The following is a 72,089-nucleotide window of genomic DNA, read 5'->3' as shown; positions in this document are numbered from 1 at the left end:
TGATAGCTATTTCGAGAGTGTTGAGTACCATGGCATGAGGTCCTGGAAATGGGTAGCTATCAGCAACCCGGAACTGTGCAAGAAACTCGAGGAGTTACTTAGCAGTAGATCAATTTTAGCATCAGATGAAGAAGATAGCTCATTCTGGTGTGCAACAAAGTCAGGGGAGTACAGTGTTAAGTTGGGCTATGAAGTTCAGACGCATAGAGCTATCAACCCGAATTGTCCTAGCAAGTTGTGCTGGAACAGGTGGGTTTTGCCAAAAGCAGGGGCTTTCCTATGGATTGCACTGAATGGGAGGATACTCACTGGTGACAGGCTGAAAACCATAGGTATTCAAGGTCCAGCTGGTGTGTGTTATGCAACATTAGGGAAGAAACAGTGGACCATTTACTCTTCAATTGTAAGTTTGCACGTAGGTGTTGGGATTGGTTCCTAGGTATGGTTAACCTATATACAGCTAGAAGTATGTCTCTAAAAGGATTCCTTGTCACATGGCCATTGTTGAGTTAGTCAAAATGGGGCGCCCTGTGGTTGATCGGCTTGGCAATGATTGTTTGGACTATCTAGAAAGAGAGAAATAAATGAATATTCAAAGAAACGTCCAAACCAATGGAATTAGTCATCGACAATCTTAAGGCAGGCATAGAAGAAGTCATTTGTGGTAAGTCATGAAATGTCAGAAAATTCAAATTCAATGATTGGGACTTGGAAATGGAAAGGAATTGGTCCTTCAAAAATGTTTTACTCCATTATCCCAAGAAAAGAATCAACAGAAAAGAGGTCAGATGGGAGAAGCCTCATAACAATTGGGTAAAACTCAACTTTGATGGGGCCTGTAGAGACAATCCTGGGCAGGCTGGCTTTGGAGCAGTCATTCGGAATGAGGATGGGAATATTGTGTTTGGTACGTATAGAAATATTGGCTGCGCTACAAACAATGAAGTAGAAATAAGAGCCCTTGAGGTCGGGCTATTACTATGCAAAGAGAAAGGTTTATCAAATGTACAGATTGAGGGTGATTCTCAGATAATTATAAATGGGGTGACTACCGGTAGACTACTTAATTGGAAACTAGCTAAATGGTTGCCTCGCATTCGGTCTCTACTCCAAACAATTAAGCCATATGAAATATCTCACATACACAGGGAGGGTAATCGAGTGGCAGACCTGCTAGCTAATCTCGGAGTCAATTCACATGCTGCAGAAGTGTCAATGGATCCCAAGACATCGAGTTTGTAGATTACGAACTTGTGCAGAAAAGACTTATTGATAAGGAAATGTGACGGAGTCGGATGATGGCCCTTGAAAGTAGGCCTACGATCGTAGGACAGGTGGTAGAAGTCTTGTGCACCTTACAGAGGCTGATTCCTCGAAAGCATAGTGCCGGCGGTCTGAGCTACATACGATTGACAGAAGTGACTGTATGGTAGATTCTTGCAGTCTGAGGGATCTCGGTTGATTAGGCAGGTAGAATCTTCTAGAGCTTTGAAAGCCTTTTTATTGGCCTTCTGCAAGGTTGGATTGTATGTTGAGTGAGGCGCTTTGTTGGGTCACACACCTCTAATAGTGCACGAGCTGGGGTGCGACCTTTTCTATGGCATATTTTGGCAATATCGGGTGCATGAACTGTGAAGAAACATTGGATGCACAACTTTGCAGCTTGTTTATCACAGAAGAATATGTCTATGATGTGGTAAAAGGGCTCGTGGGGATCACACTTAACTTTGAATGCCACTAGTGTGACGCCATGGTTTATGAAGTCATTCTTATGCCCTTGGTAGACATCATTGAATATAGGGAAAGAGCGGTGGAGATGCTGAGTGGCTTTGTCAAGCCAGTCAATGGTAATAACATCGCAAATTTCATTCTATGCCTGTCGAAGAATGAATGGATCAACATTCTCAAAACCTACTTCTAGCCGAGTGTCTTTCTTCCCTCGGACTCAGAAGAGGAAGAAGAGGAGAGTGAAAATGATGGGAGTGATGAATCAAACGACAATGAAAAAATTTGGGTAGAGCGCAGGCGCGTAGAAAAGTAAGAGTTGAAGGAGCTAATGAGAACATTCGGGGAGAATACATGGGAAGTCTTTAGGTGTGTTGTGCAGAACGGGAACATGGCCCGATTTCGCAGAGTAACAAACTCAGAGACATGGTGGTTCTCGGCTGGAGCTACTGAAAATGTAATCAACATCGGAGAGTTTGCTGGGATTATCATGTAGACCCTCAATGGTGATTCGTAATATGCAAAGACCAAGTCTGGCCCTGTCATTGGCGAGTGGGTTTAAATCTGGTGTCTGTTGTTCAATAGGGCGGGTAGGTAGTAGTACCGACTGTAGGTAGCAGTTTTGTATGTGGTCTTGCTAATAGGCAGTGAAGGTTTATGTAGAACTTTTTTTAGTTAATACAAGGGCGCTATCCCCATACTGATAGCTCTTATCCTTTAATATGTGTGTGTGTGTGTGTGTGTGTGTGTGTGTGTGTGTGTGTGTGTGTGTTGTTATAGATATTAATGCTAAGTGCTAATGCAACATGCTAATCTTTTACTAGATGAATTAAAGATTGTCTTTTTATACAATACTCAAATTAAATTTGAAGTATTTCTCTAGCATATATTGAAACTTAATAACTAGTTGAAAGGAGATAACATAAACATAATTTAAATTTTAAATTGAGAAATGTGTGGATTGATTTTATCCAATAAAATCAATCAAAATACGAAACAAATAAGTTATAAATTCAATCCAAATTCTTGATATACTAAATTAATTTAGATAATTTTTTTAATTTTATACATTAAATACTACTTATACACTAATTATTACTTAAAAGAAAATCAAAATCTACCCAGAATAATTGTTACCATTACAAAATTCATAAGTGGAAATTTTCATTCTGATTTTGAATATTCGACATACACATAATGAGCATCAAACTTGCATAGCATCAAGGTATGATATACTGGCACTTGCACCCCAACGAGTGCAATAGCTACGTTGATAGTCAAATATACTTTGGGTAATTTATTTAGAGGACCAAGAGGTTATAGGGAATGAAAATTGCCTTTGTTGGGACTAACTGTGTATAATATAAGAAAACCGAATTTGAAATGTGAAGATAATTGAACATGAATGAATCAAACTTAGGTTGAACTAGAAAGTTGTGTAAAATGTTTTTACAATACAATATTTTTTACAATGTATGAAAATAATTAACTTAAGATCTGATTGATTAAATATAATACATTTATTTTTTTATCATTGAGAGATCTTCTATATACCTAGCATAATTGAGAAAAACATACAAAAGTTTGTATTATTAACACCAATGATATGTAGGCTTGTTCAACCTTTGTCTTGTCCTCCAAAATAGTTTTTCTTTTTTTGTTTCAAGATGTCAAACAAATGTTGCATTGCCCAATAAAAGTAAGAAATAATCAAGAAAATGAATCTTGTATAGAATTTGATGCAAGAACAAATCAAAAAATTGAATCTTATATTGAATGTGGCACAATAACAAAAAAAAACTCAATTCGTATATTTGCCCAAATCATGTTATTCAATTTTTTTTTTGTAACTCATCTAATAAATGATTTAATCAATACGTTTCAATGTGGTGGGAAGAATGGAAAACCTATTTCATGATTCTAGGAATGAAAAAAACAAAAAGTGGAATGAAATCATGGAACTATGATAAAGAAACAACAAAATGAAGCTTTTTGATGAATGCTAAGAGAGAAATGTAATGACAAACATCAGAAGCAAAAGAAAGGGAATTGAATGTGGCACAACAACAAAAGACCTAATTACATTTACCCAACTCGTTTGCTTCAAAATTTTAGCAACCCAACTAACAAATGATGCAATCAACCGCTCTCATTGTAGTGGGAAGATCAGAAGACCCTTTTCATGATTGAGAGCTAAGAGAGAAATGTAATGAGGAACATCAAAACTAGGAAAAATAAAATTGAATGTGGCACAAAAGCAAAAAGACCCAATTCAAACATTTTCCCAAAACATTTACTTCAAAGTTTTAGTAAGTTATAAAGAATTAGGGATTTAAAATGATGATAAAAGCACAAATATGAATGCTCTAACAAAAAAACAAAAAACTATTTCTGAAAAAAACATCTACAAAATAGAAACATAGTCAAGCCTCTACCCACTTTGTTCGTAGGAGGCTTTGTACTTTCAAAATGAAGATGAATCAACTCTTGTTTGAAAGCATTTACTGATAACATCCCACACAAAACGAGAAAAAATGAATGGTAGAAGTTGCAGGTACGGTGGAAGTAGATTTATATTCCCTTGAGGCTTAACAGAGGAACATAGGAGAGACAAAGAGAACAAATCTGAACCCTTGCAGGCAAAGAGAATACTGAATTCCAAGCTAATTATAGTTGCACTTGAAAGCAGAAAGAAACAGTTATCCAATCAACTAACCCAAAGCTTGTGATTCATAAAACAATTTCTGAAGTTACTCGTGACTTTTAATGATATACAAATTAGTTTGCAACCTACAAGAGTGGATTATTGCATTATGCGACATCTGGGATTGCTTTAAAATGTTATACAAAGAGCACTGATAAACATCGTATACATATATACGAAAATGAAGTTTGTAAATGAAAAAGTAATCACAGTCTGCATTTGCTTGAAATTTTTTATTGAGGAAATGTTTTTCATATGGTTGCCTCAGTTCTTAGAGTCCTCTCAATCTTCTTAGCCTTCATGTAGTAGATATGTTTGAGGATGTGTTTGCAAGAAAATGATATGGCATTCCACCATGACTCCTAATGTACTATCATAAATTTTCATTGTGCATGATCAATATTGTACCATCATTTATGCTTATACCTTTTGTATTTATCCTCCACCTTATGTATTTGCTCCTAGATATTCTCTTCCCATTATTCCTAATATCCATATAATGATCCACACTTTTGCACACCTTTTTCCTCTACCACTACTAGACCTACACTTGTTTAACTACTATATGTATTAGCTCGTAAATATACTCCTCCCATCATTCCTAATATCCCTACAATGATCCACACTTCCGCACCTTTTTCCTCTACCACTACTAGACCTAGAATTGTCTAACTACTATGATTACCCAACTCACTCAAACTACTTCCAAACAAAATACCTTATAAATATCCTTTAAGTACCTTTTTTAACTCTATGCCTTTATCTAAATCCATTACTTCATCCACTCCTCTCGTTTCCCATACACCACTTTGCAATTCTTGTTTAGTTACCATTCCTTATTTTTTCCTAGATACACTATTTCATAAAGTAGATTTAGTAGAAAATGGAATGGATGTAAAGCTCACAAATACTAATTAATTCATGGAGATAAAGACCCCTATAAAAGATCTTATGATATTGTGGTATGTCCACTGCCTATTAGATATGTGGCACCTTCCATGTATGATAGAAAGGGCCACCGTAATATACATATTAGTACTTGTGGTGTTACATATACATAAACCTTATGTATAGAAATAATTTATTAACCAAGTTACTTCACTACACTTTGAAGGATTCTCTTATACTGCAACTCTCTTTACTTCTTCAGAAGTCTATTTAAGCTTTTGATGATCTCGTCAAATTGTTTTTAAAGCAATTCAATGTTAATATGGATCGAGTAATCATATCCAAATTATTTCAATGTGCCTAAGGATCTAATGCTCGCATTATTAGTGATTTCAATCTTTGTTCTCTAAGTTGATTACTCCTTTATCTCATACTATAGTAAAAAAAAAAAGATATTTATTAAAAGATTAACTAAACAAATTCAAGATAATGTGTACTTGAATAGTTTTAAGTTTCTTTCATCGATTTGATGCACATGCTAAAAATGTAGAATTTTAATTTTGTACATAATGTCATTAATATAGTTCAACATGTTAATATGCTTACAATCCATGTATGTATCAAAAGAAAAACAATTTTCAAAGGTTGGTGATATGAAGAAAAATGAGAATCAATTGACTAATAGTTCTTATGTTCTTTCTTTTAAATAAAATGCTCCTAAAAATTCACAAAGATTCAAAATTTGTTGATTGGTAATTTATATTTACACTCATTCTCATTTTGGATTGAATACCTCCAAACCACTTCTTAAATCATATATTGATAAAAAAAATTGTAATTATCATAGAATTAAAAATATTTATACATGATCTTGTTTTACTATCAAATATAATATATACAAGATTTTATTGACAACAATATGATTAAAATTGTTAAGACTATGATAATGAAAATCTATAAACTATTAACTTATACAAATCCATTTCAAAAACATTCACATAATGTTGAACCAAATGATATAAAATATTAATCTCAATCATTTGCATTGATTTAATGCTTATTTTGTTTAGGCATCCTTAATGGACCTCACCTGAGTGTTTGGGTGGGGCTGCCTGAATATTATCAGGTAAACTATTCCCATAAATTATGGGAAATAAGTATTCAGTCGCTTTGGCCGAGTGGTTAAGGCGTGTGCCTGCTAAGTACATGGGGTTTCCCCGCGAGAGTTCGAATCTCTCAGGCGACGTCAACATTTTTGTTGTCTGGTAAGACTTAAAAGTTTACACAAATGTGAATTTTACGTCTGTATCATTTTCAATTAGTCTTGAATCTGCAGAGTCATGTTCATGTTATTTTGCACTCCGAATTGGGAATGCTGATGAGATCTGTAAATTGGAATGCTCAATGCGATTATAGGAATCTGTCAGAGGCGTTATGGTTAATTTGCTCCTGTGAATTTTTTATATAATTGTGAATATTGTGTAGATGAGTCTGCAGCAGAGTTACATTCATTCTATTTTGCATTGAAATTGTGATACCAATTTTTCCTTCAGATCAAAAATGGCTTCAAAAATCCTAGGTCATTAAATTTTATTGCAAAAGTTTTCTCTAAATTGATGTTAAAAGTGGAAACAAGGTGAATCAAAACAATTTTGCTTTAAAATGTTAAAGTTTAGAACATTAAAGTTTGGCCCTTTCCTTTTGGTTAAGTTTTAAATTTTCCAAATTAAAGGATTCCCACGTTGAAAAAAAGGTCAAATTGAGTCCATCTTAGTCTTTGGAAGGAATTTGAAAGCCAAAAATGCCTTCACCACGTAATATCATGCCTTAACTACAGTTCTTATTGAGTTAACTTTTGGTTCGAGCCACAAGCTGAAGATGAAAGCTTCACCGAGAAGAGATGCCCTGGTTCTCCATGATGACCAGAACCTTGATGAGGCAGTTTGAAGAGTTTCAGTCTTATACGGAGCAGCAGAGGGGTCTTGACGGCATGTTTTCTCAGACTTCTCATCTTAATGCACATGAAAGAAGAAGGTACGCCATATTTTTCTCAAATGCATCTGCTGCTCTCTATCACTATAGAAACTCTTAGTGTGGCAACCCAAGAGCATTCTATGCATATCTTGTTAAGAGTTTTAGGATTTTTTCACGTTTACTCCATGACCCATTTAGGTGAGAACAGCGAATATATATGATAATGAGTATACTTCATGACCCTGAGAAGATAATAGTTTTGTTCTAAAAGAGGCATGACAGTACAAGGAAAGTCCAAAGAAATCTCAAGGGAAAAATAAACTCCCATAAGGCCACAAAAGCAGCGTAGGAAAATCATTAACAAATTTCCAGTGTGCAGATCTCGAATAGCTTGAGGACAGCAAAACATGATATTTTTTGGGTCTTTTCTTTTTGCAAAGGCAGAGATCAATCTTCATTGAAATAAAGGTCATCTTGTTTGCCTAATATTTTCCCTCAAAGGTCATAAAAGGAAAATATTAAAGAAATTAGAGAGCAAGCTCACAATGAAGACAGTTAAAAGGACTTAGTCACAGTCACAAAAGGATATGAGCAGAGATTACAAATATAAGTGATAATCTTGACAATCCAAAGATTGAGAGGCACAGAGGTAGTTCCAATCACATAGCCTATGGCTTCATGCATAGATCATAGAACTATGAGCCTGAGAATATGATAGTAATAACAATACCTCTCAACGAGCAGCATTCATGTTCAAAGTTCAAAGAGACAGTCATAGGCTGTGTAAATGACAAGATATTGACAAAGAATGCAGTCCCAACCCAGCTAATCCAAAGCAGGGATCAGAAAATGTTCAAGATACAGATACAGCAGGGATCAATGGAGATTCTAGCAGCATATTTGATATGAAAGCAGTGATACATGCTGTCCAAAGCAAGTAATGACAGTCCAAAGTCAAAAACTTAAAGACTGAGCTTGAAGAAAAAGGTATTCTACACCCAATGAAGATCATAGCAGCAGTCATACAGCAAATGACAGTATCAAAAGGCAATGTGACTGTGAGCAATCCAAAGAGGTGAAAGACTGAAAACAGAGTCATAAAGCTTTGAGACTGTGATTCTCAAGACAAGAAACCTCAAAGATAGTAACAAAGATCACCGTGATAAGAGGCAAGACAGTCATGGGCTGTGTAAATGGCATCAATATGATTGTCTTGTATGTGATTAAAGGAGCTTTCTAGATTTGTTAGGTGAAATGGTGTATTCACACAGGGTACTCATGTATTGTATAGTATTTCATTGCTACTCTATGTCTGCACACATCTTCATGAGTGCTTTGGACTTGCACACTGTTTTAGCTCGGTCATTGAGAGCATTGTAACCAGAGATGTTAATGGTCATGATCATTTGCAGCCTAATCACAGTGATAGGGTAAAGGAAAAGTGATTAGGGAGTCTACGAGGAAGAAACAAAAGTACAGTAGGCCAAAGTAAAAGACAGTGAATTAATAAGAAGCATGTATGACAGTGATAAGAGCCTTGACAAAAGTACAGTGCATTCGCACAGTGACCTCCATTCATGAAAAGTTATAGAAGCTACAAACATGCAAATCATCATGAAGACTGAGATAGAAGTGATGATATCTTATTCCATAAAGCAAAGGAAAAGAGAGTCTCTGATTATGACAGTGAATGGTCAAGACAGCAAGCATGACAGTCACTCTCAAAATAAGGTTACAAAGACATAAAAGGTGTAATGATAAGATGGTCCTAAGGAACGGTATTCATGTTTGAAGACCTAATTCAAAGAGTTTGTCAAAGTTAAGCTCACAATAGCCACAGGACTTTCATTTTCCAAAAGGCCCTCTATCAATGAGCTTGGGATATTAGGACTTATATCTGTCATTAATCTGACAAAAACATGCAAATGGCGGTCACATGACGTCGCTTTGGCCGAGTGGTTAAGGCGTGTGCCTGCTAAGTACATGGGGTTTCCCCGCGAGAGTTCGAATCTCTCAGGCGACGTTAATAATTTATTGTTTAGTAAAACTTAAAGTTTACACAAATGTGAATTTTGCATCTGCAGCATTTTCAATCTGTTTTGAATCTGCAGAGTCATGTTCGTGTAATTTTGCCGAATTTGGAATCTTGATAACATCAGTAAATTGGAATGCTGAATGAAATATAAGAATCTCTGAGAATTGGCTTCACATAATTGGTGAGTCTGCAATTTTTATTTGTTATAATGAGTTAAATTTATCTTATTTTTCACTTGGAATTAATAATCTTTCATATTTTCTTTTTATTTTGATGTGCCTTATGTTTTTAGAATGTCAATCAAAATTTTATTTACGAAATCTACCTAGTATACCAAGACCTAACCCAAAGTTTATATATAGTAATCCAACTTCAACAAGTGAAAGTCATTGTTCATCCCTATAGTGACCTTCACCTTTCTAAATCATTTGATGCATTAGATGACTTATTTGAGCTTCAAGATGTTATAGAACATCAAGCATATTGTGCACATTGATGTTTTCTTTATTCTTTCATTCATTTATTGATACATCCAAAGCATCTTGTCTTATTGTATCTATTACGAATTCTTCTTCTACACTAAGATTCTTGCTTATCCCTCAACACCTCCATAGTCTCTATAACTTCTCCGATATCCATTATTTATATGTAATTATCCTAGCTTCTTTTGTTCTCCCAAAGCCATGCTAGTACCTCTCTTTGGCACTCTTTGATTTACATTCATTTTTCTATGCACATAGAGGCTCAATAGTTCATGTACTTTTCATCAATTATCTCTCACCCCTTGATATTATAAATCTAGTCTGTGACTTTAGTTTTCCATCCTATCTCACATTACGGTCATATGTCCTCTTATGCAAATGTTTCCACTGCTACCTTTTACTAGTCATCCATTCCATTCCCTTTACACATATAAGGTGTAAATACCCAATGAAATATGTTGAACTTTTAATTATACAAATTCTTTAGCAATAATAGAACATAATAGAAATACAAATGACCATAAAGAAAATGCAAACCATAACAAGTATATTTATGTGGACAAACCATTCGAAAAAAATATCCATACCCAAAAAGACCCAAGCTTGTATTAATCCTTTGAAATAGAGTTACATCAATATAGCTTATCTCTCTATATTCCAATATCACTCCGTTTTTCATACAACCCACTAAACCACTTATGTAACCTCTTACTCCAAATTACAATCTATAAAAGAATTACAAAGTAAAAACAGTTAGAATCCCTAAGGAGGTGTAGACCCTAAATATATTCACTTAATTATTCCCTACAGTCACCTTTTTTTAATAATAGAAACTCGATTTTAAGGGACCGGGAACCCAAAAAAGCGCAACAACTAATCAAGAACAAAAGCCATACACATAAGCCACAACACTCTTAAATTAAATCAAAGACAACAACTAACACACAAGCCACACATAACATCGCACAAAGGGAAACTATTCCATTATGTCACTTGCAACCAACTGCTTCACATCGAAAGGGAGATTGTATCCCATTCCTTAGACCCCTCATCACAAATAGCTTTGAGGCTAGTGTCAGCATTCTATGCCCAATCGATGACCCTATTACTAGTTCTACCAATATGCAATATCATGACCTTGTCCAAATCATCAATCAAGCATTTGGCAGCATCAATAACCATCTCCAATCTCCAATTATTGATGTTTCCTCCCTTTAGAGCACTGATAACGACCTTAGTATTTCCCTTTATCCAAAGCTTTCTCCATCCTTTTTGTCTGGCGATTATCAAGCTCCAAATCATAGCTTTGGCTTCAGCTAAATTATTGGTGTCAATACTGAAGTCCACAAAATGAATTAATAGAGACTTTTCTATTGAATCTCTGAAGACCTACCACCTCTCGTTTAGCATATGGCTTAAATCACACACATTAAGCTTATACTTCTAGATTTAAAAGTGTTAAACATTCAGAGTTGACTAATATTTTCTAGACTTAACAGGTTGCTTAAGGTGTGTGGTCACACTAAGAATTCACTTTTAGACTTAAAAGTATTAAAACACTCAAGGTTGACTAACATTCTCTAGACTTAATATGTTGCTTAGTGTTTGTGGTTTAAGGTTGGCCCCCGTTTTGTCCATATTACCCTTAGCAACACCATCAAATTTGAGTTTAACCCACCCCCAATCTGACGCATGGGAAGAGTCCAACCATCTCAAACTAGGCCAGGCGTTAGCCCACTCTCCTCTTTAATCTTGAGAAGCCAATTTCATCTCTTATGAACTTCTCCCAGCTCTCCCATGATGTCTACCACCCTGTCTTAAAGCTTGTCCATAGTTCACTTCTCGTCTTTGAAAATCTTACGGTTTCTTTCCAACCAAAGAGTCCAAACAATAACTATTGGTGCTACTTCCCAAATCATCTAAAGCCCAATCCCAAGGCTCTCAACTTTCAAAACCTAGGAATCAAGAAAATCGATAACGTTCTTTTGAAATCACCCACCCAAATCCCCACTCGGACCAAATGTTACTCCATATCTGCCAAGCCACCTCGTAGTGTAGAAAAAGATGGTTGTTAATCTCCTCCAGCTTTGCCCATTAATTGTAGCCTATCCCGTGTCAAGGCTCACCTCTTCCAAGCGATCCAAAGAAACACATTCATCTTAGGAACTTCGTATTTGCTCGAAATCCTTCAATTTCCTTTGAAATTCTTTTTGGAACAAGCGAAATGGAAGCCATGTTTGACAATGACCTTACCACTTTCATGACCAAATTCATACCCTTATGTCATCCTTAAATTTTCCCAACACATGCCACCTAGCAAGTTTCTTTTATATCTCTTCCCAAGCAATCAGGAGCTCATCCACCGCAGCTTCTATCATCTTCCACGATCTGAAAGGAGGCATCCCTTCAATGTAGTCTTGAACCCATCCACTGGAGAAGATGATACTGGTTTTTTGTTTCATTTGTTTGAACTATCTACTCCTCCTGTTTATGTTTTTTATAATGAAGAAATAATTTGAAAATTTCAAACTTTCATAGTAACAGTAACTTTTCATGCACCCGAATCGGGTTGGCTTGGGTTTGGGTTCGCCCCAGGGTTTGTCTGGATTCGCCTTGGGTACGTACCCAGGGGTTTGGGTTCGCAGGTACGAATTGAGGTACGAACCCACACATATCCAAACACACTAAGCACCAAAACATAACAAAAATAGACATTTTTGACCTTTTTTTGCATCCAAAAACTTTAAAATGTCCCTAAAAGAACCTCTTCTATTGTTGGGCTCCTCACACATTGATCAATGATGAAGTAGCATACTATTAAATATTTTTCTTCTACCATTTTGCATTGTTCCATTGTCCAATTCAGTTCTGAACTATCAATTCACATTTGGCTTTGCTCAATAATGAAATATCATACTATCAAATGTATTTAGTTTAATAATTTTGTAAATTTCTTTAAATTTTTGTATGTGTGTGTGTGTGTGTGTGTGTACGCGCGCACACACACGCAGACAAACCCAACCCACAAATCTAAAGGGCAAAAAATATTGCCCAAACCCATGAACTGAGTTTGCAAACCCAAATCCGAACCCAAACCCAAACCGATAACTTCGAAACTAACCCTACTTGAATTAATATATCAATTTGTAGAAAAAACTTAGAAAATATTGATCAAAACCTTGATGGGATTCTCTAACCGAAGCCACGACCTAGACTAGTTAATCTTCTTTGTGCCTAACCACCTAATTCCTTATCCTTGTGATGATAGTCCCTTTATATTCCCCTATGTCTATCGATTCACTTTCTATGAAACCCAACCGTGGTATACTCGTGCACTTTTGCTAAGCAGTTTGTCTAAGAAGAATAATACTCTATTTGAATATACCGCTTTTTGTTGTTTTTGCAAGAATGAATTGACTACCTCTATATGTTATACGTTATTCTTCTACAAATAACTCGAATTGAATAACTTGGAGCTGGAAAATGCCATTTGGCTGGAGTGGACTGAGTGATAGTCATGTTTAAAATTAGAATTGTATTTATCTTCCCACTATTCTCTTGTTATTGTTTTAGGCAAGATTTATGCTGGTAGCTTTAGCCTATTATAATGGCTGCAAAAAAATCAGTCTCCATATGCCACGATGGGCTAGTCTCGTCGCACATAAAGACTTAAAATAATGTGCCAAAATTGATGCCATATACTTGGTTTGATGGCACATTATTTCAATGCTTTAAGAGAAGTTTAAAAACATTATATAATGTGCCATCAAACCAAGTATATGGCATCAATTTTGGCACATTATTTTAAGTCTATGTGGGGTGAGACTAGCCCATCATGGCATATGGAGACTAATTTCTTTGCAGCCATTATAATGTTATTTGTGGTCATGTATAAGCCATTTCATATATATATATATATATATATATTAGAAAAAATCTATTATATCTTTCAAATGCAATTACTACATGAAACTATGTGGTGTGTGCGATAATTTTTGGTGATGTCTATCCTTTATCAAATGGTTAGAGACTCCTCTCCTCAACCATGTTCTTGTCATTAACGCTCTTTCACACGTCAATAGATTAGTCCTCAAAATCATAATCAAAATATGTACATGGTAGGGAAAACATGTTAATATCATAATTAGACAATCATCTTCTCATTTGCATTAAATACAACATTATTTCTAACATATTTAATCATTTTAAATAAATTAGTGTTAACTAATTAATATTAAAATAAATTTTATTTCATTAATTTAATCAAGCTAAAATGATGAGATGTGACAACATTTTTCAAAGTAAATGCTTTGTTGTTAGAATGTTTTTTATCCACTTGACTATGGCTTCTAGTTTCATGGAATGAAATTGTAATCATACAACAACCTATAGAAGTAGCATTAGCATCAAAGTATTGGTACGATTTATGAGAAATCAATGACAAAAAATAATTATAATAGAAGCCTCAAAAAACATAACAAGAATCTACAATATTTTTTATGAAGCACATTTACCTTAACCTCTTATGCATGGGTAAGTGCATCAAGATGGTGTGCAAAAATGGGGGTATAAGTGGACACTTTTTTTCAGAAATCAAGTAAACTTGAACTTGGAGGAGAAAGTTGAGAGTCATCCACTCAAGATATGAAGATGCTCAAAAGAACAAAGATTGTAGTACTCTGAAACTAGTTTCCAAACTACTAATTTTTTTCAAAATTGGATAATATTAAGGGGGTCAAATCCTTCGCACACGAAAAACAAATCCTGATTTTTTTCTGAAAAACATAACATAGTGTCTGACATACGCATCAAAAAAGTCATAGTTATATTTAGTATTTTGACAAATCCTTTGGTAGAAAGATATTTAAGAGTGAGAACTAGAAGTTGTGTATTTTTTTGTAATTTTTTGTTGAGTATTTTTTTAATGATTTTTCGAATTGAGCACATCCTGAAAATCAGGTACCTGTTTGTGCGTGAAGCATAACTTTTACCTAAACAATTGAAAATGCAAAAAAAAATTAAAATTAAAATTGTAAATAATCAAGTGCACTACAATAATATATAATTTTTTTTAAATCTGGATAAGTAGATCAAAAGTTATTAAAAAAATGGTACACGTCTCTGAGAACTATGGAGACACTGGTAAAACAAATTCAAGAATAATGTTATTGTTGTTCAAATTTAAAAAAAAATATATGGTTAGAAAGCTCAGAAGATGGGTGAAAATATGGTGGCAATTTTAGAGATACCCAGGTGAGGAAGTGTAAACCTGATGATGACAAAGTCGAGAAACCAAGTTGATAAAACAAAACACGTTAAAAAGGAGGGAAATGGAGGGAAATCAAACTTCCAACCCGCATCTTTGTCATCCAAGCCTATTCACAAGCCTAAATAAACTAAAGCATGTACGGGGTATTTTGAATATGAAGCACGTACGGGGTATTTTGAATATGAAGTGCGTACACGATTTTAATATCGGGATATTTTGAATATGAAGCACGTGCGGGGTTTTTTGAATATGAAGCGCATACGCGGTTTTAATATTGGGATATTTTGAATATGAAGCGCGTACGGGGTTCAAATTAATAAATTTAGATTAGTAATATGGACTTGTAAGCAATTCATTTAGCATTCCATTAGGTTTTTCAGAAGGATTTATACATAAAATATAACATTTAAGTATAAGTGGGCATTTCTCTTTGTCTTTAAGTTATATTTTATGTATATATTGTCAAGATGTTTGAGAGTGGTTTTGCATCTCTACGAGTCATAATGCAGATTCTAGATTCTAGGAGATCCTATCATTTTTCAGACTTAATCAAATTTCAGTAATCAGTAGGCTTGTATCATCATTCACTTGATATCTCTCTATCTCACGATATTTGTCTCCCTTAAGCTCTAGACCTATCTATTTTCCTATCTCTCTCATCCTCTCTTCAACTCTCTCTATCTCACTCTCTCCTCTCTTCCCAAGCTTTAGATATTATAAATTTTCAAACATAATCAAATTTTAGTAATCAGTAAGCTCTTATTATCTACATAATCTACCTACCTTTTTGCACTCCCCCCTTAAAATATTTATCTAAATACCTAGATAGATAGAGAGAGAGAGGCGCAAAGAGAAGGAGAGAGATATATATAGATAGGTTAGATAGATAGAAGTGGAGGTGATATTTACACAGAGAGAGAGAGAGCATGAAGGGAAGGATGTAGAGAGTTAGGGGAGTTAAAAGTAGTGAGGGATGTAAAGAGTGGTAGGTAGAGAGAAGGAGAGGGATTTTTAAGAGTGTGAGATAAAGAAAAATAGATAGGGAAGGAAGGAGGGACGAAGTGAGAAAGACAAAAGTAGAGAGCCCTACCTTCCTCCCTCCCTCTCACTCGCATGAGATCTCTCTCTCTCCCACTCTCCTTCCCTCAACCCCTCCCTTCCTCCATCTCTCTCGCTTCAACTCTCTCTCAACCCCTCCCTTCCTCCCTCCCTTTCTCTCGCATGGGCTCTCTCTATCTCTAGTCTCTTCTTCTCTTTCCATAAACCTCTCTCTCTATCTCTCTCAAGCCTTCCCTTCCTCCACCCTCTCTCTCACCTGGGCTCTTTCTCTAGTCTCATACTCATTTTCCATCCCTTCCTCCCTCTCACTTATTCTCTATCTCTCTCTTAGGTCTCTCTCTCTCTTAGGTTAGGCTTGGGAGGGAGAGAGGGAGAGAGAAGAGAGAGTGGAGGGAGAGAGGAATAGAGAGGGAGAGAGGGAGAGATACTTGAGAGAGAAAGGGAATAGGAGAGAAAGAAAGAGTGTTAGAGGGAAAGAGAGAGAGACTTGAGAGAGAAAGAGAAAGGGAGAGAGGGAGAGAGGGAAAGAATGTGTGTGTGTGTGTGTGTGTGTGTGTGTGTGTGTGTGTGTGTGAGAGAGAGAGAGAGAGAGAGAGAGAGGGGGGGGAGGGAAATAATGGGAAGAAGAGAGGGAGAGGGAAGAGAGAGGATGGGGGAGGGAGAGAAGGGTAGAGAGGGAAAGAATGGGAGGGAGGGAGGGAGAGAGGGAGAGAGACACTTGAGAGAGAGAGAGAGAGAGAGAGAGAGTTGAGAAAATAGAGAGAGAAGGGCAGGGAGAGAATGGAAGAGAGAGACACCAGAGAGAGAGAGAGAGAGGAGAGAGAGAGAGAGAGAGAGAGAGAGAGAGAGACACCAGAGAGAGAGAGAGTGTGGAAAGAATGGGAGAGAGAGACACCTAAGAGAGAGGGAGAGAGGAGTGAGAGAGAGGGAGAGAGGAGTGAGAGAGAGAGTGAGTGAGAGAGAGTGTGAGAGAGGAAGGGGAGGGAGAGAGGGAGAGAGGGGAGAGAGAGAGGGATGGGAAGGGAGGGAGAGAGAGAGAGAGAGGGAAAGAATGGAGAGAATGGAAAGAATGGGAGAGAGATACCTAAGAGGGAGGTAGAGAGATAGAGAAAGGGAAAGGGAGGGGTAGGGAGAGATGGAGATATAGATAGATAGAGGGAGAGACACCTAAGAGAGGGGGAGTGAGAGAGATAGAGATACAGGATGAGAGGGAGAAGGGGGTTGGGAGGGAGAGAGGTAAAAATAGTTAGAGGGAAAGATATAGAGACCATATGGTGTCCTAAGGGGTCATATGGTGTCCTACGATCCCTCGGGACACCACATGACCCGTTAGGACACCATATGGTGTCGTTATTGGTCATATTGTGTCCTAAGGTGTCATATGGTGTTCTATGATCCCTTAGGACACCATATGACCCCTCAGGTGTCGTTAGGGGTCATATTGTGTCCTAAGGGGTCATATGGTGTCCTATGACCCCTTAGGACACCATATGACCCCTTAAGACACCATACGACCCATAACGACACCATGTAGTGTCCTAAGGAGTCATAGGATGCCATATGACCCCTTAGGACACCATACGACTCATAACAACACCATATGGTGTCCTAAAGGGTCATATGGTGTTCTATGACCCCTTAGGACACTATTTGGTATCGTTATAGGTCCTATGGTGTACTAAGGGATCATATGGTGTCCTTTGACCCCTTAGGTGTCGTTAGGGGTCATATTGTGTCTGGTGTCTTATGACCCCTTAGGACACCATATGGTGTCATTAGGGGTCGTATGGTGTCCTAAGGGGTCATATGGTCTCCTACGACCCCTTAGGACACTATATGACCCCTTAGGAGTCCATATGGTGTTTTTGTGGGTCATATGATGTCTTAAGAGGTCATATGGTGTTATGTGACCCCTCAGGACACAATTTTATGTTCTTATGGGTTGTATAGTGTGCTAAGGGGTCATTGTTGGCGGCAATATTGTACACAGAAATAAAACTAGTTAATTGAGTTGTAATTGTGTTGGTTAGTTGGCAACCGAGGGGTGGCAGTTGCGGTGCGACGGTGGGCGCTTGCACCCCCTCGACATCTTTATATACTTCGGAATGTAACTTGTAAAAGGAGGAACTGATGAATGGAATAACATCTGATATATTGCATCTGATATCTATGGTATTATTATTCTGCATTACGTGTTTTATCTGTGTGCTTTAAGTTATTCACCCGAGAGGGTAAACATTTGGCGTCGTTGCCTAGATGTACTCGGGAATAGAAAACATGGATGGTGCACAGATACGATGGGCCTACCAGTTGGTGAGATAAACCCACAAGTCGACGACACGCGAACAGAACTTTACACAGGAGAAGACAGTGCAACGAGAGAATTCTCAATTCTGCTCTGGTAGTCATCTAGACCTACGTCCGACAAGAGGCGATAGAGGCGTAAATCCCACCAAGTGCCATGTGGACAGCGTTGGAGGTGCGGGATGACGCCAAACCAAGAAGGAATTGAACCTTGAATTTTCTATATTCAAATAAAAGTGTCATTGACACGAGTTGTATATGAGGAAATGTATTGCGAATTATGGAAATGTACGGCAATTAATGCCCAATCTATTGAATAAAGATAGAAATAAAAAAGCAGAAACGGACGAGTGGGAGGCCGCACAGAGGGCCTTGATTCTGGAGCAGCGAGTAGAACGGAAACGGAGGCTGAGGCAACTTGTCGAAGGACGACCTGCCGAAGGGTGGCCCGAGGGGAACCAAGGAGGTGTCACGGAGGGTGCAGAAGCCGACGGCAATTTCTACGCGTCGCCAGAACACCATAGGGTGCGGAGCCACGAAGAGTTTCTGGAGGAAACAAGGTTAAGGAGAGATCTAGTCGAAGAGACCCAAGATCGGTTCAGAAACTTATCCCTTACACCACAAAGTGAGGATCACCAAAGGGAGTTATTCAGTTCAGTTATTAGCCTTTGGGGAGTGTGATGGAGGATTTGAGGTGTCTCCTAGCCTTTGTGCCAGCAGGTTGTGGCCACCTCCAGACAGGAATGGTACGCTTTGAGGAACTCGGAGTATGTCTCAGCTGGACGTGAGGTTGCCTTGGTGGATGTAGAGAGGGCTCGGGAGGAGCTGACCATCAGGTTGGAGGCAGTACTAGCGTGAGACTTAGCTCAGCGTACCTAGGAGTTGGATGCCGAGAGGGCAACGTCGGTGGCTATCGAGGACAAATTGGCTAGGGAGACAGTATCATTTGAGTAGCAGTTGGTGGAGGCTAAGACTGAAAAGCATGTTTTGTAGACAAGTTTGGTTTAGGCACAGGAGGATTGTGATGTCAAAGAAAGCACTAATGGTGAAATCCACACTTGAGCATAGGATGGTAGCAGAAAAGGGTTTTTAAGCGAGGATGCAGCAGGTGTATAAGTTTCGGGCTCGATTGGCGTCAGCAGTTCTGATTAATGTCATCTCTATTTTGTATTAAGTCATCCAAAGACAACTTCTTTTCTTTTGGGGGGGATGATGTTGGCGGCAATATTGTACATGGAAATAAAACTAGTTAATTAAGTTGTAATTGTGTTGGTTAGTTGGCAACTGAGGGGTGGCAATTGCGGTGCGACGGTGGGCGCTCGCACCCCCTCGGCATCTTTATATACTTCGGAATGTAACTTGTAAAAGGAGGAACTGATAAATGGAATAACATCTGATATATTGCATCTGATATCTATGGCATTATTATTCTGCATTACGTGTTTTATCTGTGTGCTTTAAGTTATTCACCCGAGAGGGTAAACAGTCATATGGTGTCCTATGATCCCTTAGGATTCCATATGATCCCTTATGTGTCATTATGGGTCATATGGTGTCCTAAGGGGTCATATGGTGTCCTATGAACCCTTAGGACACCATATGACCCCTTAGGAAACATGCATGGACCCCTAGGATACCATATGACCCTAGAAAGGGAGGGAGGGAATGGGAGAGAGATACACCTAAGAGAGGAGGAGAGTGAGATAGAGACTGAGAGGGAGAGACAAGAGATAAATGTGAGAGAGAGAGGGGGGGGGGGGACGACTAAGAGAGAGAGAGAATGGGATAGAGACACCTAAGAGAGGGGGAGAGAGAGATAGGGAGTGGGGAGATATAGAGAGATCTAGGAGGTGGATGGAGGGATTGGGAGAGAAAGAGAGACCTAAGAGGTGGAGTGAGGGAAGGTGAGAGAGAGAGAGGGTGAGAGATAGAGAGATCTTGAGTGAGAGGGAGAAAGTGATGGAAGGAGAGTACAAGAGACTAGAGAGAGAGAGGTGCGAAGAGAGGGAGAGAGTAAGAAAGAGAGGTAATGAGAGAGAGAGAGAGAGAGAGAGAGAGAGAGAGAGAGAGAGAGAGAGAGAGAGAGAGAGAGAGAGAAGGGGAGAGTGAGATAGAGGATGAGAGGGAGAGACTTCAGAGATAAAGAATGGGGGGAGAGAGAGAGAGAGAGAGAGAGAGAGAGAGAGAGAGAGAGAGAGAGAGAGAGAGAGAGAGAAGGGGAGAGTGGGAAAGAGATACACTTGATAGAGGAGGAGAGTAAGATAGAGAGATAGAGGCAGAGAGGGAGAGAGACTAGAGAGAGAGAGAGAGAGGTTGATATCCAGAGACTTGATAGAGAGAAGGAGAGAGACTTGAGAGAAAGAGAAATGGAGCGAGAGGGGGAGAGAAAGAGAGTTAGAGGGAAAGAAATACTTGATAGAGGAAGAGAAAGGGAGGGGGAGAGAGAGGGAGAGAATTGGAGAGAGAGACACCAAAGAGAGGGGGAGAGAGTGGGAGATAGAGATATTTGAGAGAGGGAGAGAAAGAGAGGGATAGACGAAAGAGAGAAAGAGGGTGAGGGAGATGAGAAAGAGAGGGATAGACGAATGAGAGAGGGAAGAAAGTAGAGAGGGAGAGGCCTAAGAGACAAAAAGGTTGGTGTTAAGGAAGAGATAGGGGGAATGTAGGGAAGAGACGAGAGAGATAATGTTGATACGAGAATGCTGATTACTGAAATTTGACTAAGTCTGAAATTTATAAGAATACTCAAAAAACTAGAATCTGCATTATAACTCTTAGAGATCTGGAACCACTCTCAAACATCCTGACAATATATACATAAAATATGACTTAAAGTATAAGAAAGATAAAAGACAGAGAAATGCCACTTATACTTAAATGTTGTATATATATATATATATATATATATATATATATCCTGCCAAAAAACCTAATGAAATGCTAAATGAATTGCATACAAGTCCATATTACTAATTTAAATTTTATTGACAAACAAATGCGTACGTGGTTTACAAACTAAAACCGCGTACAGGGTTTTAGTTTCTAAACTGCGTACGTGGTTAGTATACTTTAAACCCCGTACGCAGTTTAGCTTCGGTTAGGCTCGGCAAAACGAGCCTAAATGCGTACGGGTTTTTTTTAATTTGAAATACCTCATGCGCGTTTTGTGTGTTTTCATATTTTTTTTGGGTGTGTCCACGTTTTTCCACACCATCTTGGTGCACACACCTGCATATAGTAGGAGATTTTTGTGGTCTAGCTATTGTTCTTTTCTAGCACAAGTAACACATTTCTATAAAAAATTCTTTCATTGCATTAAAACAATTGTATTGATGACAAGCTTAGAACTCTAGGTATTTCAATGGCCACTCCAAACAAGGTATGGAGTGCCTAGGACTAGGTGCAAACAGTGCAAGGCATGAAGTAGGTAAGAACAAGCATTAGAGACAAGGTAAAATTGAGTTATAGAGAAATTGGAGGGCAAGCTCACAATGAAGACAGTTAAAAGGACTTAGTCACAGTCACAAAAGGATGTGAGCAGAGATTACAAATATGTGACAATCTTGACAGTCCATTGAAGGAAGCAATTCAAAGATTTAGAGGCACAGAGGTAGTTCCAATCACATAGCCTATGGCTTCATGCATAGATCAGAACTATGAGCCTGAGAATATGATAGTAATAACAATACCACTCAATGAGCAGCATTCATGTTCAAAGTTCAAAGAGACAGTCATAGGCTGTGTAAATAACAAGATATTGAGAAAGAATGGAGTCCCAACCCAGCTAATCCAAAGCAGAGATCAGAAAATGTTCAAGATACAGATACAGCAGGGATCAATGGAGATTCTATCAGCATATTTGATATGAAAGCGGTGATACATGCTGTCCAAAGCAAGTAATGACAGTCCAAAGTCAAAAACTTAAAGACTGAGCTTGAAGAAAAAGGTATTCTACACCCAATGAAGATCATAGCAGCAGTCATACAGCAAATGACAGTATCAAAAGGCAATCTGACTGAGCAATCCAAAGAGGTGAAAGACTCAAAACACAGTCATAAAGCTTTGAGACTGTGATTCTCAAGACAAGAAGCCTCAAAGATAGTAAGAAAGATCACCGTTATAAGAGGCAAGACAGTCATAGGCTGTGTAAATGCAATCAATATGATTGTCTTGTATGTGATTAAAGGAGCTTTCTAGATTTGTTAGGTGAAATGGTGTATTCACACAGGGTACTAATGTATTGTATAGTATTTCATTGCCACTGTCCTATATGTTATGAGTGCTAGCCTATGACTGCACGCATCTTCATGAGTGTTTTGGACTTGCACGCTGTTTTGGACTTGCACACTGTTTTAGCTTGGTCATTGAGAGCATTGTAACCAGAGATGTTAAGGGTCATGATCATTTGCAGCCTAATCACAGTGATAGGGTAAAGGAAAAGTGATTAGGGACTCTACGAGGAAGCAACAAAAGCACAGTGGGACAAAGTAAAAGACAGTGAATTAATAAGAAGCATGTATGACAGTGATAAGAGCCTTGACAAAAGTACAGTGCATTCGCACAGTGACCTCCATTCATGAAAAGTTATAGAAGCTACAAACATGCAGATCATCATGAAGACTGAGATAGAAGTGATGATGTCTTATTCCATAAAGCAAAGGAAAAGAGAGTCTCTGATTATGACAGTGAATGGTCAAGACAGCAAGCATGACAGTCACTCTCAAAATAAGGTTACAAAGACATAAAAGGTGTAATGATAAGATGGTCCTAAGGAACGGTATTCATGTTTGAAGACCTAATTCAAAGAGTTTGTCAAAGTTAAGCTCACAATAGCCACAGGACTTTCATTTTCCAAAAGGCCCTCTATCAATGAGCTTGGGATATTAGGACTTATATCTGTCATTAATCTGACAAAAACATGCAAATGACGGTCACATGACGTCGCTTTGGCCGAGTGGTTAAGGCGTGTGCCTGCTAAGTACATGGGGTTTCCCCGCGAGAGTTCGAATCTCTCAGGCGACGTTAATAATTTATTGTCTAGTAAAACTTAAAGTTTACACAAATGTGAATTTTGCATCTGCAGCATTTTCAAGTTTACACAAATGTAATTTTGCACTCCGATTTTGGAATCGATAACATCTGTAAATTGGAATGCTGAATGAAAAATAAGAATCTCTGAGAATTAGCAATTTTTATTTGTAATAATGAGTTACATTCATCTTATTTTTCACTTCGAATTGATAATCTTTCATATTCTCTTTTTATTTTGATGATGTCTTATGTTTTTACAATGTCAATCAAAATTTAAATCATAACAAGTATATTTATGTGGAGAGTTACATCAATATAGCTTATCTCTCTATATTCCAACATCACTCTGTTTTTCATACAACCCACTAAACCATTTATGCAACCTCTTACTCCAAATTACAATCTATAAAAGAATTACAAAGTAAAAACAGTTAGAAGCCCAAAGGAGGTGTAGACCCTAAATATATTCACTTAATTATTCCCTAAAGTCACTTTTTTTAATAATAGAAACCTGATTTTAAGGGACTGGGAACCCAAAAAGAATAAAAAAGGCATGAAGTTGCCCCCAACTGCAAAGCACAACAAGTAATCAAGAACAAAAGCCATGCACATAAGCCACAACACTCTTAAACTAAATCAGAGACAACACCTAGCACACAAACCACACATAACGTCGCACAAAGGGAAACTATTCCATTATGTCACTTGCAACCAACCGGTTCACATCAAAAGGGAGATTGTATCCCATTCCTTAGACCCCTCATCACAAATAGCTTTGAGAATAGTGTCGGCATTCTATGCCTAGTCGACGACCCTATTACCAGTTCTACCAATATGCAATATCTTGACCTCGTCCAAATCATCAATCAAGCATTTGGCAACATCAATAACCATCTCCAATCTCCAATTATTGATGTTTCCTCCCTTCACAACACCGATAACGAGCTTAGTGTTGCCCTCTATCCAAAGCTTTCTCCATCCTTTTTGTCTAGTGATCATCAAGCTCCAGAGCATAGCTCTGGCTTCAGCTGAATTATTGGTGTCAGTACTGAAGTTCACAACATGAATTAATAGAGACTTTCCTATTGAATCTCTAAAGACCTGCCACCTTCCGTTTTGCATATGGCTTAAATCACACACACTAAGCTTATACTTCTAGATTTAAAAGTGTTAAACATTCAGAGTTGCATTTTCTAGACTTAACAGGTTGCTTAAGGTGTGTGGTCACACTAAGAATTCACTTTTAGACTTAAAAGTGTTAAAACACTCAGGGTTGACTAACATTCTCTAGACTTAATATGTTGCTTAGTGTTTGTGGTTTAAGGCTGTCCCCCGCTTTGTCCATATTGCCCTTAGCAACACCATCAAATTTGAGTTTAACCCACCCCCAATCTGGCTTCCTCCATTAGTGCTCCTTGCATCCTTTGGAATCGAAGGCATGGGAAGAGTCCAATCATCTCAAACTAGGCCAGGCGTTGGCCCACTCCTCTTTAACCTTGAGAATCCAATTTTCTCTCCTATGAACTTCTCCCATCTCTCCCATGATGCCTACCACTTTGTCTTAAAGCTTGTTCATAGTCTAGTTCTCTTCTTTGAAAATCTAACGATTTCTTTCCAATCTCCCAGCTCTCCCATGATGCCTACCACTTTGTCTTAAAGCTTGTTCATAGTCCAGTTCTCTTCTTGGAAAATCTAACGATTTCTTTCCAACCAAAGAGCCCAAACAATCATTGTTGGTGCTACTTCCTAAATCCTTTGAAGTCCAAGCCCAGGGCTCTCAACTTTCAAAACATAGGAATCAAGAAGATCGACAACATTTTTTTGAAATCACCCACTCAAATCCCCATTTGGACCAAAAGTTACTCCATATCTGCCAAGCCACCTCGTAGTGTAGAAAAAGATGATTGTTAATCTCCTCCAACTTTGCCCATTAATTGTAGCCTATCCCATGTCAAGACTCACCTCTTCCAAGCGATTTAAAGAAACACATTCATCTTAGGAACTTCCTATTTGCTTGAAATCCTTCGATTTCCTTTGAAATTCTTTTTTGAACAAGCGAAATGGAAGGCATGTTTGACAATGACCTTACCACTTTCGTGACCAAATCCATACCCTTCTATCATCCTTAAATTCTCCCAACACAGGTCACCTAGCAAGTTTCTTTTATATCTCTTCCCAAGCAATTAGGAGCTCATCCACCATAGCTTCTATCATCTTCCACGATCTGAAAGGAGGCATCCCTTCAATGTAGTCTTGAACCCATCCATTGGAGAAGATGAAACTGGTTTTTTGTTTAATTTGTTTGATCTATCTACTCCTCCCATTTATGTTTTTTATAATGAAGAAATAATTTGAAAAGTTCAAACTTTCATAGTAACAGTAATTTTTCATGCACTCGAACTGGGTTCGCTTGGATTTGGGTTCGCCCCAGGTTCGTCTGGGTTCGCCTTGGGTATGTACCCAGGGGTTTTGGGTTCGTAGGTACGAATTGAGGTACGAACCCACACATATCCAAAGGCACTAAGCACCAAAACATAACAAAAATAGACTAGTTTGACCTTTTTTTGTATCCAAAAACTCTAAAATGTCCCTAAAAGCACCCCTTCTATTGTTGGGTTCCTCACACATTGATCAATGATGAAGTAGCATACTATTAAATGTTTTTCTTCTGCCATTTTGCATTGTTCCATTGTCCAATTCAATTCTAAACTATCAATTCACATTTGGCATTGCTCAATAATATAGTATCATACTATCAAATGTATTTAGTTTTATACTTTTGTAAATTTCTTTAAATTTATTTATGTGTGTGTGTGTGTGTGCACGTGCGTGTGCGCATGCTCGGACAAACCCGACCCACAAATCTAAAGGGCAAAAAAAATTTGCCCAAACCCATGAATTGAGTTTGCGTAACCAAATCCAAACCTATACCTGAACCCGAACCGATAACTTAGAAAATAACCCTACTTGAACTAATATAACAATTTGTAGAAAAAACTTAGAAAAGATTGATCAAAAAGTTGATGGGATTCTCTAGCCGAAGCCATGACCTAGACTAGTTAATCTTCTTTGTGCCTAGCCACCTAATTCCTTATCCTTGTGATGATAGTCCCTTTATATTCCCCTATGTCCATCGATTCACTTTCTATGAAACTCAATCATGGTATACTCGTGCACTTTTGCTAAGCAGTTTGTCTAAGAAGAATAACGCTCTATTCGAATATACCGCTTTTTGTTGTTTTTGCAAGAATGAATCGACTACCTCTATATGTCATACGTTATTCTTCTACAAATAACTCAAATTGAATAACTTGGAGCTGGAAAATGTCATATGGTTGGAGTGGACTGAGTGATAGTCATGTTTGAAATTAGAATCGTATTTATCTTCCCACTATTCTCTTGTTATTGTTTTAGGCAAGATTTATGTTGGTAGCTTGAGCCTATTATAATGGCTGCAAAAAAATCAGTCTCCATATGCCACGATGGCATCAATTTTGGCACATTATTTTAAGTCTTTAAGTGGGGCGAGACAAGCCCATCGTGGCATATGGAGACTGATTTCTTTGTAGCCATTATAATGTTATTTGTTGTCATGTATAAGCCATTTCCTATATATATATATATATATATATATATATATATATATATATATATATATATATATATATATATATATATATATATATATATATATATATATATATATATATATATATATACACACACACATTAGAAAACATCCATTATATCTTTCAAATGCAATTACTACATGAAACTATGTGGTGTGTGCGATAATTTTTGGTGATGTCTATCCTTTATCAAATGGTTAGAGACTCCTCTCCTCAACCATGTTCTTGTCATTCATGCTCATTCACACGTCAATAGATTAGTCCTCAAAATTATAATCAAAATATGTACATGGTGGGGAAAACATGTTAATATCATAATTAGACAATCATCTTCTTAGTTGCATTAAATACAACATTATTTCTAACATATTTAATCATTTTAAATAAATAAATGTTAAATAATTAATATCAAAATAAAGTTTATTTCATTAATTTAATCAAACCAAAATGATGAGATGTGACAACGTTTATTAAAGTAAATGTTTTTTTGTTAGAATGTTTTTTACCCACTTGACTATGACTTCTAGTTTCATAGAATGGAAGTCTAAACATACAACAACCTATAGAAGTAGCATTAGAATTCAAGTATTGGTAGAATTTATGAGAAATCAATGACAAAAAATAATGATAATAGAAGCCTCAAAAAACATAACAAGAATCTACAATATTTTTCATGAAGCACATTTACCTTTACCTCTTATGCATATAGTAGGGGATTTTTGTGGTCTAGCCATTGTTCTTTTCTAGCACAAGTAACACGTTTCTAAAAAAATTGCTTTCATTGCATAAAAACAGTTGTATTGATGACAATCTTAGAACTCTAGGTATTTCATTGGTCACTCCAAACAAGGTATGGAGTGCCTAGGACTAGGTGCAGATAGTGCAAGACATGAACTAGGTAAGAACAAGCACTAGAGACAAGGTAAAATTGAGTTATAGTTGTTACAGATCTTATGTATGGGAAACCCAAATTAAATGTTGTATTCTCAACACATACATAAAAATTTCCTATTACATCAATTAAAATAATTCAACAACTTCATAAGTTTGAACATATTATAACAAGGTACAATCATGAATAAAGAGATCAAATGATTGAAATAGAAATCTATGTTTGATTATATTTATGTCTTATAAGGCACAATCTAAACAATGTTTTCCCTACTTATATTCATTCCCTTGTTGTAGCATACTAGACCATTAGATATTTAATCTTAATATACAATGAATAAACAACAAACTCTTCGAGTTCGAGGATTAGACCTCTTGCTAGTAGTTCAAACTCTTTGTTGGACTATTCCTCGTACGGAATAATGATAATCCAAGCACAATTTTGTCATCTTTTACTAGGGTAATGAATCAAACATTGTGTATAAGCCTTCATAGGGTTTTAGTATTGTTATATTATATAGCATTTGTTATATCATTGAACTATAAGTGTTTTGGTGTAAATATTGTTTGCATACATCCTTTATATTTTAATAAGAAATACTTCCTTTTGATTTTGATAGATCAATATATTCAAGACACCTAATCAAGATTCTTATTCTCCAAAAACAGGTAAACTCCCATCTTGAAACTTGTAATCTCTAAAAATTGTTTTAATGTTTACGCATATTCAAAATAAGATATTAATTAAATATATTCATAAATAACCTATCCATAATTCTATTTGTAACTAATCACACTTTGATTTTGATATCAACAAATGACAAGGTTACACATAAAAGATAATGCCCGACAAAACCCTTTATACTAATAAGTAGATTCCTTACCAACAATATGCAAATTCCTTACCATGCATTATTTTATTAATTGTTGTTTGTGAACATTAAAGATTTCTAAATATATTATTAATTCTATTGGAAAACAAATGTTATGCATAGTGAGAAGGGGAAGTATAATGGCTTATAATAGTATACACATCCTCGATAGGAGATTTAGGAAGAAGCTCAGACATATCATGTGTTTTACATCCTTTTTACAAGAGTAATTCTTTTAAAACACTTCGGACCTTTAAACAAATCAACAATTCACTTTTGCCCCTCTTAGGTTTTCCTTTATCACAACGACCAAAATTTATGTCACTTTTTTAACTTTAACATTAAAATTATTTTCCATTACTCATAAATTTCAATATGATATTATTTTTTATAATAAATGAACTTTGAAATATTACCTTAAAGAGTACTTAATGAAAAATATTTATTTATTTCAAATATAATATTTTAAATAACAATTTTTTATTTTTTATTTCATTTTACAAATAATATGATTTAAATTATTTATTAAGTTAAACTATTAACTTGTAAATTAAAAATGTTAATGCAATCAAAGAAAATAATGAAAATAATTTACTATTTAGTTTTTAAAAAATGAGATGGTTATTAATATCTGCTTTAAGTTAATGTGATAGATTGAGTGATTATATAACTATATAACTTTAATGTGGCAAGGTGGGTGATTATATATAACTTTAATGGGTCAAGGTGGGTGATTATATAGCTATTTATGGCAAGGTGGGTGATTATGTACTAGCATACCTATATTTTAAAAAATCTATGTAAAATATGCCAAGAGATATCAAATATTAAAATATTTAACATTCAACATGAGGCCTATCAACACCCAAGAAATTTATAACTGTTTTTTATTAGGCAAAAATAGGTTTTGAGGGGACCCAAAACCCCTTAGAAAAGAGAACTAGGGACTAGAACCCAACATATAAGGTTGTCCAGATAGATAGACATTAAACACCAACACCCCAAACGACCACAAGAAAACAGGATGGCAAGAAACTATCCCCAAATATTTACAGACACCTTGTACCAGTGGAAAAGACAGCACGCCCTAACCAACAAGGCGAGCCCTTTAAAATTGCTAGCATACACCAAGGAAAACACACAACAGAGGGTTTAGCTGGCTCCCTCAACCAGAAGAGGACAAGCAACACATTACTTCTTCCCTTTATGAGAATGAAGGGTCATATCAAAAGCACTCGCAAATTTAGATTCTTTCCTTTTCACCGATATCCACCCTTCTTCCACCTTTGCAACGGAATCCATCCAAGAAGTTGGGTGCAAAGGACCCGAGAAAAAGCCAGCCAAGCCCAAAGAACCAACAACATCGAAAGAGCCAGCAACATCAACTTCCTCCTTGTCAGCAATGAGAAGGACAACCACATCAGAAGAAACACCAGCCTGTGACCCACAAGTCTTAGCAGCCTCCAAAGGCTGGGAAGAATCAGAACCACCCTCCCTAGAGGAAGCCTCCCCATCCGCCAAAGGAGCCGTAGAAGCAGTCAGGCTATCCTGAGCAACCACCTAGGAGAAACTTCGCTATGAAGATTTCTTCACAACATAATAATGTTGAGCTGAAGCATCGTTCCACCAAGACACATAACATTTCTTAGTAACACCAAGATCACATTTAGCAGCAACATGACCCGTTTTAAAGCATTTTCTGCACCTGAAGGGAATCCCTTCATAGTCCAAAGGTTGAATCCAATGGCCCTTAGAAGACATAAGCTTAATCTCTGTAGGCAAACCCTTAGACACATCAATGTCCATCAAAATACGAGCATAGGTAGAATGACGAATATTAAAAGAATCAAACATTAGAAACTTCCCAAGAGCCCCACCCACTTCCTCCAGAAGAGAATCGACCCAAAGATGAAGTGGGAGGCTAGGGAGCCTAACCCAAATAGGCATCTTATTGAAAGTTTCAGAAGAGGGATTGAAATCTTTGTGCAAAGGCTTAACCATTAACACAAAACGATCATCCCAGTTGAAGAAATGATCACACAGAATACAGTTTGTGTCTCCTCAACATTGTCAAATTTTTCTATGAAAAACCCTTTAGCCAAAGGAAAGATATGAACTGTACCAGACAAGATGGACTCTCAAAGGAAAGAAATTTATAACTGTTATTGAAAGCTTGAAAATTAAATTAGTGGATGATACGCTTGCACCTTGAAACAAGGTCACTAGTAGTACATACTACAAAATTTAATGATGCCACAACCAAAAAATTACAAAGAGATTACAATCAACTCATTCATGATGCCATGAAACTACATAAGGAGCTTGGGAAAAAGTGAAATCAAAAGACATCTAGGGTCAAATTTGTACAACTAAAATATAAAAATTGTCCCTTGAAGCTCCAATCAAATTAAAAATATGCATTAAATATGAACATTATTAAATGAGGTGCCTACATTTGTATATAAAATAAAAATTCTATTAAATAAGAAAGTATAAGAACTCTAAACATTAAGAGATTCTTACATCTCTACAGTGGTGGAACCAAATGGAGAAAAAGGGTGTCACTGAAAGAATGAATTGCTATATATATATTTATATAAGAGCTCTACTCTCTTATTGATTCTTGCATCTCTACCATTATGAAATCAAATGTAGAAAAGGGTATGGCTGAAAGAGTGATTTGCTGGATGGATCCTATTTTATTCATAGGCATCTATGTAATCAAATAGGCATTTTTCTAATTTAATCAAATAGGCATTTTTCTAATTAATAGTATCATGTTCAGGCCCATATATTTTTCCAATAATATTTAGACCATAGGAGAGCTGGTTGTGCATTTTGGAAACGGTGTAGAAATATATATGCTATTTTTCTAATGAGTATACATGTATATATATAGCTATGAGATAATTGCTGGTAATGAGAGGAAATTTACTTTAAAAAGCATGCAAATGCAATGAGAAATATCTTTCCTCATCACTGAAAAAGTAAATTTTAGTTCTTTAGTTGCATTATTTTTATTAAAGAGCATACAAATGCATTGCAGGGATATCTGATCTCAAAATCAAAATTGTGAAAGCTACAATTTAGGAATCTAGTTACCCATAAAATCAATTATTAAAAGACAGCTGAGATCATCCTCCATTATTCTGAAAGCCAACGGAAGCATAAATTATTTCCCATTATTGACACCATTTTGCCATAGTAATATTAGATCTTGCCATACTAATATGGGTAGAATTAACGATGCAAATTGCAACTAGAACCAGAACTAATGTGAGTGTCGTAACTTTGTGGTCTGATAGACAAATCTTCCAAACAGATTTTAGAGAACGATCTATAAACCAATCTAAGGAGAGAATATATGTAGAAGTCACCTGCAATACTATCTCTTGTATTTAAGAAAATTTGAGACATCTGGATTGATCTACCTATATATTATTTTATTCATTTTTCAATGCGATTCAATTCAGCAGAAAAAACAAAAAAGAAAACTGGGCTTCCACAAAATGCCCCAATGGGCTTCCACAAAATGCCCCAATGCTTCTGCTATTTTTTGTCCTCCCATGTGTATCATCTAGGAAGAAGTAAAGTTGAAAGATGCTATAGCATGCACACGAAAAATTGCAAGGAGAGTGGATGCGATTTTACTATTTATGAGCACTATTGATTCCTCACCAGCATGCAATGAAGTAACCGTTCTGACATAGCTGCAGCTGCAAGGGATGAATTTATCAAAATTGGGTTATCCTACTAAGTAACTCCTCTGGACGAAATATTTCATATGAATGTATTACATAACAACCTGATTTATCTGATTTAGCTGTCCAATGGAATTACATAAACAACCTGTCCATTATCAATAATTATGTTTGTGTCTACATTTCATTAATGACAAAGTTACATATAAAACATAACTTCCAGCACCATCCCTTAGTAAAGGTGCCTGCCATACTGCATCACGAGGATGCAAACCCTACCCATATTAGACTATGCTCATTCAACAAGTAGATTCCCTAGATACATTACTCTGTTTACTGTAGTTTATGAACATGACTGGTTTCTATTCGTAGTTTGTCAACTAGTGCAGAATGACACTCAAACATGCTTTTTGAGTTTTTCTATCCTAATATCCACTTTAAACTAGTATGAGGAGGGGCAGATTCATATAGATGTTTAACACAAGTGGAATGGCTCAGACAGATGTTAAATTTACCCTCAGTAAACACTGTGCCTATGGATCAGATGACAGATTTCAGTTCAACCCCTGATTTCAACTATTTAACATGTCAGAATAAAGAAACAAAAGCATTTACATTCCTACTATTGAATGAAATGTAATGTAAACAGCCACAAACAACATATTCCATCTTAAGATTAATGTTGAGGGGGCCGCGCGAACGCGAGCCCCCTCTGTCACAAATTATGACGTGCACTCTCCACAGTGGGAGATGCTAGATAGAACCCCCTTCTGTTTGTGCAATGAAGGTGCTCTCTCTAGGCCATCGGCCTTCCTGATCACCGATCGACCCCGCCCAGGTAAGTAAGCTTAAACCCTTGCCCTCTCATACTACTTGTACTCCCTCTTCTCCCTTATTTTCTTCCTCCCTCGCATGTGGGATTCTTAGCAACCTGTTAAAATTCACAGATCTCCTCAGCAGAATTCGAGACCACTGGTAAATGAATCTCAAGAAGATATGTTGACAGGCCAGACACCACATTTGTAAGATCGCAGTGAAAGGAGACCTTAATCAATCAATGTCTTTAATAACCTTCGATGTTCTTCGAGTGATAGACCTCAAGATTTATGAATTGTCAAAACCAGCATCATTTCGACAGGTACCCGGTAATGGCTAACATGATCAATCAAAATGGTCGGCACAAGTTTACAATATTATCATCATGAGTCTAATAGAATCGTTTACATCCAATGGCTCTAATACAGCAAGAATAGTGAAAATTGCCTAAGTTTGTGGGAGCTCTTGAGAGTAAAAGATTGTTGTTGTACTCAAAGATGTTACTTTTTTTCTTCTCTGAAGTGTTCTTGGTTGATCTAAGTTTAAAGGCAAGTTCATCCACCTTTTCGTTCCTTCTCTTCCTTAGACGCTTTTATGTCCATTTCCACAATTGCGATAACTATATCCATATCTTTAATGAGATGCAGATTTTCTGATTTCATTCTTTCTGAAGTATTCTTCATTACTTGCAAATCTACATGAGTTACTAGATGCTTAATCCCCACAACATTTACTTCATTTTTCTTGCATGTCCTTTTAAAATCTAGAATGAGCTCTTCAATGAGCCCTTTAATGCCATCCAACTTACTTAGGACTTGCACCTCTTTCTCTTTTGTTACCAACAATTGCTCTTTCCATTCATTTACCTTCTCAAACCGTTGTGCAAACTTCGCAAGATCTCTTTTCTTATCTTTCTTTTCCCTACAAAATTTAACGTCTCCACATAGGTGTTAGAAATATTTCTATAAATAGAAGGACAATTACTTGTAGATGCCATTTGACCTTTACTTACTGAGATATCTCTCCCTGTGTGGGAACGGTTTGCATGCCTGAGCTGATGTAATTCTGATGTTGTTGATTGCTACCCAATTTTGACTATATTTCTAAGACCAATACTTCTGAATCATCCAATTTTAACTCTTTTCCATGGACAACTGCCCTATTGCTTCTCAAGCATTAAGGGTTTAGTTTTTAACTTTTTCAACTAACCCCTTCAAATTATCATCCATTTTTAACTCTAGCTATATTTCTCCATAGAATCTTTCGATAGTGATGATTTGTCAAATCAATCCTTTCAGAGTTGTCTTATCTAAGTTATTTACGGCTGGCCTGGAATTTGGTTTCAATTTTCTCATAAGAACTCTGCATTCTCCATAAGAGAGGTCTGATCCAGTTTTGTTGATCACATATGCTACTATGACAATACAAACTTTGGATTGTCATTGCTACCATCCCAGACAATAGCGAATGATGAATTTTTAGAATCCCCTAAATTTTTGGATTCCCTGAATTTTGAGAATATGGCAATATTGAGGTGGAGAGAAAGGATTCCCTTGTTTCTATTATCCTTATTGCTTCTTGACTTGTACTCAAAGGTTTTACCTTTTTCTTCCATGCTAAGGCTAAGTAAGCTAAAATTGTCCTATTACATCAATCACATGGATTGAACAACCTCATAAGTTGAGACATAATATGACTTGACAAGCTACAATCATGGATAAAGAGATTAGACAATTGAATTGACAATCTAAACAAACTTTGTCTGATTACATCTAATGTTTGTAACGTATAGTAGGTTTCCCTTGCACTAGGTTCATACCGTTGTTGCAGCATGTGAGGCTATAAGATAGACTTAATCTATAATGGACAGATAACAATTTCTCAGAATTCAAGGATTAGACTTCTTGCTACTAATTCAAACTCTTTGATACTCTTCTTCATACAAAATAATGCTAATACAAGTATATTTATGCCACCTCTGATGTAAGGGGGCAGTACACCAACCCCTTCAAAACTAACACTGCAATTTGATTTTAAATAAGTAAATAAGGTATTTCAACACATCATATTCATCTGAAACTCAACTCAAACACTTTGCATGTATTTTAACACATCATATTCATGCAACAAACTTGAGGAATTGCTATTAGAAATATGAAACAGACATAACAAAAAAATAAGTCTATTGGCTTTAGAAATCACCATCCAATCTGGTATTGGTCTGATATAGACCTGCAACAATGGAATATTTGCAGCAGCTACAATGGCTTCCAAAGCCTTCTCCAAGTCCTCTCCTCCCAAACTTCAAATCTGCAAAACTACTCATGAAAATCCCCCTCTTTACCCTGTCAAAAATGTAATTTCATTTCATGTTACTGAATTTTGAGAACCCCAGAAAGGTACACATGAGCCGCTCTCTTACATCCAATTAGCTAGCACATGCATGAAGATGCTCTTAAAGTTTCATAAAAATTCTGCCACTTGTCAGTTTCAATCTTCACCCACACCTAGAATAGTGTTAGTCAATATTCCTCTTCACTGCTCATTTTAGAAATGGATATTGTTGCCATTTCTGTAGCCTCTGAAACCATGCCAAATGTACATTCTGGGTCTATGTGAGGTGTATGTGGTTTGTCAAAAGAATCCCACACTTAGGTTGGGGTCTCATGAAGGGGAGCTTCCTAAAAAATTGAGTTGGAGCTGCTGAGATTTTTTAAGAAAATTTTAAAGCTGTAGATCTTATGAGTTTTGTAGTGGAGTTCAGCTTAAAAGTTTAAGCTCCGAAAGTTATGGAAGCTGGTGGTCTCATGAATACAATATATTTGTCTTCTATACTATGTGCAGTGATAAAACAAGTAAAAAAAATTCATTTTTCCTCCAAAACATATTTTTAATGAAAAATTTAATTTTAATGTTTGACAAGTGGCACATGACATCCCTAAGTTGGTGGGGCAATTTATAGCCCCACCCCATTTTCAACAGCTTAAATATACAAGCCTAAAAAGTAGGAGCTTCAATTTTTAGGAAAAGATTCCAAATAATTCCCCTTCCTAAAAAATAGAAGCTTAAGCTCCTCCATGGGACTGCACCCTTATAGAGACTTTTATTTGACTCCAAATTACATGAAATTGACCAAAATGCAGTTTGCACACAATTTAAATTTATTACAAACAAATGTCCAAATATTTTCTGAAATATTTGACTTATTAAATAGTTTGGACACAATTTGAATTTATTACAAACAAATGTCAAAATATTTTCTGAAATATTTGACTTATTAAATACATAAATTCACTTAGACACCTTATTCCACTTAAGACCAAAATTAAAATATTTAATAAAACATCTTTGGTGATACAAGTGGGAATGCTCCTGCATCAATCTCTCACTGAGATAGTGGATCAAGTATTGTGTATAAATATGTTATCTCTTACCGAGATAATGGATCAAGCATTGTGTATAAAAAGCCTTCATATAGTTTAATACTGTTATATTATGTAGCATAATTCTACCATTGAATTGTAAGCAATTTTTTTTCATAACCTTGTTTTCATACATCCTTTAATTTTTAATAAACAGCAGTCTCTTATAGTTTTAATAGACTAAAGTTCAAGACACAGAGACATGATTCCCAATTCTCCTAAAAAAGGTACACTCCAATCTTGAGAAGAGTGAACCCCTGAACACTGTCTCAATGCTCAGTCACATGCTCAGAAAAAAGTTTTAGCCAAATGCATTCATTTAGCTGCGCAACAGAATTAAATAAACAATCTATCCATAATTATGTTTGTGACCACAATTCACTTTGGTAATAGCATATGACAAGGGTGCAAATAAAAGATATAACTCCAAACATAATCCCTTAAAAAGATGTCATATTGCATCATGAGGATGCAAAACCTGGCCATACCAAGCTATGTTCATTCAATTAAAGTTGTTTAGGAACATGACTGGTCTCTATCCATAGTAATAATTCTAATGGCAACCAAATGTCATACTCAGTGGGGAGTGTATAACGGTTTAAAATAGTCATGACATACATAGATTTACACATGCTAAACAGGAGATTTCTGATTTTTTTCACTACACATTCTCTCTAGACAGGACCATAGTTGGAAATGACACAAGTTTTCTATCCTGATATCTGCTTTAAACTAGTGTGGCAAGGGGCAGATCATTTAAATGTTAACTTCACTCCCTCTATGATGCTATAGACTGTAATAAGGGGAAAGGATCAGATAGGTGATAGATTTACCCTGTATAGACTGTAGCATAGGGGATTTGATATTAAATCTACTTTAATGACCCTACTGATTGTACTAAGGAGAAATGTCATTCAGATCAGAGATTTCAGTTCAACCTCTGATTCCAATAATTAAGGATTCAGAATAAAGAAAGATTGTCCAAGTCCCATTATGCCTTACAATAGTATATTTTACACAGGTATCTATAAATGCAGCTTATTTATATTTCTGCTATGTAATTGAATGCTGTCAAAAAATTCAGACAGAAATTTCAATTTAGAATTAGAGTTGTATGCTGTCAAAAAATTCAGACAGAAATTTCAATTTAGAACTAGAGTTGTGTGAGGGCCGCGCGAACGCGAGCCCCCTCTGTCACAAATTATGACGTTCATTCTCCACAATGGGAGATGATAGACAGAGCCCCCTTCTCTGTGTGCAATGAAGGTGCTCTCTCTAGGCCATCGGCCTTCCTGACCACCGATTGACCCCGCCCAGGTAAGTATGCTTAAATTGGTCCCCTCTCCTCCTCCTTGTACTCCCTCTTCTCCCTTCTTTTCTTCCTTTCTAGCATGTGGGATCTTTAACAGCCTCTTGCAATTCACACATCTCATCAGCAGAATTCGAGACCACTGGTAAATGAATCTCAGGAAAATATGTTGACATGCCAGAAACCACATGTGTAAGATCGTAGTGAAAGGAGACCTTAATCAATCAATGTCTTGAATAGCAATTGATGCTGTTCGAGTGACGATTGCTGTCTGATTTACAATTGATTGCCTATCAAAATATGTGAAATTGTGTATGTTTTGAATATCTATTCGAATTCGTAAAGTTGATTCATGTAAGAGTCTAATCTAAGAGAACTTAACCCTACATCAAGTTACACTATGACTTAAAAGCCTTCTTTTCATTAGATCATATTCGAAAGCATCAAGTTGGATTGTTGACAATTACTTGAGTTTAAATCACAAATTGTTCTAGGTCAACAAAACTCCTTAAACATTAGTCTATGATACCATTGCAATAAAAGTTTAAAACGCTCATCACATGCTATGAATGAATCTTCTTTCTATTTTATAAGTTCAAGTTGCAATAGACACAAGTATTTAAGATCACAAAGGTTATCAATCTTCCTCTAGAACTATTGACATCATTTTCATCTTAAGTAATCGATTTCTTGAAAAGAAGATGATGCCAACAAATTAAGTCGTGGTCATTATATTGGTATGAATAAAGATGAAAGACACAATATAACTAGTGGGGTTGTTGGTTTAGCTATTGCTTGCAAGAAATCTAAAATTGACCTTAGCTATAGTTATATGTCCACTACTAAGTAGCATATCTTCTAGGACATTAAACAAATATACCATTCAAATAATCTTTAGAAATTATTTCCACAATTTTATTTTACTTATTTCAAAGCAAACAAGGTATAAAAGGTGAGAACACATGAAAATTTCATTCTTTAGTGATTAAACTTAGAAATGGAAAATGGAAAAGGAATGATCAATGAGTATTAGTTATCTTATAACAAACCATACTAACACTCATCCCCCAAGATACAAAGAGGGAGAGGATGCATAGAGGAATTTTGTATTCTGCTTTAGGTGAGAAACCCTGTGTTGGCCCTGCAATCCAGGAAGCTAACGGTAAGGATGGATCACGTGAAGCTCCTGAGTCTGTAGATCCTCAGGAGGATGGCAAGGATCCAGTCATTGGGGACCCACAAGGGTGTGGCAAACCCTTGGATCCGGGGGGAGGGGGAACAACACGTGATGGAGACTCAAGAAAGGGGCTCATTCGACAAGACACGTCTCGCCCCTGGTCCTCCCTATTTGGCGTTAAACCATGCAGGAAGTCTTCTCTCCCCAAGGTACGTAATATTTTCGACCCTATGAAAGGGAAATTTTCTATTGAAGTTTTGGATCTGGTTATTGAGCACAATATTGCTCTGATGGCCCTGACCCTGGTTGGCAAATTCCTAGGTCCTAGGCCCAATATTGATGTGGTTAGGGAGTATGCTAGGAAAAAATGGGTTCTTAAGGGACGGGTGGAAATAATAGCTATGTCGAAAGGGCCTCTTTCCCTTAAATTTTCTTGTGAAGAAGATATGACTAAGATTCTCTGTGGTGGTCCTTGGGTGATTGGGAAAACTGCTCTGGCGCTTTAGAAATGGTCGCCTTTGCAAGATCTTAATGCTCCCTTCTTTGCTTAGGCACCTGTTTGGGTAAGACTCCTGGGTCTACCCCTGGAATTTTGGGTTGAAGATGTCTTTAATGGTTTAGCCTTCTCCTTCGGTGAACTCATATCCATTGATCCCACTACTGCTGCCAGAAGACGACTTACTTATGCAAGAATATGTGTGGGTGTCTCTCAAGGAACGGATATGCCTCTATCCATTGAGATTAACTCTAGGCTTGGGATATGGAACCAACCTTTTGAATATGAGAGTGTTCCTTTTTCTTATTTCCATTGCAAGAAAGCTGGACATATTGCCAAGAAATGCCCCTTGCAGACGGAAAAGGAGAAAGCTAGAAAAGATAAGAGGTCGCAATGGAAAGCTAAAAATTCCAACAATAAGGAAACAGAGATCTAGAATGCCATTGTTCCTAATACCCATGCTCAAGAGGAAAATGATAATAAAGCTTGTACCAAGGAATCTAAGAAGGAAGATCTTGAAGGCAATCAAGCCAGATCTGATGAAGGAGACAAGCCTAGCCCTAACTGTGATGAGAAGAAGGATGAAGACTTGGAGGAAGTTGAGATCCATGTTGTTCTACAAGCTAACAATATGGAGGAGGACTCGATCAATGAGGAGTCTTACCCTAGCTTTGAAGATGCCCAACAATGTAATATTCTTGGTGGAAACTCAACTTCTAAATCCCAGAATGAAATTGTCAGATCTCTTTTCCATTGTCACCGACAACTTCTCTTCTCAACATTAGCTCAAAATGGGCAGACGAAGAAGGAAAACATGATGCTTTACTAAAAGCTCCTACCCAGAACCCTATGGAGGATGAAATTCAAATCAATGATGTTACAAAGAAAAAGTGTGTTGGAAAAAAGGGCCCCAAATCTACACCCCTGACTACTCCTGTAAAAACCAAGGGGAGCACTAAAGCTGATGTAGGTTCAAATCCAGTAGCACTAGGAAGGAGATCATCTACTCAAATGAGGGAGCTAGAAGCCAACAAGAATATAGCAGATGGTACCCAGTTGACCATCCATGAGGTATGCTCTTTTTAATGTTTATGAAGATCATTTCATGGAACATTCACGGACTCAATGGTCTGCATAAACAAGAAATGCTCAGGAATTTAGTCAGGGATCATAAACCTGATATTGTTCCGATTCAAGAAACTAAAATGCCTAAGGAGAAAGTGGAAAAAATCAAAGTGTTCAAGAACTGTGGGGTTTTGGGGGGTAGCTCGGATGATGCCTCTAGAGGTATTGCTCTCTTTTTGAACCTTCATCATGTCCAGGGAAATCTTGTTTGGCTTGACAATAATATGATGTTTGTTAGATTTCATCATATTAAAGATGGGACCACTTGACTTTAATCTAATAGCTATGCCCCAAATTCTAAACTTGGTAGATATAGATTCTGGAAAAAGTTAGATTCTATCATATCTCAGTTTAACTCGAAAGGTTGGTTGGTGATGGGAGACTTTAACACTCCCTTCAAGGAGAAGGAGAAATTTGGGGGAATCCCTTCTCAGCTAGATAGTAGGATGGATTTGATGAGCTTCATTGATAATCAGGCGCTTCATGATGTGGATTTGCAGGGTGCCAATTTTACCTGGACTAATCGAAGAATCGGCTCTGATTTGATCCAGGTGAGACTTGACACAGCCTTTATCTCTAATGACTAGATCAATAATTATACTTGCTTCTTAAATATGCTCCCTCACATTTGTTCGGACCACTATCCGATTTCTTTTATTTGTTCGGACCACTATCTGATTTCTTTTGTTGCAAACCCCACCTCTGGGAGGAGAAATTTCCCCTTTAGATTTGAAAAAATGTGGATGAGCCACCCCAAGCTTGAGGAAGCTATCAAATTCTGGTGGAACATTTCGGTGGAGGGATCTGCCATGTTCCGAGTGGCCAAAAAGTTAAAGAATGTTAAGGACAAGGTTAAGAGATGGAACAAGGAAGTGTTCGGTGACACACTAGTACATTTGGGGTTGAATTCCGATGGCAATTCATTGGATTTTCGACTGCATTTCGTCGAACAACCAGCCAAAATCGTCATCGAAAACTTATTGTCGGATGTTCCGACATTACTCTAGGTCGTCGAAATTCCGATGGTGAACGTGACTACCATTACAACAAGCCAATGTCGTATGCCACCCATTTGACGTGCCAATACCATTGCTCAAATAGCACGCCCGTCGGACATGTCAGTCCTTATTGTCAGAATTATGATGGTATTTGCCACCCATCCAATGAGCCAATGTCGTCGGGCATACAACACGCTCGTTGGACATGTCAGTCTTACTGTCAGAATTACAACGGTATCTGCCACCCATCCGACATTCCAATACCATCATAGCACACCTGTCAGACATGCCAGTCCTTACCGTCGAAATTATGACGGTATTTGCCACCCATCCGACGAGCCAATTCTGTCAGGCATATAGCACACCCATCATACATGTCAGTCTTACCATTGGAATTTCGACGACGTTCAAAATATTAAAAAAAAAAAAAGACTATTGGATTGACACCCATTTTTTCATGGATTATCCTAGATGAGATCCTAGTGCATAGGGGTTCAGTGAGGAGTAGAGCATCAACAATAAGGAGAATCTAGTAGAGGAGAGGCCTAGATTATAACCTAGATTAATAGCACTATCTATATTGGCAAACATGCTAAGCTAGATGAAGAGAGGGGGGGTTGTGTGATCATCTACTCTATCATCTATGACTACCATTGTAGCTCTTTTGAGGCCACCTTTTACTCAAGATCCAAACTCTTAGATCAAGGAACTATGTGATATACCATTTATGATGTTTTTGTTTATATACATGGTATGTTTTGAATATAATTTCTTCCATGCATTATTCTTGTGATACATGATAATATACTGATACAAATATTTATTTACATTTTGTAATGAGGACATGAGAGTGACTCAGGTTTATCAATTGACTCATCCCTAAGATGGTCACCATTATATAGTTGAAGAGAGCAATGCAACTTGAATATACATCACAACAAATTGTTGGTCGACACCTAGAGATTTTTGAGCCCATCTCACATATTTGAGTGACATATGAGGAGTCTAGGGTGCGATAGAGTCAAAGGAATATAAATCTATCTACACTCATTTCTAAAAAAGATCAAAAAGTATCAAATGTGTAGGCAATGACTACATACAAATATCATCTCATGGTGAAAGTTATTGCACTCAATGGAGAGTGAGACCAAGTCATGATGAGAGTAGAGATTGTTGAGATGACACATGAAATTCTATAGAGCCAGTTTGATTAGATGTGTGGATATTTTTAGAGAGTGTAGATTGCTATCCCCACTTCCCTCGATCTTCCTTAAGTATAGGAGTTGATAGATCATGTTGCAACTTTTAGAGATTAGGAGCTAGGCCTTAAAGAAATTATCAAAGAGTTGAGGGGTGATCTTAGAGGCCCATGAAGGGCATCATAGAGTGCATCTAGTGGATACTATTGATCTATAGCCTCCATTAGAAAATTCCCACCGCTAACATATGTAACAATGCTTTTGAAAGGGTTAGCAAGCTACACACATTGATGCAAATTTTTGTACATGATATTATATTTATAGAAACTGAATTTGGATATAATGGTGATGATTTTTGTATATTTGAGACATTGTGTATATATATGATATTGATGCATTTGATCTATATGTAGGGATGTTTTATGGATTGTTATATATATATTTTATAAATGATGCAAATGTTCAATTAAATTCACTATGATTTAATCAAACAGACTTGTATAAAATTTTCAATAAAATAAAATAATGATCTAATAGACTAATAGATAGAAAATAAATTAATTGTGCAAATGGAACTAATTAATTATGACTATGCAAAATGATAACTAAAGAAAATGAACATGATATAAAACAACTTGAAGACAATGCTGACGTTAAATGTGATAAATGATATAACTTCCATAAAGCTTCTAAATTGATTAAAAAATTAACAAAAATATTTTAATGAATTAAAACTAATCAGCATAGCATAAATTATCGAGCGATTTTAAAAAAGAAAGAAAGCTACTAAGATAATTCAAGGCACTAAAATGTGTCGAGAATGGAAACAACAAGAATTGAAAGGATTGAGATTTTTTCATATTTTAGCATAGTAAAGTTTCTACATCCTCTAATGATACCATAGTTACTCTAAACATATTTGTGCCAGTGAGATCTTCGTAGCCATCTGGTTCTTTAGTTTCGATTCTAGAAAGATAGATAGGGTCTTGATTGTTTTTCCTTGCTTTTATCATAAGGTTCAAATCGAATTCTTGAAAGAGTAGCAGCCATTTGCATATTCTTCTTTGTGTTACTAGTTTGTTTAAGCAATAATTCAATGGTTCATGTTGAGTATAAAATGTAAATGTAGAGAGTAAATAGTGTCTAAATTTTGGTAGTGTATACACCAATACTAAGGCCTCTTTTTTTGTTGTATAATTGTTATCCATTTGTGAGAGTTTCTTGTGTGCAAAGGCTATGGGGCGGTATTTGTTTCTTCTAGGTTGTGCTAGAATTTCCCATATCTCTATTTTGGATCCATCTACATGGACATGGAAGGGATATGTCTAGTTTGGGAAGATAAAGATTTGGGGGGCTGGCGATATCATTTTGGGGGCTCCATTGTTAGATTTGTGAGCATTTGTATTTGACACCATTCCTAGTAGAGGGGAAAAATTCATGTTTGACGCCATTGTTGGGTGATTTTGTGGCACCATTGAGGGGGCGATATTGCTATTTTAGATTTGAAGTATCATCTCCAACACCCTAGACACAACATTAACTTGTTCTCAGTCCAACTTCATTCCCAACCACTAGAATTGTGTTCTCAGACCTAACAAAAGAGAAATCAAACCCGAGAATTTGTTTGGCCTTCAAAGCTAGAGAAGTCTTCAAGGGAGATAATAAGGTTCATATAATTTGATCACTATCTTTCACAGTCCCAAATAATGAATAAGAGTACTATTGTATTCAAGAAATCATTAGCAAGAAAAGATAAAATGGTGCCATGAGAAGATTTTGATAATGGAAGAAGAAATATTCTCAAACCTTCACAATGACAAATACAATCATGAGCCTTTCACCAGTGAAGAGAAATCCCACACAAAAACTAAGCCCCTTCACAAGGAATGATTAGGGCATATTGATAGGAATGCTTCACATAAAGAGTGCCCAAAGAGAAGACTTGATGATAGCAATAGTGATAGCATAATCCATTCTCCATTTTGAGTACAATGATACAAATATACATAGTGAGAAACATCGAACATAGTAAGCCATAGGAAGATAAAGGTTCATAGTCCTAGGTCTAGACATGGTTGACTAGAGGGAGATTTGAATTTATTTGCCAGTATTAGAGTAGAGGTTACAAGAATTTAAGGGCGTAAACAACTCAAAATGAAATAGTATTAGAGAAACATCAAATGCAAATCTTCAAGGCTTCAAATATAGTGACAAGATCAAAGAAATAAGAGTTTGTTATCGACCATCAAAAGACTAGTGATCGACCACCAAAAGATTAGTGATCAACCATCAAAAGACTATTTTGTGGCTCTAGTACCAAGGAATTTTCTAGTAAAACAATCTTGACAGTGGTTCCTACAATGAAAGTATGGTTTCTTTTAACAACACCAAGCTTGGTGATTGGTGTACAAGCAAAGGCAGGTCAGTGGCTTTTACCAGCAATGATTGATAGCATATAGGACAACATCAAGCATTAGATTCAATAGGTAGCAATCAAGAATCACTATTATATACAAGAAAGAAACTTATCAGCAAGATCTATATTCAATAGGTAGCAATCATAAATGGTCATCAACAACACAATGATGTTTGTCATTGAAGAGAATCGTTATAAGGATCATTTATAGAGCTAGAGATCAATAGTCACATTGGATGGAAATGAAATGAACCATCAAACACAAGAAATAACTGATGAAAACCATTTGTAGATAAACATAAGATAGTGATTGAGGTTATTTCAACATAAGAGAAAACATAGTTTGCTACAAGGTATTTAGGATAGTAATGAGGTGCCAAAGCCATTTGGAACAATCAATTGAGAGCAGTCCCTCATTGGTATCATTGAAAATTATATTCAAAAGGACTATTAAGGTCATGTGAGTATAGAGAACAAATCAAATACAATGCCATAGAATGCAGTGGCAGAGAAAATGATAAGGAAAATTAAAAAAATGCTAAAGAAAATGTCAACTAATAAAAAAAATTACAAGGATGAGGCATATTCACAACTTTTTCACTAGCGCCATGGTCGATATCCGCACTAGAAACAACTCATAGTGTTAGTGTACATACAAGACAATATGGGAGCTCATTAGACCCAACAACTTGTGTTGTTGTTGTTCGTATTGGCTCTGTTGGACCCTACAATTAAGATTCAATATACATTTTCAATAAGATTAACTGTGCAACATAATGAAATGTTGAAAATTGTGTTATCTTATTGAGCTTCACTTTGTTTTGAGAATATTTTAATATTCTCTACTTAACAGGGCCAACCACGTGAATCTGGAAGCTCATTTGGCCCCTACCCCCCTAACATCACTCTAAATTCCCCGTTAACATCTAACATTCATTCATTCTTTCTACCATTAATAAAATATAACATGTATTCATTAATATCACATAACGTTCATTAACACATAACATTGATTAACACACAACATTCATCAATATTCATTAACACATATCATTCATAACCATTCATTAGCACATAATTACATTCATTAACACATAAAAATCAGTCATTATCAAATAAGGTAGATTACAATCATTTTTTTCTTTGAATCTATGTAAAGAATAAGTGGAGCATCGTTTTCTTCATCATTTCCCCCCTCTTTAGTTGTTATGCACTCTGCTCATGATCTCGATGTATGCCTTGTCCTATACTGAGGACGAGGACACTGAAGCGAAGGGGGGTCCTATGCAATAACAAAGAAATGGGTTAAAGTCAAAACATTTTGTATTATTGTTACCAGTATTTCATTAATTTAAAGAACATAATTGTGACACTCTTTACCTGATGGGGCCACATCATTTTGTCTAGCCTCAACCTCAACATGTTGAACACCCTCTAGATCCTCTGGAGTTGAAATACTAAATGTTGCATTAATGTTGAACACCAATTGCAATTAAATTTGTTTAAAGGAATAACAGTGGTCCTCTTTACCTGATTGGGGAACATCACAATCCTGATGTTGTGTACCTTGATCAAGCTCCACTTGGTCACCACCGACTACATGCTCTAAAATATTAACAAAAAAGGTTACACTAATTACAATTTAAGATGTTTAATTGTATTAATAATTACATAAATAAATTTGAATAGCAAATGAATACCTTCACTACTGGGATGCACATCTGAACCTTCATGTTGTTCGGTGTGGAACCTGATCAGTCTCCAAGTGGGAGATTGTTGAAATATGGCGACTGATCAGCAAAGTACTATACACTCAGCACGTATCCTCGCCGGGGTCTGGGGCCGAGCTGGGCCCCGGGCAGGGGTTCGAGGGCGGCAGCCCCTGAGAAATCTTTTTTTGCCGTTTTTTGTTGATGAAAACCGACATTGTAATAAAACCCTAAAAAAGGCCGACTTTGTTTGTTGCCCTAAAAATGCATGTTATAAGCGGCTGGGATGCTTAAGGCATTGTAAGGTTGATGTACAGTTTTTGCTGGATAATAAGAAAGATTGGACGGCTGTGTATGGTGGACGTAACCCATTCTGGGTGAACCACGTTAAATCTCTGTGTTATCTGTGTCCTGTTTTATTTCTTTATCTTTTGTATTTAAATCTGCATATAATTGTTAGTTCATATTTGCTTTGGATCTGCTTGAAACCCTAACACATGTATAGGTTATGTTTCACGATTAGCAGGTTGCATTCCAATGTCATGCACATTGTTAGCATTTCTTTCTTATTTAAAACAAATATAGTCACTTTATGTTGGAACTCAACATCAATTAGATTATTGGTAAAGTATTCAATTTGAAACAATTTTCATTTAGCTTATTTACCTATGTGACGGATGCACCAGAATCTTGTGTTTTCCCACTCAACTCTCGTAGCTGTTCAGCCACGACTGTATAGCCTTGCTGGTAGGCAATTCACTTGTCATTTTCTGTGGGCGCTCTATTGAATTCAAAGCCTTGCTTTTTTGCTTGGTATCATGAATTTTGCTTGCATTGTTTGATTAAAAAAAAAATTGTTTGCAATTTATAAATATTGATGTGATATTTCATTTACTAATACTTACAATTCGTGCGACAAGTTTCATATAACCACCAGAGTTGAGTTTGTGTTGCCCGTGCTTTTCTTGTCTTGCCTTGGTTGCCTTTGACGTGTCACTCAGTCTATGAAAAGTTTGAAATATGTTAGATTATATAAATATAAAGAGTAATTAGTACATAATTACATTCTTAATAGTATCTCATACCTTCTTTTGGCATCTGTTGGTGTATTTCCTTTTTTCCTTTCAATTCTCTCCTTGGCATCCAAAATCAGGTCCTTCCCCTCCCTCTCTGGAATCATGGGGGGATGCTTGTACTTTACATTCTTCTTTAAATGTGTCATGTATTGGTCCCTCACATACTTTAGATATGTGCCATCTTTTTCAAGGAGCTTGGTTTTGTCGAATGTGCCATTTCCAAACAACTCAACCATATGGTTTGTCATTTCATCTTTTAACCTTTTTTCTTGGTCATTCCACCTTTTAAAGAAAAAAGAAACCTGTTAGATTCATAAATGAACTGAAGATACCTTTATTATAGCTCAAAAAATGGATCAAAGGAAAACTATTCTAGCAATGATATGAAATCAAAATAGTGGATTAGGGTTAGTTCACATATGATGTTCCACCTTTTACGTATGGTGGGCCCAAATATCTGCAATGCAATGTCATTAGGATTTTTATAAAAAATATCATTTCCTGCAAAAAATTCATGGGATCATTAGTCCAAAATGAGTGATCAGTAAGTAAATTACAATTAGACTATATATAGTAATAATTTTAAAGTACTTGGAACCTTCTGTATCTTTAAGGGAATCAATTCTTCATCACTCACCACCAATGTGGCCTGCAACGTTCCTGTACTAGCAATACGAGAAGATCTAGGAAATGATGGTATGTTATCAGCAGTAGTCGCCTCTGGCGCATCCTCATGTGCATCTCCTGCTACAAAAAATGAATCCACTATGAAATGTCCCCAAGAAAGAATGCTTCAAGGGAAATAAACACATAACATAAGATAGAGAAAAAGAGGGATCTACCAACAGTGGGTGGGCCAACATGACATGTAGTAGAGGATGTCTACATGCTATATGTTGCTGACATTGTAGTCGGCAATACATGTGGGGCTAACCTTTGATGAGGCGACATTTGCACAAGAACATTGACAGCACCTAAATAATAATACATTAAATATATGAAAACTCCATCAATTGTAAACAAGGATGAACCTTTACTATGAACATTGACAGTATCAAGTATGATGTGTTTTGGATACTCAAAGTGATAAGCCAAGCAAGTTTCAATCTACTTGTTCAATCATGACAATCACAATGAATGGTAGTTTGGGTTCCTTATTTTGCAGTTTTAGAATTTGGGTTCCTTATTGTATGAGTAAGTGCAGATTATGAGTACTTGGGCAGTTGGAGCAAACATTAATGAGATGAGGACAGTGAAATAACACTCTTGGAGGACAGGGGTAAGTATATGTTAAGGTATGATGGTTGAAATAATTGGTATTTTCACAATGTTAAGGCTAACATGGAGTTGCTTGAACATGTAACTTGTCTTGTTGGAAGTTGACATTATGAGGAAGGTTGTAGACTCTTAATGGAGTTTGCATGTGTGAACATGTAAAAGAAGACTGAATTTGTGTCTCAGACTGTCAAAATAGTGGAAGGAAGAGTTTGTTGAATATTTGAGTGACTGTCACAAAAAGGACAGCAGACTAAAACCTTTTCATTTTGTAGGATCGACCTGATTATTAGGAATGGTGTTGGAGTTGAATGTTAAGGGAATGTTTGGGTGAGTTTGTCTTTTCCAAGAACAGTTGAAGGGTTATAAAATAGTGAATGGATCAATGAAGTAAGACTATCCCATTGGTGTTTTATATCTTTGTGAACAGTGTGAAGACAACGGAGGGTCAAGATGTTTCTTAGGGTGGTTGGGAGGGTTGAAAATTGTGTTTTTTTTTCATGGGAAAGAAGTCCATTTATGTGTCCTTGGGAACCACTAGTTTGGTATGTGACAAATGAGCATTGGGAGATGCGTCTTTAAACTATTAGTGGTCCTGATTAGAATTAGTATTGTATCGAAGTCAAATTGTGAGAGTTGGAGTGATTCAAAGAGTGAAATTCCTCAAGATGGATTTGGGAAAGATGAGTATGCCAGTATGATCATAGTAGGACAGTTACATTAGGGGAAGATAGTGATCTCATTGTTACTATTATCTTGGTACATAGTGGAGTCAAATGTCAGAGCAAGTGCAAGTGGAAATTTCCTTTGAGTCAGATAAATAACTAAGGTCCTATGATTAAGGGGTTGATCCAAGTCAAGGATCTAGAAAATGGATGTGTTGGAGGTTTGTTGAGAAGAAGTGAATGGATATGTAAGGGGGTTTGTTTCCCTAAGGTATGAATGATCAGTCATGAAGAGCATCAACTAGATCCCTCTGCATCAACTACATAATAAATATATGAGCAATAACACTAGCATTAAAAAAGAATGTTCACAAGTCCAAAGAAGGAGTATTTTTAATGTTTAGAAAATCATCATCACCTAAACTACTTGCAATACCTTGATCATGGCCACTAGGTTGATGAGGACACATAAATTTCTGTAAAAACAACACGTACATATTTTAGTTAATGACATAAAAGAGTATAAAATATAAACCATTATTGAATTTTTGTTATAATTAAAGCTTTCATTACTACTTACTTGCAAGTTTTCTATTGTCCACATCAATTTTTGCACCCTCTCTTGTATCTCATTAGTTTATGGCTCCACAGATGCCAAAGCAACAATCTCTCTACTAATAGACTTTTTTATCAATTCTATAGGGTTTGTGGAATTTGCAATGTCATCATCACTTAATCATGTTGAGTCCACATCCCTAGAGAGGTGCTCAGGTACTGCAGCTCCCTTTCCCTTTCCCCGAACATCAGTTTGTGATAAGAATATCATTAAATCAAAATTACTCCAAAATACTCAAGAAAAGAACATAATAATGTAATAGTTTGCTTCTATCTAATTTGTACAAATACAATGAGGTTTACTTGCTCGGTAGAAGTGTCGCGACCTACATCCCTATCTGTGCTATGTGATGGATCCATGTCGTCCTATGACAAAGAAAAAATATAAAAACGTTAGCGAAATGAAACCAATAGACTTAGCAAAAAAACTTAATAATAAAATGGTATATTGGAGTCATTAATTCGAGGTTGGTTAATTTAAATGGTATGTAGTACATACCACCCCCATGATAGTAACTTTGTTTGTATCTATATGATTCAAATTGTAATCGATTAGCAGCTCTTCCCCTGCACTTATTGATTTTATCACACATATGAATACATGATTTCCCTCGCGTGCCTCAAATATGCAATTGGGTTGCTTATTAGTTGACCCAGGTCGTGTACTATTTATAAAACCTACAATATTCCTTGTTGCTTTTGGCCTTCCATCAATGTATACAACCACTCATTTAGTTTGATCATTATCTTTCTGTTGTATATAACTTGCTAACAGTGCATACCTATGCATACTTTTTTTATATCGAACAATCTGCATCCAATTTTTGTAATTGTAACAAGGTCCGACAAACTCCATCAATTCAACAACTTTGTTGTAACAAACCTTTATGCCATCCATGGAAAATAGGCCCAAACCATGTAACGACGATGGTGCTATGCGATATATCCTATCGTTAATACAAAAATCAGTGTTTATTGGAGGAAGTTCCTTGGGTACCCATTGTTTCTGTAGATGTTTGTACCTCAAGGGCACCTTGATGTCGCCTTTGGTCTCATCATCATAAGAACATGACCCCCCTTGAGCAAGGAAAAATTTCATGATTTTATTGAATTTTCTTCTAATCTTTTGACCTCTAGTTGATCTCCCTATTGTAGACCTACTACATGTCTCACTTTCATTTTCTATTCCTACATTTCCCTCACTCGAGGAAGACACATTTGACAAATATCTATTTGGTGGTACCTGCACTCCATCAAATGAGAGAGTTGGTAATGAGAGAGATATTTTACAAATGAGGGTAATGTTGATGAAGAAGTCGGCCCTAAAGTTGATGTTGAGATTAAATTTGAATAAGTCCAACTGGGGCCTCAAGTGTTGATAACTATATTAGATTTGCTGCTAATGTCGAGGTTTCAAAAATTAAGGAAGTTTCTTTTCCAAGTAATTTTTTTAAAAATAAACTATTTCTATAGGGTGTGTTGACTTATACTTGTTGATCCATGAGATTGTGCAATATCCTCGTCAAAGGGGTTCAGGTTCATGCACATGTAATTCAATTATCTTATGTTAGCTAAAAATTACATGATATGTATACTAAAAATTACATAGTACACAACATGAACAACATGAACTTTGTAGACAAGAAGAGTATTAAAAAAATAAAAATGTTGTCATCATAATCATTGTAAATTTTTTAATTTCTTACCTTTACTTTATGTAGACTATGTAGGATCCTCAACTAAAGGGTTGACAATGTCTGTAGTCAATTACCTGTTTCCACCAAGGGTGATAGCATCACACAAAATATATACATGAAATCAACACCATCAATTGAGCATCATAAACATTACATTTGTAAGTTTATAAACAATAAATATATATGTATCATAAACATCATAAGCATCACATACGTATCATCATATATGTAATTGAACATCATAAGCATCACATATGTGTCATCATAAACATGTAATCCATCACATAGGTAATAAATAATCCACATTCTATAACTAAACACAAAGTTCAAAAAATGTCAAATGTATCATCATAAAAATGTAATCCATCACATATGTATTTTAAATCAACATCCATCACATAGCTAATAAACAGTCCAAATTCCATAAATAAACACAGTTTAAAAAATGTCACATAAATAGTCACTCTCCCTATCTCCATCTCCTCGGGGTGGCATGGATCTACTATTAGGACCTACTAGAGGTGGAACATGAATTAAAAACATTAAAAGGTGCATCATTAATTAATTATGTAATGACACTATAATTCAAAACATAATGAATTAATTATGTAACCATATAAGTCAAATAAATTTCTATCAAGAAATCAATATTAAATAGATAATATACTAATCACATACCTCATACATTTCATTCATGTCATTGATCTTATTCTTCATCATCATCATCATCATCATCATCATCATCATCATCATCATCATCATCATCATCATCATCATCATCATCTTCATCATCTTCATCACCATCACCATCACCATCACCATCACCATCACCATCACCATCACCATCACCATCACCATCTTCTTCTTCTTCTTCATCATCATCGAGTAACTGTCGATCATGATCAACATCTACATCATCTTCTACTTCTTTGGTATCTTCTTCTTCCATCACATTATACTTTATCAGCCTTCCTCTTGGATCATGTCTAACAACAAATGACCAACTCAGTTTATGTGGAACCTCTGAGTAAAATACCTGCTCACATTGGCTTGGAAGAACATAGGGCCCATCCCCAACTGGTTCAAATGAGGGTATTAACCATTGTGAATCCATTATCATGTTCAATAATAGTTCTATCAGGATCATTTTTATTCAATCGTAGCTTGTACCATTAGACGATGAACAAAACTAATTTGAAGGAATTAAAGTCACACTCAAGTATATCATCCAAAATTCCCTAGTATCGATTTTGAGACTCTTGAGGATGTATGTCATTTCTTGATGAGACTTTTGTCACCTCAAAGACTGCAGTTATCCCAGAATCACAAGTTTTCTTCATGTCATCTAACTTTTTGATGCAAATTTTATGACCATTGCAACACATAGCGTTGTGGTGTTTGACCTGCAATATGTCAAACATGTAAAAATTATTGCATTGTGAGTTGATAAACATATGGGTGATTAATAAATTTATACGTACCTGTTTATCTCTTAAACCATATGCTAAATCAATTTCCCTTTGCATAACATTGGAATAAACATTACGATGAGATTCTTTAACCAATGAAGCCACACCTTCCCATGTTAATGCGTGACCAAAATGTTGACAACGTTCAATCCATACCATCATCCAATCAAGATTGTTTGCAATATACAAATGTAGTGCATCCCACTCTCGACCAACTTCACAAAAAATAAATAGACGACTTACAACCAATTTATTTTGAAGATTAAGAATTAATTAACTACAATAACATCTTATAATTACCTCTCACTTTCCTTAATCTACCTTTCCCCATCAAGTACTCCCCTTCAAATTTGTTAATGGGGTTGGGATCCCAAATGCGATCCACGTGGATCTTTGCTGCAAACTTAGGAAGATATTCAGAAATGTACACCATAGTCTGGTATACCATATATCCCTCCACCATAGAACCCTTAGGATGTGCTCTTTGTTGAACCAAAGCCTTAAAAAATTTCAAGTGCCTCTCAACCATCCACATTGACCTAGTGTGTATAGGTCCACACAATTCAATCTCCTCAACCTAGTGTATGAAGTAATGTTTTCGTGCATTGAAAAAAGCTGAAGGTAGACACTTTTGCATTTCACACATTAGATGAGGAATTTTTCTCTTCCAATATTTTATATCTTCTTTATGGATTTCTTCACATGACAACCACATACAAGATATTCAAGACACACAAGTATATATTACATAACAAGTAAAACAAATCGCAAATATAAAACCTATACAACGAATTGAACAAATATCACTAATTACCTCATGTATTTTCCAAGATCATATATGAATTGCTTGACATTATTGTCGAAGTGGTCTGGGGGAGATAGAGGTAGAACATACTGCAACAATTATAAAATTATCTTTTCATTTTTTTATAACATAATACAATGAAAAGTACATGCACAGTATACAAATATATAGTAAATACACAAGAACATGAATTACCTTAATGAAGGTATGTCAATCATGCGTTTTCATCCCTGACCCAAATTCACATTTCTTTGATATGAGATTGTTTATGTTCGCAGAAAATCCTGTGGGAAATTGAATTTTTTGTATGACTTCTTTTATAGCATTGTTTTGTTGATCCGTTAATAACCAAGGAAGGTCACTTATATTAATCTGGTCTCCCTGGCTATTTGATTGAATGACATTTTTCATTGCATGATTGGATTCCTGAATGTCACTACAAATTTTGACATTTTTTTCTTTGTCATGCCTTCCATCCAATATTTTCCATAATGTCTTTGTTATATTTTTTCCAATATGCATAGTATCAAATAATTGCACAATTTGTAACTGCTCGTAGTAGGGAAACCTACTAAATTGTCGGGGATAAATTTTTAGTCCCTTAGGAAGGTGGTCATTAATGCCTTGACAACCTTTATGATCATCAATCACATCATCAATAAACAAAACACAATAGAAAAGATTTTTTATGACATAAACCATTAGATGGAATGACATTACCTTGATGATTAATTCAATTATATTCCAACGTCCACAAGTGAGGTGTCATTCTTCGTGGCTTTGATGTATTCTCTTCTTTCCCATTGAAAAGATGTTTTTCAGTATTTTGATACTTATGATTTTTGTGGAGAAAGTGCCTATACTCATCAAACACCTGCTTTCCTAAACTTTTTGAATGACGAGATTTCATCTTTGGACCACAAACTGGACATGCAAATTTTTCCTTTGTTTGAAGACCTACAAGATAATGTATAATTGGATTGAATATGTTAATTTTTTTAATTATAATTATCATGTGCAACTTGAACACTATAGCATACCACAAAAATGTGTTATCCTTGGGGCATCATGTATTGTCCATACAAGCATTGCATGGAATTAAAATTGTCTTTGTCCTATTGGTCTAGAGACATCATACATAGTGACACCATTCCATAAATCTAGCAACTTGTCGATAAGAGGCTCAATATATACATTCATATCTTTAACTTGGTACTTACCTAATCAAATGAACAAAAACATTACATAATTATTATGATCATTTTACTACAATATTTATAATTAAATGTAGATGACTATTAAATGATAAAATACCTAGAACAATCATTTCCAACATTATGTGCTCCCTTTTTATTGACATCCATGGAGGAATGTTATTGTTGATAACAAAAACAGACCACACCGAGTAAATAGATCTCAGCTCTCCAAATAAATTGACACCGTCCGCTGCCAATGAAAGCCTGAGATTATGAGGTTCTTCTTTAAAGTGTGGCCACTTTTCCTCTATGTCCATAAATGTTGAACCATCCATGGGAATTCGAATAATGTCATCTCGACTTCTATTGCGTGAATGGTAATCCATAAATTTTGTCAAGCTAGTGCACTTGAATAATCGTTTCATATGTGGAATAATGTGAATATAACGAAGAACCTTGCAAGACACCTTTTTTGTTATTTGATCTGTTTGATATCTACTGATATGACATTCAGGGCATTCAGTTCGAAATTCATGTTGTTTGTGATATATAATATGATCATTGGGACAAACATCTATTGGTTGATACTCCATTCCAATATCTTTCATAATGGAAAATAATTCTTGGTATGAGAGAGGTAGAATATTTGATGGTGGTAACAAAAACTCACCTATCAATCTACAACAAAAATATATAATTTGTTAATATAAAAAATATTAATGGTACACGATTCGCCATTTATTAACTATAATGACATATATGGCGTACCTTGACATACGTGAGATTGTTATGCTGGATAAACCACTCATAACCTTCAAGTTCATCAACAACAATACAACGAAGAGAAGAGTTGTCTGGGAGCCTTCATAAAGGGCCTCATATGCCTTCTCAAGTAGAGGTAAATCATGAACAACATCAAGGTCATCTTGATCATTATGATCAGATGTGCCAGTACTAAATGTGTCATGGATCAATGTATTTGTTACATCATATTCAATTATGTTTTGTGGCTCATGATCATCATCTTCCATGGGATCATTATCTTTAGCTTCAATATTCACACCTCCATGTTCCTCCACTTTGAAAACCATATTCTCTGGGTTGTGTTGATCCATATCATGTGCTTTGGGGTGCTTGACCTATATAAAAATGATAAACATAAATAAACCATGATCATGGTCTCATCATCAAGTGATTTCTTATGTATATAAATTGTTAAAACGATATAATAAAAAACTTACCAATGGATGATAATCATGTCCCCCTTCAATGTGACCATGCAGCCTACAATGTTTCTTAGCTGTTTTGATTAGAAGTCTTCTAGTCTTTAACCCCTTACAAATTTTGCAGGGACAATAACATTTTCTATCACCTTTTCTTTTCAAGTTAGACCACAATTTAGCAATTGTCTCCTTGTTTTGTTGTTCGCTGATATTATCTGACATGGTCTTTCTTCACAGGCAAAATAATCGAGCTATAGAACTAGTTATATAGAAGTTGAAATGTTAGTTATGAAATGACATTTCAGTATAATATACCAAATTAAATTACTTGAACATAGAAATAATGCAAATTGAACCAAAACCATTTAACTCTTCTTTTTCATCTCAAAACATATCTAACGGCTTTGTGGTGATTTAGAGCAGGTGATATGCTAATGGCTTTGTGGTATGCAATCCTTGTATCATATCTTAAGTTGACTAATGTCTAATTGGGGTAATCCATGAGTGTCTAATGTGAATTCATTATCAATGTTGTGAAGTCATCGAGAGTATGGTGATAGTCATCCTTATAGGATCCTCTCAATACTGTCCAAATCAGTGACAAAAGAAAAAATTCTTAGTCACACCTTGGGTGCAAGTGAATGATATTACAAATACTTTTGGGATGAACACCATTGAGAGTCATAGACCCAAGTTAGTGTAAAAGGAAAGTAACTATCCATTCCCATGCTCATGCATACTTACATGACTAATGTTGCCCTTGTGTATCCTAAACATTGGAGAGACCTTATTTGACTTGCCTTATCAATGCGGTTGTTTTCCTAATATGAAATACTGAGTTCTACCCTTGCCTCTATATCAAACTTCTCACATCATGTTTCTTCACCAAAACACACTATTCCCAATCTTCCTCAATACCCTCAATGGAGGGGCATGTATAATGGTTTCAACATACAAAGTCAGTGATCATACACTCCATTCTTCTAGATACCTTTGGATACATTACTTGGCTTATAGGCTTGGGAAAACTAATATGAATTGAGCCAACACCATGAGGATATGGTCAAGTATCATGGCAATTGATCATAATTTATGAAGACAGGGTTCACACATAAGTGTTGGCTCTCAACAATGCCACACTTCCAAAATTATCAATCTCAAGACTTCTCCTATTGGGTCAACACTCATTGATGGCTACAAGGCCAAATCAATGTATCTAGGCTTAAAACTCCTTACTTTAGGATTGGAGGACCCTACACAAGGTCTATGAACACTCACTTGGTATTACAATAGAAAGAGCCTTCCTCTAGAACTTTGTTTTCAATACACACATAATTGGTAATCATTGTTATGATGGATGGTCTATTAGGACAGTAAATAAAATGCTTATTATTTTTCCACCCTTTGAAACTACAACAAGGTATTTGACTTGGTAAGGTCCCCACACATCACTTCAACACCAAACATTAGGCAATTCAACCTTTTGCCTTCTCAATGCAGTTTTTTTTTGTCTTTCACTAGTTTTCTCAGTCTGATACATAGGGATATTAGACTTTTCATGGCATCATCACATCGCAAACTTCCCCATATGTCCTTGTAAGTCTAAGATATTAAATACATTTCACCTAGAACTATCTGGTACAATTTCTTGTGTCCTATCCATATAGGATGTTTGCACACCGCACTATCATCCTTGATTCATGTGTATGATGCAGAGGTAGGGGCATGTATAATGGTTTCAACATACAAAGTCAATGATCATACACTCCATTCTTCTAGACACCCTTGGATATATTACTTGTCTTCTAGGCTTGGGAAAACTAATATGAATTGAGCCAACACCACGAGGATAGGGTCAAGTATCATGGCAACTGATCATAATTTGTGAAGACAGGGTTCACACCTAAGTGTTGGCTCTCAACAATGCCACACTTCCAAAATTTTCAGTCTCAAGACTTCTCCTATTGGTTCAACACTCATTGATGGCCACAAGGCCAAATCAATGTATCTAGGCTTCAAACTCCTTACTCTAGGCTTGGAGGACCCTACACAAGGTCTATGAATTTTATCATTATAAATTTTACCATTATAATTATTTTTTAATGGATGAGGATCTATATTATCATTTCCAAAATAGTGTTATGCATATTCACAAAAAGAAAGGTAAGTGGAAATAGTCACATCCCAAAGTCCAAACAAGACAATAGCTCAAAACAAAAAACAATTATAACAAGACAACTAAGAGGAGGAGGTTAGCCCTAGTCATTTGTTTTTCTCTTTATCTACAATTTCTTGTTTTGCATATGTCACTTGAAACTACACTTCTATGACCCTATTGCAAACAATAGGAATAAATTTGTAAAATTAGCAATAGCACTATATTTTCACCCAACTATAGTGAAAGTCCCAAATCATCTTTGGTGGTTCCTTAGTGGGAATACAAATGTGTCTCATGCATAGGAGCTCATTTTCTATGTGAAAATCAAGAACCTACCACCTAACTGTGAATTTTGGTATATGTCAATGAATTCAAGATCTCTAATGTTAAGTTAAGGTCATTCTAATGTTTCATGCTTGCAAGAACCAAGTGTTGTTATCAAAGTTGTAGATGAAAGATAATTCAAGCAGTCAACAACCTTATCAATACTCTCGTTCTTGTGTCAAATGTTCAATTGAAAAAAAATGTTGTAGGTACATGGAGCACCTTTGATGATGGTAATTTTAAAACTCACCTCAAGTCTACATGAACTGCAAAGGCTTGTAATAAGTATGCATGAATATCTCCTTACCCAAAATGTAATCCTTCCATTGCATGCAAACCTAAATGATAGCATATATCTCTTTGTTATATTTTAGGTACTTACACACTATGCTATAAAACATCTTGTTATGGTAAATAGAAAAAGTCTCAGGTGACACTATGTTAGAAATGGCTCACCATGGTAGGTCATGGAGCACCTTTGATGGTCATTTTGCAACTCACCTTGAGTCTACATGAGTTGTAGAATCTTATGATAAGTATGGATGATTTTCTCCTTCCAATATGTAGTGCTTTCATTGTATATAGACCTAGACAATAGCATAAATCTGTCATATTTTAGGTGCCTACACACTATGTTAGAAAACATCTCACTATGGTAGGAAACTAGATGCTCATGTTAGCCAAGTTTTCTCCCCATACATGCTCTAAGGCATCTATTTTGATCTCAAAAGATTTCTACAAATTTGAAAAAACAAAGAGTGGTACTAAACAAAACTTGTATTTCAATTGAGTAAATGCTTGTTGTTGTGGCCCTATTCATATGAACTTTTCTTAGGCCCCCCTTTTGTTGCATGTTTAGAGGTAATGCAATGTGAATAAATGTGAGAAAAAAATTAATGTGGAATTTGGTTAGCCCCAAGAAACTCAAGAGTTTTATGAGAATCCTCGGAACAATATATTCTTTATAGATCAAGATCTTCTCTAGGTCAACATGTACACCATCTTCATCAACAATGTACTTGAAGTACTAGATCCTCCCCATGCTAAAAGAGCATTTCTCTATATTGGTATAAAGCTTAAGCTGATTCAAGTTGGAAAGAACTTGTCACATGTTATTCCAATATCTTTTTGAACATAAGAATGTCATCCAACTAGACAACCACAAACAACCTATGAAGAATCTAGGTAAATCATTTATCATCCAAATGAATGTTGTTGGTGTAGTGATTATGCCAAAGGGCATCAATAACCACTCAAACAAGCCCTTCTTGGACTCAAATAAAGTCTTCCAAATGTTAATTAGCTCAACAAGGAATTGATGGTTCCCCAATTTCAAATCAATCTCGTTGAAAAATTCATCTCCTCAAAGTTGGTTCAAGAGGTCAGCAATTTGAGGGATCAAAAACTTGTTCTTGATATTGGTCTTGATTAGGACCCAATGGTCAATTTGAATCACTATGTCCCATCTTCTTCTTGGAAAGTACAAGATGGGCTTCCACAAAGAAAAAGAAAAATTCTAATTTAAGTAGGGCAGACATAATTTTCTCTAATCTAAGAAATTACACAGGAATACATCTCCAATTTAGAAATATAATCATCAACAATGTCTACATCAATTTTCCCATCAAGCTTAGGGATGCCACAACTTACTTAGGCTCTAAAGGGAGTCCAATTGCCAAATGACCTTTTTAATGGGGCCCACTACTTATTTTGGTTACTTCGGAGCATCAACACAAATTAATTCATCATCCTTGATCTTTGTTTTCCTTAAGCCACCTAGATCAACAACTTGAAGGAATTCGGGGAGTTAGTAGCTAGTTCTTCAATATCATTGAATCTCGTCTTCAATTCAAATATCCAATATCTGACTACATTTGATGGTACATGCAAGATCAACTAGGTTGTGATAGCACTTATCTAAATTAGGCTAGTAATTTGGGGAACAATACACTAGTTGAGAAATTTATTGTACCAAAAGTAAAAATTGAACAAAATAAAACACAAAATTGATAATTACAATATAGCTGAACAAAATGATCTTTATTTTAATCGAGTGTGTTTACAAAATGGGTAAACTTTGTAGTAGAGATGAATTCCTTCTATTCTTGTTACATGATTCAAATTCAACCACTATATAGCTTTCAAAACAAAAGGAAAACTTACTAAAAGTAGTATATTAGGGATCTTGGTGGAACCAAAGAATCATCACACCTAGTACTAACTAGTGTCCTTGGAAGTTGAAATGAGCATTCAAATAAGGACAAACCTAATGGAAAACTGAAAAAATGGTTGTTGGAAAATTATGTATTTGGCACCCCCATTTGTCAAGGCCATAACTCTTGTCTATAACTGCCATTAAGATGACTTGAGATGTTTTCTACATTGCAACACCACTTCCACTTTAAGCTATCTCTAGAATAGTTCTACTAATGATTGTGGATTGTTTTGGCTAGAAAGAATTAAAAGAAAATCCAAATTAGCATGAAACCAATTGATAATGTCTATAAAATGATCAATAGATCTCTAGCTAAGACAGATGCCTTGGTGAATCCTATGATAAGTAGGGACCCTCTCCATAGCAATATGGATATTATCAACAGTTGATTGAATCTCTTGAGCTTGGTGAATAAGACACTAGTGGTCCAAAAAGCGAGAATAGGGTCAAGTGAATTCCTTCTCCAATGGATAATTTAATTTTAACGGTTGATGACACATCTAAGAGGGATGTTAATTGCATTTTAAGCTCAATGTCTCAAGGGAAGGAGCACATATGCAACCTAGAATTTCTCCTTTGTCCAATTCTTTGACACATTGTAACCTTGAATGATGCTTTTGCACTATTTTTCTACACTTTTGTACAATCTAGTTGTGCTTTTGTTCAATATCATTCTTTTTTAGAAAACTTTCAAATCAGACACACAATCATGACTTCACACCTATAAAATAGGAAACTTTTGGACAAACTAGACTTGAAACGACACTTGGAAATAAACTTTAAATTTATACTTGACGACCACACAATTAAAACATAAGAAAAACTTGGAGGTAAGTCAAGAGGAATTTAAGTGTGGAATGCCTTCACATTTACTATCTCTAGAGGAATCTCAAAATATTTTAAAGGTGCTAATTAAAGATCTTGATCAAGTTGCTATATTGGAAGACATATATGAATTTGTACAATATACTAAAGGGATGCAAGTATTTAAAATGGTTCTTGATTCAAATCCTAATTATTATTTTCAGTCTCTACTTACCAAGGGTGACAAGTTACCTCTAGTTTTACTCTCCCTATCCACAAGGAACAAGATCTCATATATTTTCGTACATCTAGCCAAACAAATTTAGTTAGTGTGTCCATCCCAAGCATACCATTGTTTGACATATTGACTCTGCAATATAACACCACACTTCAATGACAATCATATAGAGAAACACATGATCAATTTTATGTGCCTATTTTAATGACTCTTTTATTTGGCTTGATAGAATTTTATACTCTGGTTACTGCAAATTTTTACTCTAAAACCATGATACTTTCTAACTGATAAGACTATTTTATAAGTACTAAAGTATGTCATCTTATGAATTATAGATAGTATACATTTGCATAGTTATGTGTGAAAATGTGTTGTAATTTTATGGTTATCATTATGAAGAGTATTTTTGTGTACTAATATGTTATTGTAGAAAAAATAGTTGAAACTCCCTTTGTGGGTTGCTTGTTGTTGTTTGAGTAGAGCCAACAACAATTCTTGCAGTCAACCCAATGATCTCTTGACTATATTTCTTTGTGATCTTCTATGGTTTGTCTAGGTATAGGAATTTATCATGCAGGCGGCTTAGAAACAGACGGTCTCATTCATTTTCTTGGGTGAAGTCCAAGAAATACTTAAAGACATCAAGCTTCTTCTCTGCAACCCTTGCATATTCTAGTTTATACTCATTATTTCTCTTCAAGAGCTCTCCTCGGAGTGGCTCAAAGCTATTGTGGTTGATTTCCTCCAATGGTGCATGTATATATCTCTCGATATTTTTGTGTAGATCACATCTTCTGGGACCTTTGACAAAGATTCACCTAGGTCTATTTGTAGGGGTTTGTTAGGAAATTTGGAAAATATAAGTTGTGGTTTGGTGGAGGCATCTACTAAGGTGGGTGTATCAGAGGAAGCCATGGTAGGTGGATGTAGCTAGATTGAGCAAATTCGACACCAGGGTTTGTATATTCAAGATAGAAAGCTTAAGGCATAAGAAGATTTAATTTAAAATGAAAATTCATATGCAAAATTAATATGAATTAGAGCCTAACCTTTTAGGAGATCGCACACAGGTTTGCCATAGGTCGACGACAAGCTTGCGCGGGATTGCTTTGGGTTAAAATGAATTGCGGTGTTTTTTTTATAAGTAATGCCCATGTTCGTTGGAATTTTGATGAATGCAGATACTTTCTTTCAAAAAAATCAAATTTCATTAGTAATGCCTTCTCCTTTGAAACCAAATGTGAAATTATCATCGGAATTCTGACGAATTTGGGCATTTAAATAAATAAAAATCAAATTTGGTCACAATATACCTTCTCCGTTGGAAACCTCCGTTGGAATTTTAGGCCAAATGTATTAGTGACATTTTTGGCTCTAAATCTATGATCCAACTTGATCTTAGGGATATTCAGGCTAAAATCCAAGCTAATGGGTATAGTGAGGTCTCCATCACTTTTGAGAATGAGATATTATCTAAATATCATGATATTATTAAAAAAGAAGAGATATTTTGGAAGTAGCGTACCCGTTCTCTGTGGCTCAAGGAAGGTGACAAGAACACAAGATTCTTTCATATGACTGATGTAGACACCTAAAATTGTCATGTTTAATTAAATAAATATTTTATTTATTTAATTATCTAAGCCTAATTCTTCTATTAATTAAATAAATCTTTATTTATTTAATTAATTCATTTATCCTCTTCTAGCCTTATTTCTCATTTAAATAAATACATTTATTTATTTAAATTATCCCTTTCTAAATTAAATAAATATCTTATTTATTTAATTGTCCTACTTCTTCTATTAATTAAATAGATCTTTATTTATTTAATTAGTTCATTATCTTTTTCTACACATGACACATGTCATTCATCTCTTAATTCCTACACTACCTACCCCTTTCATTATTTTGGTATTTCTTATACCTACCCTCTAATCCTAGCCGACCTCCCTTTTTACACCTCTCAATCTTAACCCTCCATTTCTTATTGTGTCTTCTATTTAAGGAGATGCTTTCTTCATTGTCAAACCCTAATGAAGCATCCTAATCACTCATGCTAATGATCTTTCATGCAACTTGCTACACTTGCAACCACATTCCGTTCTTTATTGAGCTCTTGTGCATACAAAAATCTGAGAGCAAGCATATCAAACAAGATCAATGGAGATAGGAAGAATGGAGATCAAAACCCTATTGGACATGTGATGGTATAATCTTTGTGATTTTGAGTTATTTTGCATTGTCTTAGGTTATCTTCATATGTTATGGTGGATCTTTGTTCATTGTTAGGCTAGGGTTTGGTGGTTGAATCCATTTTAGTCTTTCAATATTGTTGTTATTTGTTATCCATTTTCACCATATACATTTTGGCACGCCCGGTGGGACTCTTGTCCCTTTGCATTTAACATTTTGTTGCAGATTTTGCATTTTTGAAGTTGCAGATCGGACGATTTCGACGACATTTTAGGTTTTTTCCGCGTCTGCGAGCGTTCGGATCGTGTTTTTGTGTTTCAGAGGCGTCTGTGATATCGTTAATCGCGCCTGTGTTTTTGCCGATTTTTATTTTTTGCAGGTTTCTGGAATCGCGTCTGAGAGTTTTAATCGCGTCTGTGACTGATATTATCGCGTCTGTGTTCGGGAGGCGCGTCTGTGACCTTGGACCGCGTCTGTGAACTACAGAACCGCGTCTGTGTCTGGTATAAAGGCGTCTGTGCTTTCTGTTTTGCAAATTTTTCAAGAGTCTTTGATTCGGGTTTTCGGATTTTGTACTTAGGGTTTCAGATCTGGTTATTTTCGGCTAACCTTTGCAGATCTAGCTAACCTGGTTTGTGCAGCTTGCTTTGGAGGCAAATACGTTTTTGTTGAAGGCCCCTTTTTACAAAGTCTTTTTGGGTTTTCTAAAATTTACCTAACTTGTGTGCTTGCAGGAAGGGGTTATCATTTGAAACAACCCAAACTACTAACAATTTTGTTGCAGGGCCTTGGCTAGGGTTTTTTTTTTTTTTTTTTGAAATTTTGTTGTGTGCCTTGTTTTCATAGCTTAGCAAACACTTCAATTGGTGCACTAAAATTGAATCATTGTCTTTTGTGTCTTGAGCAATAGGCTCTTTTTGTTTACTCTTTAGAGGGCCTGTCTTCCCGTGTGGTCATTAGGACTACTAGTGAGAAGAGAACGACCCAAGTGGTAGCAAAAGAAAAGCCATCTTCTTCCAAGCCACTATAATCAAATGTATTCATGGTGAAAACTATGAATAACGTGTGCTGATTAGTTCATACTGTAGACACCTAAAATTGTCATGTCTAATTAAATAAATATTTTATTTATTTAATTATCTAAGCCTAATTCTTCTATTAATTAAATAAATTTTTATTTATTTAATTAATTCATTTATCCTCTTCTAGCCTTATTTCTCATTTAAATAAATACATTTATTTATTTAAATTATCCCTTTCTTAAATTAAATAAATATTTTATTTATTTAATTGTCCTACTTCTTCTATTAATTAAATAAATCTTTATTTATTTAATTAGTTCATTATCTTTTTCTACACATGACACATGTCATTCATCTCTTAATTCATACACTACCTACCTCTTTCATTATTTTGGTATTTCTTATACCTACCCTCTAATCCTAGCCGACCTCTCTTTTTACACCTCTCAATCTTAACCCTCCATTTCTTATTGTGTCTTCTATTTAAGGAGATGCTTTCTTCATTGTCAAACCCTAATAACACATTCTAATGATTGATTTTGGAGGACTTGGCTACACTACAATTCTACTTGCAACCACATTCCGTTCTTTGTTGAGCTCTTGTGCATACAAAAAATCTGAGAGCAAGCATATCAAACAAGATCAATGGAGATAGGAAGAATGGAGATCAAAACCCTAGTGGACATGTGATGGTATAATCTTTGTGATTTTGAGTTGTTTTGCATTGTCTTAGGTTATCTTCATATGTTATGGTGGATCTTTGTTCATTGTTAGGCTAGGGTTTGGTGGTTGAATCCATTTTAGTCTTTCAATATTGTTGTGTATTGCTATCCATTTTCACCATATACACATACCGACACTATGTCTCCCCATAAACCCGTTTGATCAAATTTATTTGATCATTTGTAGGGCGTAACCCCTACCGGCTGGGAGCCTTCTGTATTTACAGAGCTGAAAGTGTCGCATGTATGGCCACACGAGCGGATGCCCTTACTAGCACCTCTTTGTTTTAGATGCCCAAATCCTTCTAGTTGTTGAGGCAGGAGGTCGGACCTCTGGTAGCGGCCCACACACATACGGTTCTTAGTAGAGATACAAAGTTCGCCATGGGGAGTTTTCATGGGGACTGATGCTTGGCTGACCCGAGAAGTGAGTGCCGAGGGTGGAGCCAGTGAGGTCAAGCATCTAAGTATCCGCTCTGAATAGCGTAGCCTCGGGGGTAAAACCCCATGTGGGATCAACAACTATTGTCTTGGCCAGCCATAAGAATTGTGCTTGACTTATGATAAACATTCAAACACTCAAAACAAAACAGCAAAACATTGTGTCTTTTGTGCCTTCAAGTGTATGCAAAATTTTTTTACATCAAACAACACACTTTTTTGGAGTCTAAACAGTCTGCAAACATTGGGTCATCAACACTGTGTCCTCTTGTCACGAAAAACAGTCGAAAAATCAGATTTGGTCACAGCAAAACAAATTCACAGATAGGAAAGATTGCACTAAGGTTACAGAAACGCGTCTGTGTCTGGTAAAACCGCGTCTGTGTCGGATAAACGCGTCTGTGAAGTACAGAATAGCGTCTGTGTTTTTATCAGCGTCTGTGTCGAACAGAGACACGTCTGTGTCTGGGGATCGCGTCTGTGAAGTATACAGGCGCGTCTGTGTCCACAATTGCAAAAAACTGTTACAGTCCCAGCAAACATCAACAGGAAAATCTCAGAATCACGTCTGCGTCAAATAGAGTAGCGTCTGTATTTTAAAACCGCGTCTGTGAAGTATACAGAGGCGTCTGTGTCAGGATTTGAAAAGTTTAACAGTCAAGCAAACAAAGAAAATCAGTTTCGGCATACTTGAGCTTCCTAGGTTGTCTCTTCAGGTTTCATCTAGCATTCAGCCTGTTCTAAGGTCTTACACAGTCCATCATTGCTTCATACCTCATTTTACATTCATACTTGTCTAAACTTGAGTCAAAAAAGTCACTTGCTTGTCCTCATCATACTTTGTCAACACACTACATACTACTACACTTTGCTAAGTGGTCCCTCATCAAGGTTTCTTACCTTTGGGTCTCATTTGGTCTTACTTAGAGTCAAGGTCAGCTTACCTCATCAAGAGAAACTATCCTCTCTTTGGAAGTCACACCTACTCTACTACATACATACTTGGTCTTACACTTTGGACATTGCAAGTAAACTTCAGATTCATTTACATTCCATACAACTCTTGGTCTTACATACTCTTGTCATTTTCGTCTAGTCTCCCACATATTGGTCTAACATCTAGTTCATGGTTGAAACCCGTCTTCAAAAATCTAGGAGAAAAGCTAAAGAAGCTCAAGGGTCCGTAAACATGAGTTCTTATGAGTATGACAATGATGTATTCTACAATCCTGAGCACACTACATTACCAGACATGAATGTTTATAGACACAATCCAAATGTGGAAAGTGCAAACGCTATACACAACGCTACACACAATGATAATGTGGACAATTCTTCAATACTATCAGCAGACATACAAGAATCTATAATGGATCCTCAATTCAATAGATTGGTTGAAGAGATAATGAGGAGAGATCGTCAATACTTTCTAAACATGATGGCACAAAGTGGAGCCAAAATACCGCATGATTTTGACTTATCTCAACTTATGGAAAATAGACCTTCACAACAAACTCAACATAACATGGATCAAAGGAGACCAAATAGTGGAGGACCCAATAATATGATGCCGGAGTCACCATCAGTTTTGCTTCAAAAACCAGCAATCCCACATACACAAGCTCAAATATATGATACTTACACCCAAAGACCATCATGGAGGCCTTATGTTCAAACACATGCTCAAGATATGGGTCAATTAAGACAAGTGGATACACAAGGACATCCTCAAAATTTTGACACAAGGAGACCTCATGTCAAAATTGGGGGCAACACAATGGAAAATGAAAGGCCTATTGAATATGGTTTATACACACAAAACAGATATGGGGTCCCTCAACAAGAAGTTATGCCAAGTGCTCCATATATGTCGCAACAATATAGACCTCCATATGGACATGTCTACGATCAGTATCATCCATATATGCAGCAAGCTCCTCCTCAAATGGGTGTTTCAAACATGGGACATGCTACAAGAAATCCATCTCCTCCCAAAAATAATTTGGAGCAACAAATTAGAGATCTACAAAAGAAAGTGGAAGACATGGGCACATCAAAACCCACATATACTATGAGAGATATATGCCCTTATCCCTTTGATAAGAGCATTCCAATGCCTCTGTTTCCTCCGCACTTTGCAACGCCGAAATTTGACAAATATAGAGGGAGAGGAGACCCCAAGGCACATATAAGACAATTCTTCACAGCTTGCATTGAGGTAGCCGCAGAAGAAACATACTTAATGAGGTTGTTCCCACAGAGCTTAGGAGATCAAGCGATGGAATGGTTTTCTCAATTACCTCCCGGTATTAAGTCATGGGGCGACTTGGCAGAGGCATTCATTCAAAATTTCTCTTACAACATTGAAACAGATGTCTCAGTTACTACCTTGTGCAATACTAAACAAAAGGAAGGAGAATCTTTTGCGTCATTTTTACAAAGATGGAGAAACCTAGCTAGCAGATGCTCTTGTGAGATCCCGCAAAAACAAATGGTGGAGATGTTCACACAAAATGTTAACAAGGCTATTGGCTATGATCTCATAAAAGCTTGTTTGTCTACATTCAAGGATGTCATTGAAAAGGGCCTAGCAACAGAAAAGGTCTTAATTGAACAAGGAGTTATCAAACTATTCAAAGAAAACAAAGAGGATTTCAAAAGAAAGGACAAACCAAAATTTTGGAACAAGAACAAGAACACAGTTAATGATGGTGTTGTTGATGCCAACACAGTGAGACCAAAGTTCGTCTTTTCTGGATCAAGTTCTACCAACAATCAAGTGAACAATCAAACGGCTGCTAAACCACGAAGGAAATATACTCCATTGGGAGAACCACTTGAATCAGTATTCAAAAAGCTTGTAGCAAACAAAGTGATCACGGTCCCAGATTTTCCTCCATATGAACCAAAGGTAAAACCGAATTGGTGGAATGATGATGAATTTTGCGAATTTCATAAGAGCAAGGGTCATAAGACAAGTAATTGCCATCGATTGAAAAACATTGTACAAGATCTCATTGACAGAGGAGATATTGAGATTGAGGGACATTCATCTAACCAAGAGCATGAGGTGTTTAAGGAACCATTCCCAAAACATGACAGAGGAAAAGGCAAAGTCATAGATGATCAAGCCAATTACACTAGAGCATCTTACAATTATGATTCTACCATTAATCACATCTCAATGGACAATCATATCTCTACCATTACTATCAAAAATAAAAATCCTGAGAATCCTCCTCAGCGACCTAAAATTGTCCTAAAGGGTGTGGGATCTTCATCCGAAGCTACCTCCGAATGTCATGTTACAACCCGTCGAGGTAAGATTACATTGCCAAGTGCCTCCACTAAGAATACCAATCCTTTATCTACCAAGCCTGAGTACGATCTTGTAGAACAACTAGGGAAGACACCCGCGCTCATCTCCATTCTTGAGCTCTTACGTATATCTCCTGCACATAAAGCCATCCTCGACAAAATCTTGAGAGACACTGCTATCCCTACTGATCTGAACGTGGATCAGTTTCAAGCCATGGTGGGATACCTATCCGTTCCACACTCCCTCACATTCACAGAAGCCGATGACGCCTCCATAAGTCAGCCTCACAATGCACCTCTACACATTGAAGCCTTCATACATAAACACCGAATAAAACGAGTCCTGATAGATGGAGGAGCAGGTCTTAATATTTGTACATTGAGCACCATCAGACAATTGGGATATTCTGACAAAGCTGTGAATGCTACAAACCAAATCACCATTAAGGCTTATGATGATGAAGAGCGTTCGTCCAAGGGCATGGTCATCTTACCACTAAGAATAGGGCCAGTCACAAAGGACGTGGTTTGTCAAGTCCTGGATCTAGACCTCACGTATAACATATTGCTAGGACGCCCGTGGATTCATGAAATGAGGGCAGTCCCATCAACATACCATCAGTGCATAAAATTTCCTCATAATGGAGTCGAGGTAACGGTCAATGGTGATCCAAATCCATTCATATATTGCAATAACTTGAGATCACATACTGAGACTATCATTCCCAGCAATCGTGAGGCTACTCCTTCTTCAGCATATATTGATCCTGAGTCATTAAAGCCCTCGACATCCAAACAAGGTGAACTTAGAGCCAAGTTTCAAGACAAAGGCATGGGAGAATACACTCTGAATCAAACAATGTTCTTACGACAAGTCATGAACTCCCCTAAGGAATATGGGAAGCCACATCCTAATAAGCAAATCTCCATCATGCTACTCAAATGGGATCCTACCGTCTTTCAAAAATGGGGCGAACTAGAGGAAGAAAATTTATATAAAATGCTATATAAGGACGCTGAAGATGATACACATGATCAAATTATAATACCCTGTGAGAACTATGGCAAAGGTTTCAAAATTCTGCAAAGATTCGGGTATGATGGAAAAAGTCCTCTTGGACTACGCAAAGAAGGTGTCATGGAGCCTTTACAACCTGAGCTAACTACAAGAAGGGAATGCTCTAAGGGGCTTGGTTTTCTAAATCCCAAGATTCAAAATAAAAGAACAAAATAGATATGGCGAGTCAAAGTGGCTGAAGTTCAACAAGAAGATGACTATTCTACAGATTCCAACGAATGGGAATGGGGTTCAGACAAATCCTCCAGCGACTATGAGCTCAACGAGACATTTAGAGAGCCAGAGGAACCTACAGAGGAGGAGGAGTTTTACAAGAAATTC

The 72,089-nt window shown here is 36.3% G+C and overlaps 5 non-coding genes across 5 annotated transcripts; 3 read left to right on the top strand and 2 right to left on the bottom strand.

The window, feature by feature from the left end:
* Nucleotides 1-6,481: 6,481 nt before the first annotated feature.
* Nucleotides 6,482-6,563, top strand: TRNAS-GCU (transfer RNA serine (anticodon GCU)). Its single transcript has one exon. It is a non-coding gene; the product is annotated as a tRNA-Ser (tRNA).
* A 2,669-nt stretch (nucleotides 6,564-9,232) lies between these two features.
* On the top strand, nucleotides 9,233-9,314 carry TRNAS-GCU (transfer RNA serine (anticodon GCU)). The gene has a single exon. It is a non-coding gene; the product is annotated as a tRNA-Ser (tRNA).
* A 14,066-nt stretch (nucleotides 9,315-23,380) lies between these two features.
* Nucleotides 23,381-23,462, top strand: TRNAN-GUU (transfer RNA asparagine (anticodon GUU)). The gene has a single exon. It is a non-coding gene; the product is annotated as a tRNA-Ser (tRNA).
* A 9,786-nt stretch (nucleotides 23,463-33,248) lies between these two features.
* On the bottom strand, nucleotides 33,249-33,410 carry LOC131065892 (U1 spliceosomal RNA). Its single transcript, XR_009111514.2, has one exon. It is a non-coding gene; the product is annotated as a U1 spliceosomal RNA (small nuclear RNA).
* Nucleotides 33,411-37,965: 4,555 nt separating this feature from the next.
* On the bottom strand, nucleotides 37,966-38,127 carry LOC131065874 (U1 spliceosomal RNA). The gene has a single exon (XR_009111498.2). It is a non-coding gene; the product is annotated as a U1 spliceosomal RNA (small nuclear RNA).
* Between the last annotated feature and the right edge of the window lie 33,962 nt (nucleotides 38,128-72,089).

The sequence above is a fragment of the Cryptomeria japonica genome, chromosome 6 (assembly GCF_030272615.1).
Source record: "Cryptomeria japonica chromosome 6, Sugi_1.0, whole genome shotgun sequence".
NCBI classification, from domain to species: Eukaryota; Viridiplantae; Streptophyta; class Pinopsida; order Cupressales; family Cupressaceae; genus Cryptomeria; species Cryptomeria japonica.
Note: the sequence above shows the minus strand (reverse complement) of the source record. Positions and strands in the feature narration are given on the sequence as shown.